Source organism: Miniopterus schreibersii (genome assembly GCF_964146895.1).
Source record: "Miniopterus schreibersii genome assembly, chromosome: 14".
Lineage (NCBI taxonomy): Eukaryota > Metazoa > Chordata > Mammalia > Chiroptera > Miniopteridae > Miniopterus > Miniopterus schreibersii.
In genome coordinates, this window is record NC_138114.1 from 13,096,161 (window position 1) to 13,168,249 (window position 72,089).

Sequence of the window (72,089 nt, forward strand, 5' to 3'; positions counted from 1 at the left end):
GACATGGATGAACCTTGAAAACATTATGCCAAGTCAAAAAAGTCAATTCTAAAAGCCACATGTTGTATTATTTTATTTACATAAAATGTCCAATCAGACAAATCTTTAGAGACGGAAAGTAGGTTATCTGTTGCCAGAGCATGAGAGGAGGGAAGAACTGGGAGTGACTGCGGTGGGCCTGGGCATTCTTTCAGGGGTGATAAAAATGTTTGAAAATTAGATTTCGCTGATGGTTGCACAACTCTGAATATATAAAATACATTGAATTGTATGCTTTAAATTGGTGAATTGTGTGGTAGGTGAATTACATCTCAGAAAAGCTGTTCTTTTAAAAACAGGTGGGGAAGCAATAGAACATCAGCACAAGATTTATAATGACGCTTGATTGAGGTGAAAGGGGGAAGATGGGTTGTGACAGGATCAAAAAGAGTAGATACGAGATATTATAAAAGTTCTAGTTTTCATTGTGTGGTGAGTTCACAGATCTTTATTATTAAAAGCAAACAAACAAATAAATACATAATGAAAGAGGGCCATGCGAGGACCGATAACCAAGTGTGTCATAAGCCAAGGCTGTGATTAATCTGTGTCTGAACACCTGTGGTCCAAGCAAAACAATTAAAATAAAATATCAAGGAAATAGCAATAATTAACACATGGGTAGAGTTAAACCCATGGGTATAGCTAAAACAATGCCCGGAAGAAACTTTACCACCTTAATTTATTTTACTAAATAAGAATAAATGAAAATAATTCGAAAGTCATACAAAGAACAAAATATTAGGCATTAGCAAAGCAGAAGGATGGAATTAGTAAGGATAAAAGTACAACTTAATCAATTATAAAATAAGAGGCAGAGAAATTAGTACATCCAAGGCAGGTTCTTAGGGGGGAAAAGTCTAGTTTTCTTGGAAAAGAAAAGCTAGCCAGACTAATAAGGGAAAAAAGGAGTGAAATCACAGATACGCAAAAGTAGACATGAAATGGAGACATAGTCATGGAGACAAAGAGAAGGAAGCAAACCATAGAGATTAGTAAGTCAATCCTGCAAATAAATTTGAAAACTTTGTAAAATGAAAAACCTGCTCTACAATTTATCATTTATATACAGGGTGGGGCAAAAGTAGGTTCACAGTTGTGAGTATGTGAAATAGAATTTATTCTTGTATTATTATTTATTAATTATTGCAATATTTTCCATACGAACAGATGTAAACCTACTTTTGCCCTACCCTGTAGCGAAAGTTAGAGAATATAATGAGAGCAATTATCAGAAAATAAATTTGGGGAATTATCAAAAAGCTATGAGTTTGGGGTTGTTATTTTTCAGGGTTTGTCTCTCTCTTCTGGGACTCAAAGGATACAAATATTATTTCTTCTATTACCGTTGCCCAAGTTCCTGGGATTCCACTATTATTTTTCTTTTAGTCTGTTTTCTCTCTGTTGATCGGATTGGGTAAATTCTACTGATCTGTTCTCAGGTTCTCCGAATCCATCCTCTGTCCCTTCCACTCTGCTATTGAGCCCATCCAGTGACTTTGTTATTGTATTTTCCACTTCTTTATCCCATTTAGTTCTTTTTTATAAGTTCTATTTCTTTGCTGAGGCCTTCTACTTTTTCATCTGCGTTAAGAGAATTCACAATTGCTGGAGCATTTTTATGATGGTTGCTCCGAAATCCTTGTCAGATAATTCCAACATCTGGCCGCCTCGGTGATGATTGTCTGTTCTCATTCATAGTGTGGTTTTTACCTGGTTCTTGGCATGCGAGTAAATTTTTTATTGTATCCTGAACATTTTGGACATTATAAGTCTCTTTATCCCATTAATACTATTTCTTCAGCAGGCAGTCCCCTCCTTTGCGGAGCAGCAGCGGAGGGGTGTGGGTGTGCTTTCAGCTTCCTGCTGGGCCCGGCTGCCAGCAGCGGGCAGAGCGTGGGGAGCGTGGGGCTGACTCACACCGCGTTGTTGGTGGTGTTGCTGGAGCCCAGCCGGGGGAAGGCAGCTGAGCTACAACTACCGCTGGGGCCTGCTGACACCAGGGTGCCAAGGGGGGGGGGGAATGGAAAAGCCAGCCAGCCCCACCTACACCACCTCAGCCCCCTCCCGATGCTGATGCTGAGTGGGGGTGCAGGCTCAGCTCCTCTCAAGTCCCCACTGACACTCCCCCGTGGGGGTGTCTGGGCACTGACGGCTCCCACCAGGCAGAGGTGGAAGACCAATTTCCCATCAGGCCCCCAACACCATCTCAGCAAAGGAATCAGAGCGCTGCCCCCTCCTGCAGGGGAGGAAGGGAGGGCACCTCTCCGCTGGCACCGCCCAGAGCGGGATCAGAGTGCCCCGTGCTTCAGTGAAGTGGAGGGAGCTCATGGTGGGGCAGCGGAAGCTCCGTTTCTGGGGTAGCCCTGCTAAAGCCAAAGCTGCGGATAAATGTGGCCCTTCCATTGGCACCTAGCTGCAGTAAGGCCGGTCCTGCCGAGAGGGTTTTCTGCTCGTAGGTCAGCCTTTCCCTGGGGCTCCGGGTTACCAGTTTTTCTTGGAGCTTTTCGCCTCTGCCTGTCATTTCATGTTGGAGCCTCTCTCTGCAGCCCTGGCTGGGCCATATGGAAGGCGACAAGGAACCCGAGGCACTCTCTGCCCTGCTCCTTTTCAAGTCCCAAGGATCCTTCCTCCTCCCACCTTCCAGGCTTCCCGCTCTCGTCTGTTGTGTTATAGCAACAATTATTTCCGTTGTGAGAGAGGACCTGGGAGGAATGGGACAACTCTATCTTGGCAGAACTGGGGCTCAGGCATGTTTAAATGTGCCCTTCTTTGAAAGGGTAATATACTTTATAGGCAAAGGTAGAAATCATACCTGTCCAGCTTGATATTTTGCATACTGAACGCATCTGTGTAACTAGCACGAAGTTCAACAAACAGAAGGTGGCCGCAGCCCCAGGAGTTCATTTTGTGCCTTTTCGCCTTACACTTCCCCCAGGCCCTCTCTCTTGAAACCTCACACGACCGACTGGTTTTGCCCGAGAGCCCTCGCCCTTTATTCCAATAAGCCACAGAGGAGCAATGATCTCTTATTCCAGCCCTGGGCCAAGGCTGGGTCTCGGCTCCCGGTGGCTCAGTCTGCTTCCACTTTGCCCCTCTTCCTTGGGGACAGTTAGTTCTCTCTATGACGTTTCCTCACTGACACCAAATAGGTGGTGGCTTTTCCGACACCAGTTCTCTGATTCTCTAGCACCACTGGGCGTCCGGTGATTTAGTTCAATTCTGTCACTGTTTAGAGTCAGCGCAGACCCCAGAGACCAAGGGCCCAGGCCCACAGGCTGCCCGCACTTCAGATGCCAGAAGCAAGTTCCAGCACTTCTGACCAATCACCCGTAAACCTGGGGATTTCCACAACCCCCCTCAGGTTTGCTAACTCGCTAGAATGGCCCTGGCCAGTGTGACTTAGTGGTTAGAGCATCGGCCCTTGCACCAAAGGGTCCCAGGTTCGATTCCCAGTCAAGGGCACATACTTGGGTTGCGGATTCGATTCCTACCCCCAGTTGGGGCGCTTACCAGTCAGTGTGGCTCTCTCACATCCATGGTTCTCTCTCTCCCCTCCCCCCCCCACTCTCTCTGAAGAAAGCAATGGATAATTCACGAGAATAACTCACAGAACTCAGGAAAACACTTTACTTGTGTTTTCCTGTTTGTTGTAAAGGATATATCTCAGGTACAGCCAAACGGAAGAGATGCATAGGGCCAAGCATGGGGCAAGCGCAGTGGTGTGGAGCCTCCATGCCCACCCCAGGCCTGCACCCTCTTTGCACCTGGATGTGGTCTCAACCCAGATGGAGGTATGGAGGTGGGTGGAGGCGAAGGTTCCAATCCTCTGGTCATGGCTTCGGCTTTCTTGGTCCCCGTTCTGGAGCTTCTTGGGGACCCCTGCCACCACTCATCTCATTAGAATAAAAAAGACACTGTTATCACTCAGGAAATTCCAAGCGTTTTAAGAGCTCTATGCCAGGAACTGGAGACAAAGACAAAATAATGAATTTTTTTGTGTGTGACCCACCATGCTTCTCAACTCCTGGCTACCAGGTGGGTCTCAAACTCGCATCTTTGTGTTGCAAGACTGACAAAAGCTCTGTTGCTTTTTACAGCCCTCTACCTAGGTTCTTAGCTTTCTTCTCCCATTAAATTCCAGAATTTAGTAAATAGCTTGAAATAGAAACTAGCCACATGCTTGAAACTCCTCCAACGTCTCTGCCAAAAGACCTGGTTTCTTTGTTACCAGCAGCATCCCTCTACTTGTATGCAGTCTCGGTGACCAGCCTCCTGTCCTTACCCAGAGTCGGCAAAGGACCTGCTGTAAAAAGGGGTGGAAAGAGTCAGCTCACGTTTCCAACATTATCTCTTCTCTAGAGCTTCAGCTTCCTCGTTTTTGCTGCCTCTATGTCTTCTGACGCCTTCAAAGAAATAATTCCTGTATTTTTAAGCCATTTTTGCTGTTCTTGGTGAGACTGTGGTTTCCCATAAGCTATTCCATCCACCTGGGAGGGTAATCCCATTGCTAATTCAAATGCTCCCAAATTCTTTATTCATTAGAAAATATGTAGTCAAAGTGGCACAAAACAAGCAAATACCATATCAAACTTATTTGGGAGTTTTGATGTAAAATGAATATATTTTCAAATAAGATCTAGCAGTACATTAAAAGTATAATACAAATGGCAAAACAAGAATCACCGTAGGAGTGCAAGGATGGTTCAAATTACTATAAATAACTTAAGGAAGAAGAAATACATGTTTATCCATAGAGGTGGAATATTAAAGATTATTACAAAAACAGCATCCAAGTATGAAAAACTCAATAAATAGAAATATTTTGACACTTTCTTTATATAATTCACACCAAAGTTAGCGCTGTACTGCAGTGTTGTGAAACAGATAAAGATTTCCAGAATAATGATATTAATTAATATTCTTCCATAAGTAACTATACATTGAAGTTTTATTAGAGAAATATATAAGATGTAAAAATTGGGAAACTATTTTAAAGTTAGCCTTTTGTAGATGATATAATACTTTATCTGGAAATCTCAAAACATTCACTGAAAATGTATTTGAGAAAATAAGAGAATCTGAAAAATGGCCAATTACAAGTTAATATGCCAAATCAGTACCTTTTCTATATATAATCAACAAACATTTGGAAAATGTAATGGAATAATAGATCCCATTTCCCAAACAATAAAACGTAACAAGCAGTTTTGAAGCTCCTTCTGTGTTCTGTTTTTCCATCCACAGGTCCCGCCTTCCTCCTCCCGGCAGGGCCACTCCTCATGCGATCCATGTATCACCCTCTGCTGGGTAGTGAATTTTGTGATTGCAAATGCTCTACCTTACATAAAGCCAGCAGGCGAGGTATCTCATTTCTCTGCAGCTTGATTCAGTCGACGGCATTTTTTAGAACCTATCTACGCTGCTCTGTGGACATTTCACTCATTGTTGGCATGTCTTCTGCTTCTTGGCATTTCCCAGTAACCCCATTCAACTTCCCAATAACCCCATTCAGTTTTCCAACAGCCCCATCAATGCCCCGGGGATGGGCCCCTGCACGGCTTCCGCACGCGTCTCGGCAGTCACAGCCAGAGAGGCTTCCAGGGCCCGGGGAGCGACAGGACGGGACCTGGGTCCCCGCGCCTGCCCGCTGAGGCTCCGTCGCCAGACGCTCTCCACTCATTTCCCGGAGCCGCAGCCCAGGCCCCGCGTCGCCTCTCTCTGGCCAAACTGTACCTTAGACGGTGGTGGAGAGGCCCACCCTGTTCGAATGTGCGTTGCATCCCCAAGGAGCGACACACACCTCTCTGTCCCCTCGGTTTCTCCTTTGTGAGCTGCCTACTCCCAGCCTTTGCCCGCTTTTCCTCTCGGGTTTCCTATCTTTCATCCCGCCCATGTGCACGGATTTCCTTGAACGTTCTCGATATTGACTTCTTGTCAGGTGTTGTTAATTTTGTCTGTGGTGACCTTTATTGAATAGAAATCCTTAATTTTGTTCTTGTCAGACCCATGAATTTTGTTCCCGTGTGACTGTGCTTTTCTTCCTCAAGACATCATCCCTCAGCTCAAAATATACAAAGATATTTGCCTATATTTTTACCCATATATTTGTATTTCACATTAAGCTCTTGAATCTGTTTTGAATTCACCTTTGTTTATGTTGTGAAACAGAGAATCAATTCTTTCTCCTATAGTGATAATATTCTTAATCACCTAATAAACAAAAATCTCCCCCTGGATTTGTAGGCACCTTTATCATATGTCATTTCCATACACACGGGTCTGTTCCTGAGCTCTCCGTGCTGTTCCACTGCTCTGTTCTTATGTTACTAACATACCTTCATCATCACTATTAGTATGTTATTATTATTATTATTATTATTATTATTATTACAGCATTGTGCTATGCCTAACTAAGGTAGGGTAAATTCCTCATCTTTCTTTTTTGTGTTCAAAATTGACTTTCTGTAACTCTACTCTCCCACATGAATTTTTAATATGGTGACCAGTTCCTCAAACATTTGTGATGAGTATATTTTTATTTGGAATTGCCCTGAATGTATAGATTTATTTGAAGAGTGTTGACATAGTTATAAACCTGTGTAACCACGAATATGCTTCACATATATAATTGCGCATGTGTTCTCTTATACCCCCTAATAGAGTTTTTAAACTTTTTCCCTATGAAGTCCTTGTGCGATATTTTAAGCCAACTTCTAGATATTTGTCCCTTTTAGCATTTTGAAAATTATAATGTTTTATATCATATTTTCTTCTTGGTGACTGCTGGTGACTGTAAAAGAATGTCACTGATGTTAGTAAGTTGTGCTGTTTTGTGTAAGTACATGCCTAGACTGTTTCAGAAAGTATATCCAAGAGGTTCATGAGAATCGCTGCCTCTGGAGAGGAATACTTGGGGATCGGGTGCAAAAGAAAGACCTTTCAATTGTATATTCATTGGGACTATTCGAATTCCTTTTTCAAGGAAAAATTAGAATATGTATCATTAACATCTTAGTACATGTAAGTATAGAGTTAGTGTGTGTGCTACACCTATCTGTATATCTCTATGTGTGATACTTCTATATCAAGAGAAAGATCCAGAATGGGCCAAAGTGAAAGCCTGCTGACCTGCGAGTTTCGCCCTTGTGGAGAAAGCCTCGCCGGCGACGCTGCAGGTACAGTAACGACCAGCAGCCATTGTCAGCTCTCAGTTCTTTGCTTGAATTCAAGAAGCATGAATATTTGTTTCTATCTTGATCTGTCTCTCCTGCTACCTAGTTCATTTTTTCAAACATTTCTGCACCTGGCAAAACAACCGAGCAAGAAATGTATGTGAATAGGAATTATTTCCAAGTCTTTTGAATCTCAGCAACCCTAGAAGCATTGTTTTCATATTTCCCTTCTCTAATTGTCTCCATGGCACAGATGAGTAGCTTTTTAAGTAAAATTTCTATTAGACACGCCTTTCAGAATTGTCCAGTCATCTCACCTGCTGGCTTCACGCCGGGGAACGGAGAATTCCGGTTGATATGCCAAGCGATGCGTGTGGCCCGCGGGCTGAGTGTGTGACCTGAGGCGGGGTTAATAAAGTGCTCTTGATTAATCTGTTCTTTGAGAAATAAATTGTAAGACATCGGTGCTGGCTCAAAAGAGGTTCTGGACATTTTAACAGCAATGTTTTATTTCAAAGAAGTTTTAGGCGGAATGCTAATTGTGGTCGAGACAGTGGAATTCACCAAACTTTCCATCCAGTCTTCTCCTTTGCCAGCCCCCTCGCAGGTAGGTGACAATGTGACAGCTGTTCTGGGCTGGACCCTAGAAGACCCAGTGTGTGCCTCCCCCACCTCCACAGCCGTCTCCTTGCTTGCATTTCTCTTTCCTCTATGTAACACTTTGCAGTGGTTCGTCATTTCACTCAGAACGAAGCCTTAATAGAAGCACAAAACCTTACACTATCTGCCCGCAACCTCTATTGTTGCCCTGACCTCACTATTACCTTCTACATAGTAGTTTCTCACTAAACGTTTCTTGGAAGAAAGATTCAATGAGTGGACAGGCAAAAGCAATAAATACTTTCCACGGGTGGCTGAGATTTTTTTGTTGGTCACATCTGTACGGAAGAGTTTGTTTTCTTTGAATTAAATTATGTATGGATATTCTCTCAGCCCACCCACAGAGAAAGCCTGATCTTCCTTTGGTACACATATGTGTGTGCATGCACACGCACACATACACACACACACACACGACCTAATGTATAAGGCAGACATGAGTGAAATTAAGAGGAAAAAAGGGCTTGGGGTGAGATCATATCACAATACAGAAAAAAATGAAATCAAATATTGCACATCTCTTTTAAAGGGGCCCCTTCGCCATTGTTCAGCCGGGCCCTCTCCCCATTATTTCCCCTCGCCCCTCTCTTCCCTCGCCCGCACTCAGATTTCTGATTACCCTTTCCCACGCAGTGGTTTAGTTTCCTTTTGTTTCTTCCTCTCTTTCCAACTCTGGCTATTAGGGTTTCACCTTCTTCCACAGCCAAGTTACTACTGTTCTCTTAAACCAAGGTAGTCATCTCCCTAAGAGGGATCATTACATCGGTGCCAAGATGGCAATTATTCTTCTCACCCCGCCACACTTTCTCCTAAGCTCTAAAATCAAAGTTCTAAAGCCAGTGGATCTGCATGTTATTTGGGGGACCATGTGCTCTAAGCGAGTGACTTTGCAATTCTGTCTCCCCTTTAAGTGAGGTGTCTGGGGTGGCAATCCACTGTAACCGTGTAGGACCTGATGGACAGGTGACAGGGCGACAGTAGCTTTCCCTTGCCTGCGCAGCCTCGGGCATCCAGGGAACCCCTGGGGGGAATCCAGGCTCCACCGTCACCATCCGTGTGATGCTGGGCCAGCTCCTTCACGTCACTGTGCCCGGTGTCCTCATCATTGAAGAGAAGATGCTAACAACATCTGCATCATAGAACTACTGTAAGAAACCAGTGAAATAAGCACAAACACTTAGAAAAGTGCCTGGTACACAGGCCCAATAAATGGTAACCATGGTGACCTCCAGCAGCTCCTCAGGCAGCGCTGTGATAATAATAGACACTCGCCAGGTTGGCGAAGGTGGAACATCAACCCAGGTCCTCCCGCTAAAGCCTGGTGCCTTCTCATTGCCGAGCATCACATTTAGCTGAGACGCCTGCGTGTCGTGTTGATTTAAGCTCCGACCCTGCTGCATGATCCTGGATAAGCTGCTTTCCTTCTCTGGGCTGCAGTTTCTCCATCTGCAGGATGAGCAGCTGGGAGTAGATTATCTCTCAGGGTCCTGCCAGTTCTGACCTTAGATATGTACAACTAGAAGAATTTTCTTAAAAGATCTGTTCTATATCTCTAAGGAAGATGCTTCCAGGCCAAGCTTCATGACCAAATGAATGGTTCTACCACATGGATTCCATAGGGCTTAACAGACTTTTCTGGACGAGCTGGCATTGAATGCAATAGTAAACATTGCCGAGCATGGTACAGCCCAGGGCTTCTCCAAGGTAACGGGCACACGAATCCCTGGGGATCTAGCTTGAATGCAGATTTTGACTCATCAGGTCTGGGATGGGACTTGAGATTCTGCATTTCTAACAAGCTCCCAGGATTGTGGATGCCTTTTGCTGGTGAACCACACACAGAGAAGCCAGGGGTTCAATTCATGCTACTCCGGTACTCAGAAAGCATCGCAGAGCAGAGGAAGAGCTAGTGTGGAAAGGGGCCGTTTCTGCAGCTCCAAAGGCAACCACAGTTCCCTGCCCCGTGCTGAGTGCTGCCTGCCCCTGAGACCCTGATCTGTGTCCAGCAATGTGCAGCCACTTGTGCCATTAATTACAGTTCCCAGCCAGGGCCTGGCCTCCCATGGAGGTGGCTCACTGCTCTCCAGGGCAGCACCGTTCAATAGAACTTCCCACGGCGATGGAAGTGTTCGGTATGTGCACTTTCCTACATGGTAGCCGTTAACAACATGTGGCTTCTGAGCACTGGAAATGTGGCTGGTGAGACTGAGGAATTGAATTCTAATTTTATTTCATTTTATTTAATACAAATACAACTAGCCATGTCTGGCTAGTGGCTACCATATTGCAAAGCAGGGCGGCTGAGGGCATTTCCATATTCTGTTTCCTGGAAAGAAAATGGAATTTAAAATTTTAAGGTCAGAGAGCAACCCCTCCAATTACTGTCTAAAGGGCCTCTGGCAAATCACCAAACACTTGGCATTTGTCTGACTGATAAAATGGGCACACTTAATTAGCAAGGTTCAGAGGGGGTGGTCCTAAAATAACATCTCTTATTATGTTCCTCATGTCACCTCCAAATAGTGTCCAGTCCCCCAACCCAGATATGAGACCCCTACTCTCAGTCTCCTGTGGCCCCCTTCATGGTGTTCAGAACCGTCCTGGCCTCACTCATCAGCAAGGTCAAATGGGAGAAAACGCCTCGGCTCCCAAGTTGTGGGATGTTGATGCCTGAAGTCAGAGAGGGACAGCTGGCTCCTTAAAGTCACACACACAGCCAGTCAAGTACCAGCTATTTCCTCTCTTTTGTATTTATTTATATTTAAAATTAAAGCATTATTATTTATTAAGTAGCAACTCCGTGCCAGTCATAGGGCCAGATCCCTCATCCAGGTCTTCACGTGCCTTTGCAATGGCCTTAAAGAAGAGATATGACTGGAACTTTTATTTTTCTAAATAAGAAACCGAGGCCCAGAGAGATAAGTGTTTGGCTTAGATCACACAGTTGTTCAGTGTTGGAATGGGGATTTGAACATGGTCTCTCCATTTCCAAGGCCTTGCCTCTTCCCACATTGCTTCTTTTTCATTAAGTATCCTCAGTGTGGTCTCTTCACCCTCTGGATTCTCTCCCCCCAGGATACACACTCACACACAGATACACACAGAGCCGCATCCATTAAGCTTACCAAGCCTTGTCCTAAATGACAAAAAGGAACCATTCGTGCAAGATCTGGGAGAAGTGTGACCCAAGAGGAGGGTAGAACAAGCTCAAAGCCCTGGGTGGGGCAGGCTAAGTGTTTCAGACAGATGGACGGAGCAGTGTGGCTGGAGCATGGTGGGCAAGTGGGAGTGGGACACAAGGGGATGTGCATGTAGCCTCAAGGTAAGAAATATGGGCTTCCTTCCAAGTTTAGTGGGAAGCCACTGAAGTATTTTAATAGGGAGCAATATGATCTGATCTGTGTGCTCCAAAGATCACCGTGACCTGATGTGGGAGAGTGTAAGGTCAAGGGGGCCTGGGCCAGGATGACCAGCGAGTAGCTATTGAAACAAGCCAGCCGAGAGGCAGTGCCATTTAAGGAGAACTGAAAGGTTCAAGGTTGGGTTTGATATGAAGAGAGAGAGGAAGCAGAGTCTCAGAGATCTTCTAGATTTTTGGACTCAGCAACTGAGTGAATGTGTTGCCATGTGCAATTGATCACATTAAGTAAAAGGGTTCTAGTTTCAGCCTTGCTAGCAGCACACTATGTGACCCCCTCACGACAAAAGGACATCCAAGGGTTTTCATGGCCCTGGTGGTCTTGTAGGGTCCCACCCTAATCTGAGCATGCAAATGAGACAGCTGATGACATCCCACCATGAGGTATCTGTTGTGCTAATTCAACTCCAATGGGTGTTCTCCTAACGTATGCAGATCGCCAACTTGACCATAACTGCTATTGTAAATATAACTTGGATTTCTGATCAGCATCCCAGGTGAGGGACTGAGTGTAATCTGGACTTGGCAGCTGAGCCTGGGTTGGCGGAGGAGGCATATACTCTAAAGGGTTCCTTGGACTCCTGGACTGCAGAGCTCCCCTCCCTCAACCCATGACCCAGGGCAGGGGCAGACACTGTACATTTCTCATAAATCCAAAAGCTCAGAGCCTTCTTCAAGACCAGCAAGGTCCTAAAGATGGAGCAAAGAATGCAGAGAGTTGAAAAGGGCCTGCAGAGCCCAGCAACTCTGGCAAAGGCTTGCTTGGGTGGGAGGGCCCTGGGACAGTGGGTGTATGCTTATCCATTCAGCACTTGCTGTTCTCACCTCCAGCAGCACCTGGTTCCAGTAATCACTTAACCCTAAGGCCACCTTCGAACGCTCAGTGTCTTTTCTTGACTCCCCAAGCTAAAGTGGCTCCCACTCTATCAACCTGTTTTACTGTCTTCGTAGGACTCCCTACAAACCAAATCATCATGGCTCTTTGTCTACTTGGGGCTCGGTTGTCTGCCCCCATTAATGTGTGAGTCCTGTGTGAACATGGGTCATCTCTGCCTTGCATCATCAAGTCCCCAAAGCCTGGGACACAGTGCCCAACACTGAGGAGACACTCTTATCGATTCCTGTTGAGTTAATTTACTCAACAATAATATACTGAGCACTTGCTAGCTGCAACACACAGCCTAGGTTTGGCTGAGGGTGCCAAGGTTCATGAGAGCCCACCTGTCTCGTTTGGGGGTCACAGTCCAGTAGATGGGATGGTCTCATGCAAAAGTCTTAGAAAGGATGCAGATTCAGTCAGCATGAGTCCAATTCCTTGGACATGCCCGATGGTGTCACATCTTGCATCATTTCCATTGCACAGAGAAGGATAGGATGTGAAACTTGGTGCTTTGCTCAAGGACATATAGCCAGTAAGTGTCCCCCTCACACACACAGAACTTAAACCAGATCCCTCTGATGCCAGCCCAATGTTTCACCTCCCACACCAATCTGTCTGGTGACTGGCTGCCACTGTGATAACATGAGGAGCTCAAGGAAAATGGGCAAAGTCTCATGTGAGGGCACTGAGAGGCCACCTTGGGCCACAAACGAGTCTGGGTTTTCTATGGAGAGATGTGGCTGCGGGGTTACCAGGAGCCCCATCCAGGGGTGCACTGAAACCCTTCCATGCTCTGTAGCTCTGTGCATCTACCTGGTATCATGCTAACCGCAGGCATGCCTGGGCACTGGAGACTGTGGGATGGACACTTCAGTCCATGGAACAATCCAGGCAATCACTGAGAGATGGGCCGCACAGAATGTCGTTGGGACTTGAAGTGCAGACCGGCTAGACGGGGTGGGATGAAGCAGGTGTTGTTTTTTCACACTTTCCAAATGAAAACTGCCCAAGCACGGGAGGCTGTGTGGAAGAGGGAATATTTAAAACTGGGTCCAACTGAGGCAGGCTTAGAGTGCTATGTGGCACTGGGAGAAACTGGGAAAGCTACTTTCATGTGTGTGAGGTGGGGGAGTGGGAGGTGGGGAGGCAGCAGGGGGATGATGTAACGTGAGCTGTGTTTTAGTCTGTGGAGGGTGCCCTGTGGAAAGCATAGAGGTGCATTTGGCAGATCAGCTTCTCCGTCACTGCCCAGTAGGTGGATTAATCATTTATTAGGGGCTGTCTGAGAAGAATCCTGAGCCTGAACAACTGAACAGGATAGTGAGGTCTACAGAGGCAAGGAAGGGAGCACTGTGGGCCCCACGCCAGGCACACAGCATTCTTGACTCAGAGTGAGGAGACTAGAGGAGAGGATCCCAGGGTGGTGACTACTGCACTAGTCCGTGTGAGTAAGAGTGAGTGCCTGTGCTAAGGCAGAAAGAGAGAGGGCAAGGGAGAGGAACGGCAGAGGAGAACACAGCGAGACTAAGACTGGATAACCAGTGTCAACCATTGGCACCCATTCAATGCCAGTAGGAATCCCCGATCTAGGCTGCAGTGAAGAAAGAAACTTCATTCAGTGCAAAACAGCTCACTTGTGACACAGAGCATCTGTGAGGCAGCCCTGAAGCCAGGTGGCCTGGGCAAGGTCCCTCTCCAGCTAGAGAGGTCTGCTCTGCTCCGCTCCACTCCGGCAGGACATCAGGACATCTTCGGTCTCAGCTTAGCCAGGGAGACACAATCTCCCATAAAAAGGGAAAGTGCGCTCTCAGAGCCAGAGGGGAGCTGCTTTATATGGACAGAGGGCTCTGCCATGGTCTGTCCTCATGCAAATGAGGACTCCAAATCCTCCCAGTTTGATTGGTCCAAAAGGCACTGTCCTGATTGGTCAGAATAGAGCCACTCCTGTTGGTGGGAGCTCTGTAGCTCTGATGGGCTGGGGAAAGCCTCAGTCCTATTGGTTGAAATAGGATTTCGGGAAACCTTAGTAAGGGCCAGCTCAGCTGGCCGGAACACAGAGCAGGCAGGCAAGTAGTGCAGGCATCTCCCTGGAGGGTGGTTTGCATGCTTGAGAGGCCCCTGTGCAGAAGGGGCTACTAGGCTCTGATTTTTTTAAATTTGAGCCCAGTTAGCTACCAGGAGCCCTTCTTAGTAGGTGCCTTTTCTTCTCAGAGTTCACCCCAGGCAGAAGAGGGAGAACATGAGGGAAGGAGGACCCAGAGGGATCTGGACAAGGTAATTCTTCACTTTAGGGTCCCAGCTGAGGTCCTGCACTTCACTGACAATCTGCCTCCTTCAGGTGGCCCAGGAGCCCCTGTAACTCCTCAACCAGTGGCTCCCAGAGAGAGCTTTTCCAGCTCTCTCTCTAGGAGGGAGGTCTACGGAGGTGAGAGGCCTCAACACAGCGCCAGGAAACTGCTCAAAGGGTGGGCCATCGAGTTAACACTTCCTCCCCCACACTGGCTTTTCAAGGAAAACAGAGGGGATATTGTGCCACATTGTATTAAATGGAAAATATTTGCCTGAATCCACGGAGACCTGCTTGTCTGGGTCACTGCTGCTGGGAGATCTCAAATACTTTCCACAGTCACACTCCGTCAATCCTGCTGCACCTCAGATTATTTTATACATTTTATACGGGCTTCTGTCTGCCGCACAGGCTGGGTCAGTGCAGTGAGAGCCAAGCTCAGGTCAGCAGTGAGGCGCAAAGAGCACTGAGCAGGGGTCAGGAGGCTAGATGATGAAGCCAGCAAATCTCAGGGTTGGAGGAAACCTTGATTGTTTAATTCATCAGTGTCCCTGTCAAGTGGCCATCCAGCATCATACCTCCAGGAACACGGAGCTCACTACCCTTCACGTACCTGACCTGAACTCTTGGATGTTCTGTCTCATATCAAACAGAAACCCATCTTTATTGAGGCTCTGTCCGCCCATCCCAGCACTGCCCTTCTGTGAGCGCCTTCCTCCCCAGTCATGCTGCAGAAATGCGCAGGCGGCTCTCGGCTTCCACACCTCTGTTCTCAGGCCAGAAGCCTGGCTCCTGCAGTCACCTTCTTAGGACAGGTGAGCAGGCTCCTCACTTACAGAGGTGAGTGGCCCACTCAGCCTCCACTTTTCTTACGGCGGGGAGTGATGACACATAACCCAGCCACCTAGCAGGCTGTGGTGAGAGTCCAATGAGATAGCAAGCCCGTGAGCCCTCCGCAGCAAGGGGACCTCCGTCAGACACATGCTCCCATGCAGTCTGGGATTGCCCAGCTTATGAAAGGGAGGGGTAAGAAGTCCATGATGGGGCCACTGATCCTACCAGGACAGGTTGAAGGCACTTAGAAGCCCTAAACCCTGACGAGATAATGTACCTCCCATATGTAATGTAAAATGAAAATAAATTCTAATCTGTCAGATATGCACAAGGATGTCCATTATGATTTTTCATTTGAAAACTACGTTTTATGAAATTATCAAACATCAAATTATTTCAAAAGTAGCTTTAAATTGTTCTAAATTTGCTTGTTTTAGTTTCGGTGCCCTTGCTTTTCTGATGCTCTGTCATATATTATTTTAAGTCTCCCATCCAGTCAAAGAATTTAAAACCTAGAACCGACATGCGTACAGCATATCTTAGAATTTAGAGCTTAGAAAAGGGGTTCTTATCAGGATCCTTGGGCCTGGCTGAGCTTCACAGGGTCTGTGAACCCACTGAAATCAGATGCAAACTTCTGAGTTTATTTCTGGGGAGACATTGTTCAGCTTCCATCAGATTATCGAAGCGTCTCTAATATCAAAAAGCCCAGGACCACTGACAGATTCATGAACTGAAGGCACCCCTACTAGATCCGGTCCCCTAAAAACTGGTGATGTAAACTGATATAACCACCTTGGAAAACTGTCAACAGCTCCTAAGGCTTCACATTTGTAGATGCAACGTTTCCACCCCTAGGTTTATACCCGTCAGAAATGTGCACATAGGCACAAAAAAACAAGTACAGAAATGTTCATAGCAGCTCTGTTCTACTTGAAACTGCCCAAATGCTCATCGTGATCAATGGGTACATAAAGTACAGTATCTTCATACAATGGAATACCACACAGGAGTGAAGATGAACGATCAGCGACTATATACAGGATATTGATGGCTATCATGCATAATATCGAGTGAAAGCAGCCAGACACATAGATGACACAGTGCGCACCATCCCACCCTAACCCACGGTGTAAGAAGTGAGAAGAGCCGTTACTCCCATGAGGGGGAGTAACTGCACGGGGGCACAGAAGGGCTCTTGTTTCTTAGCCTGGGCTTGGTTACCTTGGTGTGTTCAGTTTGAGAAAAATGCATTGAACTATATCCTTATGCTGGAGGCATTTTTCTGTACATGTCGCACTTGAATGAAAAGAGGCAAGAAATTGTGATATCTGCAATGAAATCCAAACTCAACTTAGTGGCATTTGAGAACATCCCCAAACTAACTTCAGATTTTGAGCTGAGGGCCTCCAGAGGCCATGCACTGCCCTCACCACATGAGGTGGAGGTTACCTGGCTAAGGGGCCTGTCTTCTCCACCTGGCTGGAGCCCAGTGAATGCGAAGGTTCCCTCTCCCGCAGCTGACAAACCCAAGCAGTGGCTTGTCTCCAAGCAGTGCCTTGCTGTATCTGCTGGAAAATAAAGTGCTGCTAATGTGATCCCTTCCTGAGGACATGAGAAAAGCAGGACCTGGGAGTCCTCAGCTGTCCCCTGCCACCCCAGCTGGGAGTCCCTGGGCATTTGGCCTCCTGGGATTCCAGACAGGCCTGAATGGAATCACAGCTGGCAAAGCACACTGCGCACCCACTGTAAGCTGGCCTGCCCGCCTGCGGGATTACTGACCTTGTTATTATTGTGGCTAATGAGAATAATGATAATAATAACTATTAGTATTATAAATAAAAATAGTGTATTTTGTTCCCCTAACTAGGAGGCCCATTTGGAGCCCAGGGGGAATAGCATGTGGACGACTTCCAATTTTTCCCAATTGGCTTTAGAAAAATTCAGCAGGAAGAGATAGATTGGTCTGGGCAGGGAGGCAGACATCACCAAAGAAAAAAAGGAGTGGAGGGGTTGGGATCGCAGGGAGGGCTAGGGGCCCCGCTCTGCTTTCTACCCTCTGGCTGCCGCTGCCCCGAAGCCAGGCTGCTCTCCGAGGGGTGAAGCCTCCCTCCTGAGCGTAGACCTGCGGCCTGGCTTTCAGGCTCAGAGCCGGCTATTCTCGGCCCTCTGTGGAAGAGTGAGGGGAGGCTTGTCATCACCGGGCTAAGAAACTGTACCTCCAACTCATGGCCCCTGGGCTCCTGGGAGACTCTTGGCTCTTTGAGAACATTTGTTTTGGTTACGGACGTCGAGGAAGGGGACAGACCTCAGTCTGCCCTAGGGCAGGGGAGCATGGAAGTTGTTTGTCTCAGAGACAGATCACAGGTCCTACTTTCTTTCCAGAATGAGCCAGAGGTAGCTCTGAGTGTGGGGGGAGGGGAGGAGGGTGATAGGAAGAGATGGGGTCAAATGGGAGGCCCAGGCTCAGCCCCAGACCTCAGCACAGGCCCAGCGGCTGAGTCCAGCAGGTTGTTCAGGTGCCGGCCCCGAGACACCCTTGGTTTGAGAGCAGCCAGCATTGCACCCAGGCCCCAGGCGTCATCAGGTCTTCCTGGGGTTGGCTCAGAGAGAGGAAGTATCAGAGCTGGGAGGCAGGGAGGGATGGAGGGAGGGAGGGAGGGAGGGGAGAAGGATGGCAGGCGGAGGAAGGAGGAAGACAGAGAGTGAGAAAGGGGGAAAGGAGGAAGGTAACGGGGTGGAATTCTAGTCCCATGGATTGGAGACCTTTGCACAGCTCACTTACCCTCTGACCTTCGTTAGCCCTCACCTGTAAAATGGGAGGGGAAGAGACAGACAGTGTCTCCCAAGCACTTACTAGCTGCCAGATACTGTGCCAAGTGCCCTAGTGTATTACCTCATGCAGTTCTATAAATTGGAGGCCACTATCGCCCCCATTCTCCAGGTAAGGAAGCTAATGCGTAGGAAAGTGAAGTAATGTGCTCGGGGCCTGGCAGTGGAAACTTACAGGCCTGGGATTTGCACTTAGGCCCCAGAACCCCCATCTGAGCCACTACACCAAAGTCTCTGTCGGTGCAGGGCTGGGGAGCAGAATCCCTCCACCCCCATTGGTGGCATTTCAGCCACAGATCCTGGTCAGAAAGGAGCTCCTGGGGTCCTAGAACAGAGGGGGAATGGTATGCACTGGGCTACCCCACACCTCCATGCCTCTGCACAGGGTATGCTCCCTGCTGGAACACCTTCCCCTGCCCCCCGCTCTCCCTTCCTCCTCCAGAGCTCAGCCCACCTGAGGCCCCCTTCACAAAGCCTTCCCTGACAGCCAGCTCGGCCTTCTGTGCTCACACTGCAGGATGCTCACGGGCACTTCTGTTCCCCTCACTGGATTATTTAATGCTGGAGCAATGGGTCCTGTCTTATGTTCTTTCATATACCCAGTACCTAGCACAGGAGTGAATTAATGATTAGTGCCCAAGGCCACGGGCCTTCAAATGTCCAGTGTCCATCAGTCTGCTCCTCTCTGCCCTCTCTCGGAATCATAGAAGCAACATCAGATTCTAGAACTGAAAAGAGAAGCTTTAAGTAATCATGTTCAATACCTCAGGTTTTCAGATGGGGATATTGAGGCCCATGCAAGGCAAGAGCTATGTCCAAGCCCACTCAGGAGGTTAACCCCAGTGGGGCAGGCTCCCTACCCACCCATCTGCAATCTTGTAAAGCTGGATCCCTTTGCTGTGTGCAAGAAACTAAGGAACTGCTTCTGTTTGGCTGCAGCTGTACTGTTTTATAGAAGATACAGCTGAAAAGCTGGCTACTGGGGCCCCCACTCAAAAGGTTCTTTGTCCACGATAGCTTTGTGCTAGAATGTGTTATCAAAGAATTTGACCTGAGTTGAACCAGTGACCAATTACATCTTCCCATGGTGCCCTGCTCCCACCTGAGCTGGGCTTACTCAAGGCAGACAGGCTGGTGGGGAAAACAGCAGTAGGTGGGCATGTGATCCAAATGGCTGCACCTATCTGGCCTGGCATGTGTCCAGGGCTCCATTAGCCGTGTTACTCACTGGCTCTCCTTCAACTCCCACAATAACTCTAGGAGGCAGGCATTATTACCTCTGTTTTAAAGACAAGAACAAATGAAGTTCAGAGAGGGTAAGTAAGCTGCCTAAAGCTACACAGCTGGTCACTGGAGAAGCAGGGATGCAAAACCAGGCCTGTCCATTGCAAACCCCTGCTCTTTCCACTTGACAAAAATCCCCACATTCTGCAAGGAAGACACTGGGCCCCCTCATCTGAGCATCACAGGTCATACTGCCACGAAGAATCCCAGGAGCTTCCTTGTACCCTGATAAGGGTCCTTCACCCATTTCACAGATGAGGAAACTGAGGCACAACAGAAAGGGTGACAAGTCCTTCTGGAGTCAGCGGTCAAAGCTGGGCCCTGACATGCTTTCCAGTGTGCCCCCACCCCTCACCTACCTCTCCTCCCCCAGGTGGCATCAGTAACAGGTACCTCTAGTCCAACTAGCACCAAGCAGCAGTCTGCCAAGCCCTTCCCTCAGGAATCTGTTCCCTTCCAGGAACTGTGTGCCAAGGCTTCACCTTCCTCTGGGACAAACTCTGATGGGTCCCTCCCTTTCTCCCTTCTCTCACCATCCTGGAAACCTGAGCTCAGAGCTCAGAGCTCAAGTGTGACTGATAACTGTAGCTCCTGTTTGTGTAGTTCCTCACACATGCAAACCACCTACACATTCTCATTTAACCCTCAAAGAACCAGGCGATGGGAGACACAATAACCCCACTTCACAGACAGGCCTACCAGGACCAGAGAGGTTAAGTGACGTGCACAGCTGGTAAGTGGAGAGCGGAGCCGGGCTTCCTTGAGCCTGTTCACACCCTCCTCTCCTTTCAATCCACTGCCCTGCCCAGCTCTTCGGGGGTCCTCCTGCTTCATCCAGCCCACCCTGAACTTCATTCTTAGGGAAAAGAGCCATGCCACTCACTTCTACCCCACCCCCAGGTTACCCGTGACAGCAGCCATTTCCCAGGAGTCCGCGGGTTATGAACTTCCCACACAGGGATCTTCTTGAAAGGGATCCACAAGCCCCAGGTGCAGCCCATAGCCCATCATAGGGACAGATGATCACCTGTGAGCCAGGCGTTGGGTGCCTATTCTGCCACCATTTAGAAAAGAGCTTCTCCTTAGGGCCACCTGTGAGCAGCTCTTCCACCAACAGGGAAAACTCGCACTGAGCAGCCAGAGCAAGGCAGCCAGGCTGGGGTAGGAGAACCTGGGCGCTTGCCGGGCCCGCTCCCTTCAGCTCCAAGGCGCGCACAGTGTTAGCTCCCATGCCCAGTGATGAGTCGTTCAAGTGAAACCCTGCACTCCAGCGCCCAGGCAGGAAGGAGGAAATGCTGCTTCCAAGAGCCACAAAACCAGAGACAGTAAAACTGAGGGAGCCCAATGCCCCCCAGTAGTGTCGCCCAAAGTATGTGCCACGACATCACCCAATCCTCCAGGGTTAGGTAAAGAGAAAAGTAGATTCTGTGGATGATTGGTTTAGGGAAACTGCCTTGAATAAAGCTAAACAAGAGACTGCAGGACTTTTCAGAGCCTTTAAAATGCTAATGTGCTTCACAGTTCTTCAAGGGAGAGATAATGTGAAATATTTTCTAAATGTTCAGTGTTACAGGCAATTCTAAAAGATCAATGTCTGTGGAATACCCTTTAGGAAGCAGTGTGCTCAGGGCCCCCGGGAGGGAGAAAGCGGCAATAGGTATGAGAGCAGGTAGCCTTCATCTTTTTTATTGTTTTGTGGGGGTTTTTGTTAATCCTCACTTAAGGATTTTTTTTTCATTGATTTTTAGAGAGAGTGAAAGGGGGGAGAGAGAGAGGAGAGAGAGAAGCATCGATGTGAGAGAGACACATCGATTGGTTGCCTCCTGCCTGCCGCACATGCCCAGACCAGGCCCGGGGATCAAACCTGCAATCCAGGTACGTGCCCTTGACCAGGGATCGAACTCACAACCCTTCGGTCCCCGGGCCAATGCTCTAACTACTCAGCCAGACGGGCCAGATGAATGAGAGAACATGTATTACAAAGCGAGAGTACAGTGTTTCCAAAAATGTGGGGTAGCCTTCCAAATACCCAGGTTATATTTGGGGAGTAAGGATTCCCCAGAATATATCCTCCTACAAGCTGGCATCCCTATGGCAGCCCCGTTTTTTATTTGGTTTGCCTGTCTGGCTTCCCAGTAAGATTTGATCTGACCAAAGGGGTCTGCCGCAGAAGGGGGCATCTGTTGTTTTTCCTGCCCAGCATCCATTCTCCTGGCTTCTGGTAACAGAGCCTCAGTTTTCTTTGAGGAGCACGCCCTCGTCTGCTCTCAGTCCAGGCTGGTTGGAGGTGCTCCAAGCCCCAAGCTTCAGGCCTGCCAGTCAATGTATTACACCTCCGACACCATCCGACACCCACCGCTGTGGCTGGCTTGCAGGTGGGCAGATGACTCAGTGGTCCAATCGGACTCAAGCCAGGGCTTCTGCCGGAATCTTTGGGAAAGAGGCTTTCTTATTCCCCAAATCCTGAAATGGGGGGATGCAAGCCCTGAGCTGCTGGAGGCCATCTCTGCCCCTCATAGGAATAAGCTTGCCTGAAAATGAAACCATCGTAAAGGCTGGTGGTCTGGAGACGGAGTGAAACACATGTGTCAACATCCTATGGCCCCTGCTCCCAGCTGCCGGAAGTTGGCTGTACCTCTGGGACTTGGACCTTTTAGTTACGTGAAGTAATAGATGATCTCGTGTCTGAAGCCAGTCTGAAGCCCCTTGCAATGGACAGAATTCACTGCCTAGCAACAGCAGAAGCCTATACCGAGTTTTTTGCTATTAGACAAATTGTTTGCTATTAAACACTATTTATTCATTGATTCACTCAAAATAAGAGATATTAGGCAATACCAATGTGTACGTAACGCGTGCAGGTAAGGCTGCCACGCACAGCCCCTCAGGTCGTGCCTCACTCAACTAGTGGGGGTCTCTTCCACGAGGCAGCCCTGCGGTTATTGCGCACACCAGCCTTGGGCCATGGGCTAGAGGAAGATAGAAACCAGCCCACAAGCCAGAAGGGTCCATGTTTCACCCATTGTCCCTGCCACTCTGAGATGACAACCATTTTCCTCCTCTCCCTGTGGAAAATCTTCCCTTCCTTCAAAGCCCAACACAGCTGCAACCTCCTCCAAGAAGCCTTGCCTGATTGCCTCACTGGCAACAAAGTGGTAACTGTGGGGGGAAGTAGAGGGGAGGAAAGTTGCATCAGGGTGAAGAAATGCTCTGGGAACCTGAAACCTGAGCCCAGCCAATGCAGCCTGTTTTTCTTAATTCTTTCTCACGGGGGTGGGGGGCTGAGGTGGGAAGCACAGGTGTTGAGCATGTTCATGAGACGTTTGCAATGAGCCTCCGGGACACCCCAGAGTACTGACCTGAGTTAGGGAACAGCTGTGCTCTCGTCTACACCTCTGCAGTGACAGAGAAGGCCCCTCTGTCACCTGCCCTACCAAAGCCAAGCTCTCATCAGCTCTGGATGCAGTGCCCACAGCGGCCACCCAGACAGTAGCTAATTCCCAGGGCATCAGGCTGCATTCTTCTCATTTCTGCCGGTTTTCCCATGGTTGGGGGAGGGGGCAGTGACCTGTGGGGAGCAGAGATGTCACATCTGGCCTGTCACTCTCTCCCAGGTTTCAGGGCAAGAGGGAGAACACCACTCCAGCCCAGAGGATTTGTCGTTGTCTTATCCCCTCCACAGGGACACAACATGCCCAGTCCGGCTCCTGTTCCAAAGCCTTTCAGACTTCCTGATGCCTGTATTTGCATAGAATCCAATCTTCCCAACCGGGTCCCTCACACCCAGCCCAGCCATTTCTTCAAACCCCCAACCTAGGTAAAGAGCAAATAACCCTCATTAACATTTCATAGACATATTATGCTCCTTTCCGTTGCAGAAAACATGATACAAAAGACAGGCCAAAAAGAAACAAAATGCCCTTCTTGTGTGTTATTTACAGCAGGCCTCCTCTAATCTAATCATCTTTTCCTCCCCCCCCCCCATCTCTCCCCCCACCCCGCCCCCCAGTACACTGCAACCTTCCAGGCATTTTATTAAAATGAACACGTTGTTCCTGCAGCCCGCTCCCTCCTTCGAGGGCCTGGGCATAAATAATTTATCTGAAAGCTCATTTGGTTGGCTACGCTTCCATAATTGAAGGCCCTCCCCCACAGTTTATTAGCGAATGCAGGGGCCCAGCCACTCAGTGCCCTGACCCCAGATGGAGCAATTCAAAGGCCCACCACGGGCCCCTTCAAGGCCCCGGAGGCCCTGCTCATTGATGTTCACTCCGCCGGCCCCACTCTGCAGCGGGCCAGCCCCACAGCCCTCAGTCTGTCAGGAGCCGAGCCACCAGTGTCTTCCCAGTGGAGCACCCTCAGCTGACCACAGACCCTACTGCCTGTGGCCAACTGCCACCCACAGAGCAACCCTGCCTCTGGATGCACCATCAGGCCTGCCTGGCACCCTGCATGGCCAGCATGTGCCCCAGGATGTCTTCCCAGGGCCAGCCACAAATGAGCCCTGGGGCACAGGACAGGCCTAGAGACCCCATTTTAAACACTAAGGAGAGGCTGGAGCAAAGCCATCCAGACCCTGAACTCAAAGCTTAGAGTATTAAGTGGGCCCCGTGCCACCTGGCAATGCCCCAGTGCTCTCACTCTTGGCTCACCCAGCATGTCCCCTGCAAACCACCAGCACCCTCTGGCACCTCCCCACTTAGGGGAGGGCCTTGTCCATCTTGGGAACTGAACCTTGACTTGACCTGCCTATGCTCCCAGCAAATGACAACTCCCCCACTTGCCCACATGGCCCCATCCCATCTTGCCCTTCTCAAGGACAGCACTCTGGCAATCCTCCCCTCATCAGCCTGGGTCATAAATTCTCCTCTCTCCTTGACTTTCTGTCAGGTATAAAGATGCACGATGCATGGTGATTAAAGCACAGCCTCAGAGCCATATCACAAAAATTCAAATCCTAGCTCTGCCACTAAATTGCCCTGTGACTTTGGGCCAGTTACCTAACCTCTCTGTGCTTAGTGTTGGTGATATATTAAGTGGGTTAATATGTATGAGATACTTCAAACAGTGTTTGTCTATAGAAAATGTTACATAAATGCTTACTAGCAACATAAAGTTAAAAATAAAACTTCCCTTTACCCACCCTGCCCCCCCATCTATCATCCCAGTTCTACTATTCATTTACAACAAAACTCCTGCAAAGAGGCATCTACATGTCCTGTCTCCAGTTGCTCTCCCCTCGGTCTCTCTTGAAGCTGCTCTGATCAGGCTTTCTCAACCCCACTACAACCTCGTAGCACTCTCGTCACAGCCACGGGTGAGTTCCACCTTGCTCAAGCCCACACTCACTTTTGAGTCCCCTCCATACAAACCTACAGCAGTTATCAGTCTTCTTTTCAAACACGCTCTTCACTTGGTTGGGACACCACTCACTCCTGCTCCTCTCAGCTTCTTGCCCCTATGTCCTTGACGTCTAAATGTCAGATATTACAAGGGCTCACTGCTATGGCCTCTTCACTCCCTGAGTCAGCACTGTCCAATGGAAGGCAACGCCAGCCATAGACATGATTTAAAATTGTGTAGTAGCTACGTTAAAGATGTAAAAAGAAATGGGGAAATTAATTATAATAATAAAGTTAATCTAATCCAATATAGCCAAAATATTGTCATTTTAACACATAAGTAATATACAAATTTTCAATGGGATACAATATACATGTCATTCTGTATCTTCGAAACCTGGTCCGTATGTACCCTATTGGCACATCTGCATTCAGAGCAGCCACACTGCAGGTGCTCACTGGCCAAATGTGACCACCATAGTGGACAGCAAAGCCTTAGTGGATCTGCTCCATTCTCTTAGCATAAATTCCATTGCAGCTACCAGGACTCAGACATTTTTTTCAGCAGTCTAGAACTTTCCCTCAAACCCCAGATTCTTGGATGCACTTGGGTGCCTCAAAGACATTCAAACATAAAGGGTCCAAAGAGAACTCCTTAAAAGACCCTGAAACCACCAATTCCTTCGGTTTCCTCAAAGCCCACGTCCGATCCTTCTCCAGATGCTGAGGGCTCCACCTTAGACACAGATCCAGGGGCCAGGCCTCAAGTCTCCCTTCCTCCCCCACCGTCTGCGCTCCCACCATGAGTCCCAGGGTTGCCGAGACAGCCTCCTGCCTCCTCTCCCGGCGCCCACCCTCAGCCCTCGGCCCAGCCTCCACCCTGAGCCACAGGATCACTTCAGACAGAAGTCAGGTGCTGAGACTCCCCCCTCGGACCCCCAGTGGCTTCTCCAACTCCCTCAGGCCAACAGCCAAAGCCTCGCCCCTCCTGCCTGGTCCCTTTCCCGCTCCCCGCTCCGCGGACATGGCCCTGCCAGGCTTCCTCCCAGCCTAAGGCCGCTGCACTTGCCCTTTTTCTGCCCATGACGCTTTTTTCCCAGAGGCCTGCAGAGCTTCCTCCCTGCCTCAGGTCACCGCTCAAATATCATTTTCCCCGGTGTCCTTCCCTGCCCACACTACATAAAATTGCAGACGCGGCCCCCACACAATACTCCTTACTCCCCTTTCCTGCTTTATTTTTCTTCATGACATTTAGCACCAGCTCACATACTCTGGGCTTTGTTTGCTGCCTCTCTCCCCTGTGAAAACATAAGCCCTATGGAGGCAGGTCTATTTTATCACCGCTATGTTCTCTTGCACCAGGATGTGTCATTAAAACATACAATGTGCTTGATAATTTTTTACATAAATAAATGAATGAATGAAGGGAGGGAGGGGCGAGTGAGTCAGAGGCCTTTTTACCGTGGGAAATGATCACAGCTATCTTTGCTCCACAGGTAGGGTACACCTCCCCCTCCACCACCCCCCCCCCCCCAAGGTCTTGGGAGTGCAGTCAGCATCTTCAGAAAGGGAGCTGATGAATACACCCCCTGAAGTGTCAATCACTGCCCTGCCCAGCCCACTCTACTGCAAGGAATAATAGTAATAATTATAACCTGCAGCACCGAGATGCTTACTGAGGGCTGAGTACTTTGCACGCTTTATCTCATTTCCTTCCTTAAAACAAATCTCAATCTTCACCCAGGTCAGTAGCCAGGAGGTGTCTGAGGGCCCCCAATCCCATCCTCCCCCAGAGAAAGGGGTCTGGAGTCACCCGGTGACCCCAGCAATTAAGCCTTCTGCCAGCCTCTGTCCCTTCCTTGTCCTTTCTTTTGTTCCACATAGAAGAACAATAAGCTCCCTCTTTCCTCCTCCCCCCCCCCCCAGGATGACTGGAATTCCCTGCAGGACTCACTTCTCATGCCCTACCTACCTGGGCAGCAGACACAGTCCTTGGCCCTCCGGTTGCTGTTTGGGATCTGGTTGGTACTGACACCAGGCCCCATTCCTCTCACTGTCATTTTAGAATCAGGACCTGGTTTCAGTCTCATAATGACACATCACACACGGAGGGTCCCACGTACATCTCCCTGCGAGGAAGGACTGTTCTAGCTGCTGAGAGTGCAGCTCTCTGCTGTCAGCCCCCTTGGGGCTGCCCCATCGCCACAGAGCTGGCTTGTCCCAGTCGTAATCTTCACGGGATGGCTCGTACCCAATGACTGATAGAGGAAAACTGCAGCAGGCTGGCTGGTTAAGCCCATGTGGGTGACTCTGGTGGCCATCTGAGCCAAGGCTGTCAACGAGCCTGTACTACACCTCAACTTCTCCTTGCCTGGCCTGCCTCCCCCCTCCCTCCATGAGAAATTATCCCAAGTGAACTCTGATCCACATCCTGCACACGGAGCCCCTTCTCAGTGACTGCTCCCTGGTAACCCAGCCTATGTCGCCCATCCCCAACCAGGTCCAACTCACAAAATCCCCTGGGCAGTGATGGGGTAGAGGGTCTTGCTCCATGGCCCCAGTGCACAAACCAGCCAGTCCCTGCAGCCCACACAGTTGACCTCTGGCTCTCACTTTTCGTCCTTCCAGAGTTCCACACACACTGAAGGTCTCAGAAACAAAGACTCTTAGAACCTGCCTCTCTGGTTTCATCATTATTTCAAATACAGGGACCATGGTGCCCAAGGCCTATGGACACTGCAGGCCCTGTCGCTCTGCCCCAGGAGCAGATTGCCCAAGGCCTGGGTAGCCCCTCTCCCCCCAGCAGAGATGCTGGCTTCCTTCTGTCTTGACAATAGATATCACCTGACCCAGAATGGCCAGCTAGGACCTAGGGACCATAATGAATGCACATTCCTGCTGGAGGAGAGGCTTGCACTGAGATGGCCAGGAAAAGGCTCTGCTAAGGCCAATCTGAGTGAGTAATTGCATCTGGGAGCCTGTTCAGTCCTCTGGATTTTCTTAGGACACAGCACTAGTGATGGGGTAGAGGGTTAGAAATGTGCTAGATGGGGTAGAAATGTGTTAAGAAAAGAAACGAAGACAGGAAAAGTTAGGGAGCTCACTAGAAAGGATGATTTTCTCAGGCCCAACAGTCACAGAGCAGGACTTCCACTGAGACCAAAGGCCACAGACTAGGCTCAGTGAGCAGCTGGCCCCCATGAGTCGACTCACAAATACTCACTGAGCATCTGCCCTGGGCCAGAGGCTGCTTGTAGGAATGTGGGCAAGAAGAGAAAAGAGGTCAAGGTTGGGATTCAAGGAATCAGCTTCAGAGCAGAGGTGAACACAAATGTATAAAACACAAACAGGAGGGAGCTGGGCAAGGTCAGGAGCTGAATGAGGCAGGCTGTTGGCCTTGAGACCCAGGCCCATGGAAACCCCATGCCCAGTGGTTTGAGGTCCCTGTCACTCTGCCCCTGAAACAACAGATATGAGTCCTGGTAGCCCTGCGCAGGCCAGGTACTCTGGGCTTTGGGTATCGAATGAGGTGTGACAGAGTCCCCAGGAACACGACAGCATCCTTAGAGTGCCACCCTAGGGTGTCCCTGTTTAGTCTTTGCCTCTCATCCACCCTCTGCACATAGTAGACAGTTTTAAAAAGTGGAAATATCCAGTAGGCTGCAGGACCAAATAATTGGCATGATTCCTGGGCCAGGAACCCCTCAAGTGCAAAGACATGCTCCTCCTTGTAGCCCTAGCAACCGACAGGGCTTCTTTGCACTCAAACAACAGAGCTGGGCTTCATTCACCTGCTGTTCAGAGTTCTCCTGAGTTGCAGTGGTGGACTGCTAGCCACTGTATATTCTCTGACAAATGCCGCAACATCACTATTTCAAACAGCTCAGTGATCATTGTGCTGTGCCCTGAGCAAGGCCGCATGAATTACTAAAATGGCAAATGTCTTCGTTTTCGCTGCTATTCTACCAACTCTGCGGTCGCACAAGCGTGAGCCACATGCCAATTAGAATCTCCGATGGTCAAGTATAAATGTTTTTGTTTCATAAAAATGAAAGAATAAGTTCATTATCACTTAAGCTCTCTCTAGAAGAAATAATGTTTTAAAAAAGTAAGATCCATGGGTAGGAGGGATGGTTGTTAGAGGGGGTCGTCCCTAAAGATTGTTTCCTTGCATTCAAATAGAACAAATCCAAGGGCACAGTTCCCTAGTGCTGAACTAGAATTCTCCACTGGAACCAAAATCCCAGAGAGCCCTGGAGGTCACTCTCTTTGTCAAGGCTGCACACACACACACACACACACACACACACGCACACACACAGAGCAGGTCTAGAAGAGGGAGCGTCTCAAGAGTGATGGTGTCTGCAGAGGCTTCTGAAATAAGATGAGGAATCTTTATGGCTTCCAAGGGGAGGAACCCCAGCTATGGCCTCCCTGGCACCGAGGATTGGAGAGGCCAGTGGTCAAGGCCCAGGTAGACAGCTGGAGGTCAGCAGTCAAGGGCCCAGGAAGACAGCTGCTCTCTGAAGACCCCTCCCTAAGGAGTTATGCCTCAGCCCCCAAAAGACAACCACAAATCCTGTTTTGCTAGCATAGTCCCAATTCCAGGAAATGTTATTCTCTTTCATCAAGGGAAATATATACATACACACATATATATGTGTATATGTACACACACACACATATACATACATATACACATATATATGTATATAGTGGTGTATATGCACAAATACACTTGTGTGTGCCTATATATACCCATATATGCATGTATGTGTCTTAAATATGATTTGAGTTATAAACTTATATCTGTCTTTCCACAAAGCAAATAAATAAATGTGAATTCACCCTTCAGTTATCAAGATCCTTGTCCAATTTTTACTTAAGAAAATATCTCCTGCCATTTAGAGGAGAGCTCTTATCCAGAGCTGAGCAGAGGGCTAATGTGGGTCACCAAGTGTGTGGCAGGATGAATCAGGTGGTTCTCTCACTTTCTCCAGGACTGTGCTCTGTCGCCAGGTATGTGTGTGTGCAAGGGGTGGGGAGAGGAGCCTCAGGGGATTGAAAAGCCTCAGAGCAGCCTCAGTTCTGTGAGTTTCTGCCATGTGATGCCTGTGGGGCCAGGCAGTCCTGCCTTCTAACTGCCTCTCTTCACTCACTAGCTGTGTACCTGGACCTCAGTTTCCCCCATCTGTCCAATGAGAACAGTCATTTTGACCTGTTGGGGAAATCTATGACAATAACCAAAATGCACAACAATTAGTGGTGATGAGTAGATGATGCCTAGAGTCAGGAGTTGACCAACAGAACACAGTGGGTCAATGAATGACCCAGCCTTAGATTCTCAGGCCAGAGCTTTTTTTTAATGTACCAGGGATTTCAAGATATTGATCCACAAATATACTATCAAGGTTTCCTGAGTCGTATGAGAGTATTTTTTTAATTTGATGTTTGTTTTCATTTCAAAACTTGAAAAATATTAGTGAGACCCCAATGGTGCTGTGAGTGGATGATCATGGTATCACCAAATAACACTTCGGGGAGCCAAGGTTGCATTTACATTGGGGTTTACTATCACGCTTTTGCAAAATGAAGGCCAAATGACTTCCTGGGCTGCTGTGCAAACAAAGGTTTAGCGATTGTTCAAACAGAGACAAGTGAAGGGAGGATTGAGTCATCAAACAATGCAGGGGACACTGGCAGGCCACACACCAGAGGCTGGGTGCTGAACGGGCAGGGTCATAGTCACCATCCTGCAAGCAGGAGCTGGAGTGAATGCCCTTTGGAGTTGTAACAACTTGTGAGACAGCACTAGCAGGAAGGGTACACAACTAGAAAAAGTCTTGCTAAGTGATATCTATTTCCTGTTTTTTAGGTTATTATATTTTGGGATACTCTATTAAATTGATTGACCCAACCAAATCCTAGGTCTGTGGTTAAATGTATATCCATTGAAACACATGGAAAATAATAATATTGATAAAATTTCTATTTAAAAGATTAATAATATTGACTATCACTCTAATGATGGCCCAGCATGATCCAACATCAAAGCAACCTATTTGATAACAAGCTGGGGAGAAATGGGATCACATCTCTTCGTTTATTTTAAACCCAACATTGGTTACTTTACTTTCAGCAAAACATCATCTGTCACATTAAATTAATGCCATTAATTTGAATTTTAATGGTTTTGTAGTTTGTTTGCATTTAATTTGTAATTGTGTTTTGGTTTTATAGTGTGTGAGAGCTAAAAGCATAAGAAATTCATACTTTTTTGTTTATATATATTTAAGTAACAATATGATCAAATTAAATTTAGACACCACTGGGGGTCTGCGACAATTTTTCCCCTTTAAAATGAATATATTAGCCAATTTTAAGAATCACTGGGATTGCACAATTTCACACTGCTAAATGCACAAGAGCCCTTTAACTTTAAAAGTCAGTGGTGAGGTCAGATTTCACTCAAAGCATTGTGGGATGGTAAAAATCCCCCAGGAATTTAGATCTGAGCTTTTTTGAGGTTCTAAGCCAGTTAGTGGGCATCTCAGATGGCTCAAGACTCCTACTAGGCTACCAATGTCCTTTTGGTCTCTTTCTGCTCTCCCTTTACTGAACAGTATGGAGCAACTCCGTGTAATTCATAGATGAGCCATCGAGGGCCCAGGGGTTTGTAACCAGAGTCATATGTAACAAATGTGCATCCATTCACTCTGCTGGAAAAGAAGGCCCGCAGCACGCACCAGGGTTGGGCTCATGCTTTCTCCGTTCTTGGGGGTCAGGACCAACTCCAAACGCTGAGGGCGGTGGCTGCGTTTCTCCGTGCCCGACTCCACATCTGTGGCAGGTATTTTCTTCATTACCTTCCATCTCCACATGAAAGCTGAGTTCACAGAGGCTCAGAAAGGCTGAGTCACTTACTTGAAGCCCACAGCTGAGTAAGTGTCTGAGCAGGGACTTGAACTTGTGTCCATATGACCCCAGAGCCCCGGCTCCTAGACACTCAGCCCACTGCCTCCTTTTCTCCCTGTGGATGTAGGTGAAAGTAGAAGACAGTAGAGAGTACTCGGGGACCAGCTGATCTCCTACAGACAGGACTTCTTCTATGCAGGGGGACGGGAATGGGAGTACTTCCTCCAAAACCCCGAAGCCAGGCAGTGGGTGACTGCCCACATGGGAGTTGCCAGAATCCCTCCCCACATTTGCTGAGAAGTCTGCACCGTCTTTACTCCTTACCTCCTCAGTCCACCTTCTGTTTAAAGCAAAGAAGGGCAACTGTGTGAGCATATGATGGAGACTTTATGTTACATAAGGTGCTCTGACTCCTGCTCCCTGAACCTCTGCAAGCTATTGTAGGGGCTCTGGAGACCGTCTTGTAGAGATTAGGCTGCCTGCAGAGGGGACATGTGCATTTCCCAGCTGGAGGCCGGCTGCACTGCAGAAACCCCAAGCCCACTCCAGGGTACAGATATCCCTGGGAGGGTTTATCACTCCTCTCCGCAGGTTTGGAGTGGGGAGCACCTCTGTGAGTAAGAGCCTACTGTCACCCAGAGAACTCAGGACAAGAAGTTAACCAGAGGAGAGTAAGGCCCAGAGCAGTTGCAGAGCCTGCAGGCCTATCCTGGCTGTGGAAGGAAGATATGAGCTTCTCTAGGGCCAGGAGGAGGCCATAGAAAGTAATCAGGTTCTAGCACTATGTTGAGAACCACCCCAGAGCTGGCAGAGGATGCCAGGGAAATATCTACACCCCACAAAATACCCAGCATTGGGGTGCCTGCCTAGACAGAGGTCCTGAGAGCAAGAGAGAAGTCAGGCAGCCCTGTCCATCTGAAAGGCTAGGGCCCCTCTCCTCCATTCCCCTCATTTTACCTGGGCCCTGGACAAACCAGAGCAGGAAGGCAGATGTATCAGTTTCCTAGAGCTGCAATAACAAAGCCCCACAGATTGGGTGGCTTAAAACAACAGAACTTTATTGTCTTACAGCTCTGGAGGCTACAAGTCCGAGATCAAGGTGTCGGCAAGGACATGCTCCCTCTGATGGCTCTAGGGGAGAATCCTTTGTCTCTTTCAATTTCCAGTGGTAGCTGGCAGGCCCGCAAGTCCCTTGGTTTGTAGCTATGTCACTCTAGTCACATGGCTATATTCTCCCTGTGTGGCTGCAGGTCATCTTCCCTCCATGAATGTCTGTCTGTGTGTCCAAATTACTCTTTTTTATAAGAAAACCAGTCATATTGGAGTGGGGTCCACCCTAGTGACCTCATTTTAAGTGGATTACTTCTCTAAAGATTTTATTTTCAAATAAGGCCACACCTGGAGGGAGGGTATTAGGACTTCAACGTATCTTTTTCAAGGAACACAATTCAAGTCATCACAGTGGGCATGAAGGAAGAGAAACTGAGCTACCAACCCATCCCCAGGCCACAGTCAGGCCTGAGCTGCTGGGAGGCAGAAGATTTGAACCAGATGTACAAGGAGGCTGTACGTGGGCTGGACTCAACCTTTTTAATATCTGAGAGTAAAATTTGTTCTGTGTCTGAAAATGATTGGGAAGCTCTGGTACGTGCCTGCAATGCCACCAAGGGGAGGGGAAGGAGATCCAGCCGGGCACGTTGGAAAGCATCGAAGGGAGAAATATAAAGCCATTTCCTGTTCGTACTCCATCGAGTTCAGCCCATTCAATATATGGTTATATATACAAGAGGCAACTAGGGACTGAGGCAGCACAGTATAACATCAAGTGAATTAAGTCAACTGTGGAAAGCAAAAAGAAACCGCACAGAGAGAAAGTACTGAGAGAGTCAGGAAGGAAAGGCCTTGCGAGAGACAGGTCTGGCTGGGCCTAGGAGGATGGGGCACATCTGCCTGGTGTGGAGAGAGAGAGATGAGGGCAGGACCTGAGGGAGCGGAGGCGCAGGAGCCGGACCCCATGCCAAAGGTGAAGGCAGCCTGGATCCCTCCCCAGGAAGGCCTACAACCCTCTTAAAGAACTTTTATGGCCCCCAGCCTGGGCGGCGGATGCAGATTTTATGTGTGTCTGCAGGAGGCTAAAACTGTCTTCAAACACAAAATTATAATGATCAGACGGCTGTCTCGGGGATGGCAGTGTTTCCTCAAGCTGAGAGCGCGGCAGACAGTGCCAGGGCGGATTATAAATAACCCACCACCACCTCGCTCCTTCCCGCTGCCGACGCTCTGGCCCCGAGTCTCTCTCTCCCACTTGGCAAGATCCCAGAAGGGTTTTAATGAGCAGTTTTGCTTTCTCAGCTGCACGCAGCCAGGTTTTCCTGGACTGAAAGATGTGCTTCCCCTCCTCTTCTCTCCTGGCTTGTGAGCAACGCAGAGGCTCCGTGGGGTCTTAGAACATGGGAGAGAACTGAAAAGCGTCACTCGCCAGTCAGAAAGGAGTGTTTAGGAGGAACTACCACCTACGAAGAGGAGGCCCAGGACCTGAAGTTTTGCAGAGGCACTTGGTGGGCGTCTCCCTTGATTTCTGAACTCTGTGGGCCAGGAAACCAGCCACGAGGTGTCTCTAAATGGGGCCCCCATGCTAAGCCCCTCATTCTGCTGTGAACAGACCCGAGCTGCAGGAACACATGCGGCTTCCTTTTCCAGCTCCGTGTGTCAGTTCTGCCCTCTTAAGTCTGCTGGGAGCTTCAGCCAGACGGGAGGCGTGCTCCTCACACCCACTATCCTTGAGTGGCCCACCCTCCAGCCCTGGCTGGGCTTTCCTGCAAGGCCTTTCTCCCACCCAGGTCTCTCCCTGCAAAGCCTAACCCTCCCTCCTCCGAGGCCCGGCCTCACCCATCCTCGCTAGAGGCTGCCTCTCTGGGCCTGAGACCGTCTCCCTGCAGACCCCATACCCTTTCTCTGCTTGTCCTTCCTTGGGGTTCTATCAAGCATCGGAGCCCTGTTTGCCAAAAGGGGGGCTACTGCAGATGAGTAATGCCTGCCATAGTGCACAGGGAAGGGGCTCTGAGGAGTAAATGAGGCGGAGAGCCCTGTGCGCGGAGCCCTCAGGAGAGTAAGGGGGGCCCTAACAATCCTCGTGTGAGGAAACAGCTTGACCGTGTTTGAGTCAGAACTTCCCAAGCCCTTCAAAGACTTTGCTCCCATAGCATCTAACGGCCCCAGGTGTGGTGTGAGGTGTGTCATGGGCCCCACTTTTGGAAGAGCCACAGGAGGATCTGTAGTGCAGCATAGCTCACCCACCCCGGCAGGTCCTTGGGGTGGCGCGGGGTGAATCCATTGGCCTTTTTCCTGACACCGAGCCCTGCACGTGGTAAGCGGCAGCCATAAATGGGCAATTTCGCTCAGTCGTGCAGCGAGGGGACTCTGGAGACGTTAGATTGGGTGCTGAGGTAGAAAGAGGGCGTGTCTGACTTTCCTCCTTGGTAAGCTCACTCTCCACTGCTCCGCCCTGTGACCCTCCCTTCCCCACAGTCAGGACACTGAACTTCCCCAGCAGGCTGCAGCCTTCACAACCCCAGGAGACCTCACAGACAATGAGCTGCAGTGGGAAAAGCGGCTGCAGGCTGTTACCAGGCAGATGGGCCTCAGGCAGTGTCACAGTCCTCCATGCCCCGTGGGTATCAGAAGCAGCAGATTGGTTCTGTGGGTGCCCAGGCCTGGTGAGGAAGGAAAGAGAATGCTGCCGGTCTGAAGGGGGCTTACAGATGCTGCAGCAACATCTCCACTCCACCCGTGAGGAACACACGAGGACCAAGGTGCCTAAAGGACAGGCCCAGGAAGCCAGGTGTCCCACACCCACCCAAGCACCTGCATTAGCTCCCAGAACTCACACATCTCCAGAAACGGGAGGGCCCCAAATGCACAGCATCCTGCATGTACCACCTTGGTGGAATTGGAACCAGAAACAGAATTGTTACAGGAAAATTGAGAAGTTGCATTTTTTGTACACCAGAACTTTTAACCTATGCTCCCAGCCACAGAACTGAGTGCAGTCTCAGGAGCACCCCATTTGACTGTGACCATCAAAGACACTAGGTCCAGAAGAGGACCTGCTGAGCACTAGCTGGGAGCACAAAGCACTCTCCCCTTCATCTTCTACCTCCAAGGGGCCTGGAGAGGAGCAGCAGCCCTCACACACCTCTGACACTGTGAGGCCTGTGGCTTTGTCCCATTGGTCACAGGTCCTTGATGTCACAGATTAGAGGAGACGCCACGTAATGTAAAGTTGTTAGTGCTATGCCTGGCACAGGTTAAGCAAGCTCTTGGTAAAGGGGGCTATTGTTTTTACCACGATCACAGAAGATACAAAGATATACCTTTCTGCCTCTCCCCTCTGCTTGGCACACTCCCCTTACTATCCCCACCCAACCCTCCCCAAAAGGGGCCACCAATAGTCCACTTGATGTGTGCTTGGCAGGTGGTCATTAAAACTTCTCCTGGCTGTCATTTTTCACTGAGAACAAGTCATGGTGTGGCCATCACAGCCTCCACCCACAGCGCCTGGCAGCGGGGAAGGAGAGGGGCACCTGAGCAGATGGGGGCAGGGGCAGGGCCAGGGCCAGGACCTGGCGACCTCTGGTCCCTGGATGTCACCTGGGAGGATGCCAGACCTGGAAGGACCCCAGAGGAAAGGGTGCTCACACCCTGGTTCTACGAGTGGGAAGGCAGCCCAGAAGACCTGAGGCATGACCCTGGCACACTCTGGGCAAAAGCGGAGACCAGGCTGGAGGCCTCTGCCTTTCTACCCCCTTTCCCTCCCTGGGCCGGACTCACTGGAGAGGAGGAAAGGGCTGCTGACTCTTCACGTCTAATGATGGTATCACCCACTTACTTGGAGCAAGTCCCAAAAGGGTGGTTCTGGGCACTCAGGAGGTGTCAAAGCAGCGGATAATCCCCCTGCATGCTCTCCAAAGACCTGTGCTGAGCTAATGGACTCAGCTCAGCCTCCTTTCCCAGGTCCTGCAGCGCGGCAGCCAGACCCTGCAGCTGCCTGACAGCTTGGAGGACCTGGGAGACCCACGAGGCCCTGTCAGATGGACAGGTGGGAGGGACAGTGTCCCTGCCTTGTCTGCAGGTCCTGTCATGGAAATTCAAGCCCGGAGAGATGTCACCTGTTTTAATTAACACTGCCTATGGGCCTGGCATGGAGGGGTTACAGCAAAGAAGGAGAAGGGCTGCTCAGGAGACCCCCATGCAGGAGGCCCCATTTGCGCAGATGGCTGCACCTCGGCCACTGCCCTTCTGCTTTCTTCTCTTTGCCTTCCCATCTTGTCCACACACAAGGCCTAACCATCTGACTGGTTCAGTATCCCTGCAGCCACCGGCACACTCGGGCCACAGTATCTCACACCTGCAGGTGAGAGCCCTGCCTGGATCCCTCTCCATTCACGCTGTCCTGACACACTTGTCTTTACCAGTTAGCTAGTTTCACTAGTCCTTTAATCTAGAGTTGGAAGCTGAGCTCACCAACAGGCCAGCCTCAAACCTCAAAGGCAGGACTGCTTCCTGGGTATGAGGACAAAGATCACACAACTCAGCTCCTCTCTAACCATCAAACCAATTAAGTAAGTAATTAATCACCTAGCATCTTGTGCCCACTCTCTCCAAACCCCTTCCATTTCACAGATGGGGAAATTGAGGCCCAAGGAGGGACCGAGCTTGTCCAAATTCACTTTGTCTCTCTCCCATGGGCATGCCCTGGGTTCTCGCTTAGCCCCCCTCAAGGGCCAGGACTGGGTCTCACACCGTGGCCCCACCAGGCCCAGCACATGGCTGCCCTTCAACAACCTGGTAGTGGGGTTGTTGAGAAGCTTCTTTCTTTTAAAGGAAGGCTCTTAGAGAGCAAGGCTTAAACCAAAGGGGACCCCACTGGGTGGGTTTCAGGCTTGGTGGAGGTGGTGGTGGAGAAAGGGCATTTCTGGGGTCTTGACAGGGGATTGCAGCACTCTGGCAGCCTTCATTCCCCTCTCTGCAAGAGGCAGACACAGGTGGCATCAGCCGCAGGCTGATTTTCAAGGCTGCTCAACACTGTACTGCCATTGGAGGGTAGAATGGTCTGTCCCTTCCCTCCCAGAGCCCAGCCTCCAGAGGCCTCTACAGAGGACACCTTTGCAGCAACTGCCCAGGCACAGTTCTTGGGACAAATGCAGCCTGACTGGAGGTGATGAGGGAAGGACAAAGGAAGAAACTTTGCTTGTTGCCTTTGAAAAGCAATGAAGGCCAATGCCCTCTCTCCTTGTTATCCACTCTTACCTTCTGGGCAGGTGGGGGACTTCCACTTGATGGATCCCTTGGGGTGGACAATCAGCTCTGGAAACCTACCAGTAGAGCTGACATGAGTCTCCTCTGAACTAGAGCCTTTAATTGCCAGTGTGAGGTCCTCTGGGGTATCATTTCAATTCTGCCACAGTCACCAGCAATACTCCAGACAGTAGCTTCTCCAAAGAGCATGAATTCCAGAGTTAGGAGTGAATGCAGCCAAGCTCCCAGCCAACCACAGCCACCATGAAGGTGCCCAATCAAATCCGCTTCCAGAGAACCTGCTGCGGGAGCAGAGATGAGTGGCACCTGCCAGCTCTGCCTCTGTATCTGCTGCTGAGTTCATATCACGCTTCACTTATTTCCCTGGGGCTGCTGCCCATGAATGACTAGTCCTGATGCCTGGGAAGCTAGAGCTGGGCCACTCCTGCCCAGCGTGGAATTCCGCGTCTGCGTAGCTTCGGTCTCAGGGCTCCTGCCAGCCAGGCCTTCACTTTCTCAGACGCGCTGCCGTCAGGGTCTCCCTGCCAGCCTTCCTCCCCACTCCCTTCCGCTTGTCTCAGACCTGCACCCTGGCCCGGGGTTCTCCCTGCCTGTGCTCCTTCTCCCTTTACCCCTCACGGCCACTTCCAATAAAGGCATATCCAGTCCCATCCTGGAGCCCGTTTCTCAGGGGACCCCAATGGACTAAGTGCACGGAGCACAAGCAAGGGCCAACCTTTTCTTGTTTGTTTGTTGCTGTGGTATAACGCCCCTTATTCACACATTCATTCTCTCCTCCAGCCACTCACCCGACACTCGGCAACAGGCAGTTTCCCCACCTGTCACCTGTTCACTGACTCCAGTCTCACATCTGCGCTCATCTGTCACATAAACAGCTCTGGCTCCTGATATGTAGATCCCCTTGGTAGCCCAGGTTCCTGATAAATGTGAGTCTCCTGTCTGCCCCACTCCCAGTCCTTTCTGATGTCTGCAGACACCATCAAGGTGGACCCAGTGCCTGGCCTTGCTGAGAGGAGCACAGGACATCAATCCTCCTAGACAAAAGCCACGCAGGTGAAAACTTAAACAATGTCACCCAGGCCCAGGCAGTGACAGGGCCTTGTCTCATGCTGGAGATGGAGCAAACACGCAGACAGCCCAGCTGAGACTTGGAGCGGAGACACAGCAGAGATTACTGCCATGGAATCAGCCCTTCATTCCCAACCCCTTACTCCCTCTATGTGACTCACTCATCTGCAGCCCAGCCCCACACAGGGCTTCATGTGCTTCCTCATTGGCCTGAGAGGTGGGTTTTTATAGGACATACTTTGGGGGAATCCAGCCAGTTTCCCAAGTCGCCTGGGACCCGGACCCTCCCCTTTTCTCCCACCCTTTCCTGGGCATGCTAACAGACGAATGACTGCAGACTCTTCTTGCCCCATTCCACCCTGCATATGGCCTCCAGAGTGTTCTGCTAAAAGATCCATTCATATCCCATCAAGGGCCCTACATAGCTCCCCATCACCTTGAGGAGAAAGATGAACACTTAGATGATTGTTCATGGTTCTCTGAGCCCAACATCAGCCAGCTCCCTTCCTGCCCCTCCCCAACACATACACTAGGCACATCAAATTGCCCGGGCTGCCACCCTGTGCCAAGAGGGCATGGCCATGGTAGACTTTCATTCTTTTGACTTTGCTCGTTTCTCCCCTGTGCCTAAAGTATTTTTCCCGCCGCTTCCACCTGACACAGTCCACCTTGTTCCTAAGGACACTGCTCAAGGGTCACCTTTGTGACTCCTGACTCAGCTGCCCTGAAGCTAGTGCACTGGTCCAGCTCCTGTGGGGTGTGGTTAGGGCTGGAACAATCCCCAGCTTCCCTGCCTGGCTCCCTCCTAGACATCGACATTGAGAAAGAGCTTTGGGCCTGATATCAGCCGGGCCTGGGACTCGTCACAGTCCTGCCCGTGGAAAAGTTACCCTCGCTCGTAGAGTCTCTGTTTCTCCACCTAGAAGGTGAAAATAATAAGACTGAGCACCTGGCAGAGTGGTGGTGAGGACTGGAAAGATAAATGGTATGTGCTCCTGTTTCGCTCTGTGTCTGAGGATGCGCGTCCTTAGTCAGGGAAGGGCCTGGGAGAGTATGTGCCACGGTGTTAACGGTGCTTGTCTCTGGGCAGGTGAGATTCATGGGGATCATCTCTGCCTTGTTTTCCTTACCTCAGTTATCTGTATATGCTTTTTAAATAATAAGTAGGAACTGCTTTCATAATGAGAAAAAATAAAAGATATATTTTGGGGGAGACAAGAGAGTGAATCTGTCTGGCTTGCAGCAGGTTACTGCCTCCAGGAGGGCTGCGGGCTCACCTTCCCGTCTTTGTGCATCCTCAGCGCCTCTCCTATGGCTGGTCCCTCGCGGGCACCGGTGAACTCATCTGGCCCAACTCCCTCATTTGGGAGATGGTGAGCCCAAAGTCCAGAGAGGAAATGGGCTTGCACAACGTCACAGTGCAATGATTTTCTGAACCCCAGACCTCAAACCCCCAGCCCAGGCTCCTCTCACACTGGTAGGGACCAAGCAGGAGAGGTGACTGACAGGAGCCCATCAGCCGCTTTCCTCCTGCATGGCCAGCTTTCCAGATTGGGTCACCAGGATCCATCCTGGCCCAAGCTGGGCTGGTTCTAGCTCTAGAATGATTGCAACCTGTACCCCTGCATCTGACATCAAAGATCATAAGACCCACCAAGGTGTCGGAGCACATCGCAGGGGCCAAATCACCAAGACATGGTGAGGCTCATGTGTAAGGATGGGAGACCTCAGAGGAGGTAAGGCCACCACATCACAGGGCCAAACAAAAGGGAGTCCAGCTCATAGGCCACCCTGCCTTCTCCTGCCTCCACCACCATCTCCCCTTCCTTCCCTCCTCTTCCTCCGCCTTCTCTTTCTCCCTCACTTTTGGGTTATCCTCAGGAGGAACCATTTAAAATAAAAGCCAATTTCCCAAAGTTCACTGAGATATCTACTTCTGAGAGTAACATTTAATTTTCAAGGGCTGCAGAACAGCTGTCCTATGACAATGAAACAGGAGTAGCCTGGGGCTCTCACCCTGAGTCTCAGATCCCCCTTTCCTGACAAAACCCCAATAAAGCAGCAAGAATTCCCAGCATCTGGGAGGCTATGGCTTGCTTGGATCCTCTACTTTTTTTATCCAAAGGGAATTAAGCCATTTTAATATCAAGAACCCCATGTGTCAACCCCATCCGGTTGGAGATGGCTGGGATGAGCTAGAGTGCTGGGACAGGAGGGGTGGGCTCCTCCAGCCGCTGGTCTTGTTGGGAGATAGGAGGCCCATACATGCGGATATCACACATACATGATCATCCCCAATAACCCTGGAGTGCCAGTGCTGCACATCTTGAGTGCAGTTTAACCAAGCCCTGGCATCCACAGAGAGGGAGCGCCAGAGTCCACCCTGGACACTAGTGCCCTTAGTCTTCCTTCTAGCAGCTTAAACCTGCGTGGAGCCCAGCACCGGTGAGTGTGGAGGCTCTCACCCCACAGAGAGAACAGGGTTGGGGCGGGGGGGTGCTGGGATGGTTTCCATCTGCGAGCAGGTTTCTCTCGAGCAGGGCATGTTCTATTTACAGCCCTTCTCTTTTCATAGAGGGAGGGAGGGAGGGAGGGAAGAGACTGTTGCACAGAAAGGACATGAACTCCAATGAGAAGACCTGTTATGGTCTGAACTGTGTCTCCCAAATTACTATGCAAAAGTCCTACCCCCCCCCCAATACTTCAGAATTTAACTGTATTTGGACATGGAGTCTTTAAAGAAGCAATTAAGCTAAAATGAAATCACCAAACCATTATAACTGGTGTCCTTCTAATAAGAGAAAATTAGGACACAGACAGGTACAGACGGAAGACCTGAGGAAGTACGGATGTGAGGACACAGGGAGAAGGCAGCCATCTGCAAGCCAAGGAGAGAGGCTCCGGAAGGAACCAACCCTGCCGACACCTTGATCTCAGGCTTTCCAGCCTCCAGAACTGTGAGAAAATGAATTTCTGTGGTTTAAGCCCCCTAGTCAGTGGTATTTGTTATAGCAGCTCCAGCAAACTAATATAGAGCTGAATAAAGTCCACTACCACTTACCCAAGGACTTCCTCATAACTTTGGTGGGCATTTTTCCCTTTGTGGCCCCTTTTTCCAAAATATATCATTAATATTAATATATTAATAATACATATTGATGTTATGTATTATTGTTTTACAATTGCATTGGTGTAAAGATGAATATATTAATATGATATATTGAAAGAGTTTCTTCAACTTAAAAGTTTATTTTTTCTTCTGATTTTTGTGGGTATGTGAGGGTAGTGTGGGCTCTGGGCACCGTGCCCTCTGCCGGCTGGAGCAGTTGGCCCTGCATGCACCCCTTAAAGCACCTACTGCTGAATCTGTACCTCTGGGCAGCTGAGACCCAGCTCGGGCAGTCATGAGAAGCAAGAGCTCAGTTCTGTGTAAAGACGCCTGGCCCAGTGTGGGTGGCCTGCGTGGCCTCTAAACCTCTGCTGAGCAAAGAAAATGCACCCCTCCTCCAAGGCCGTGTTTCACTCCCGGCCTGCCTCTGGTTCCTCGCCAGGGACAGGGTTTGAGAGGCACGCTTTGTGTAGCTCCTGGCCGCATCGCTGACTGTTTCAAAGGGCTTTTTCTCCTGGGTCACAGCAGACAAAGCCAGCGGGAGAATGAGCCGCTGCCCCTCTGCAGGCTGGCTCTTTCCCCCACTCCCCTGCCCTGACCCCAGCCCCTCCGGCTCCACTCTGGTTCTCCCACAAATCTCCAGGGATCTCAGAGCAGTGCCCGGGAGGAGAGGCCCAGTCCGCTCCTGCAAAATGCAGGACTGGACAACATCAGTGGTTTTAGATTTGTTTTCCTGCCACAAAGCCTTTTCTTCCAATGAATTCCTATGTAGAAATCCAGTGGATAAAAAAGAATAGAGAGCTGTGCTGGTTGAATCAGAAGCACACTCACTAAGGGGCTCCCACAGAACCCCGAAGGTCTTATGGGACACTTTTTGGAAACCACTGGGTTGGATAATCTCTGGGCCCCAGAGAGGGAGGAAATGGCCTAAGTCTTGCAGCAAGTGGCCAGCAGAATCCTCCTACTCCTGGGCCAGGGAGACTAAGGCTGGAGCAGGGGTAAGACTAGGAGGCCAGAGCAAGTTAGTAGGGATGACGCCCCAGAGGGGTGAGCAGGGGAAACTAGAGTGAGAGCTGGACATTGTCCTGAGGAGTACCGAGGGCCTGACCCTCTTACACAGCAGTTATGCTCACAGTGGCCATGGGCACAGCACTCATAGGCACAACAGTCATGGACACAATGGTCATGGGCACAGGGGTCATTAACATAGGGGTCATGGTCACAGAGGTCATGGACTGGACAGAGCAATCACGGAGACTGGTCATGGGCACTGCAGTCAAGGGCACAGGGGTCATAGGATTGTAGTCAGAGACATAATGGTCATGGACACAAAGGTCATGGACACAGAGGTCATAGACATAGGTTTCATCAATAGAGTGGTCATGGGCACCACTGTCATGCACACAGGGGCCATGGAAACTGCACTCATGCACACAGTGGTCATGCACAGACCACAGGGGCATTTCTGCTGGATCCATTAGCAGACTGGTGGCAAGTCCCCACCCCTCCTTAGGAGCTTTCTGGCAAGCTAATCCCTGCATAGCTTGGACATTAAATCATTGCTTCTTCTGCCTGTGGGCTGCCCAGGTACATCTGGCTTCATTTAGCCTCCCCCATTGAACAGAAACACATGTGGGCCCTGGCGCGCCTCTGAGGTGGGGAGTCTGTGTGTAAGGGCTTCTGGGGTGGGCGGGGCTGAGGGGCTCTGAGGAGGGATCTAAGGCATCCCTTTCAAAAGTGTGTTTTTTGGCACACAGTTTCCTACGAAATGTTAATTAGATTCTATGGAAAAAAGGTTTCCTCGGTCAAGTAAATTTGGCAAACTCTGCGTTGAACAAAAGTAAGCAGAGAATTGTGGGATTTCTCCGAGACTTTGATGGGTGACCTTAAATGGAAGAGAGAAAGTACAGTGTTTTCTAAGCATCTTTTGCTGGAGTAACAGGAAGGATTTTGGCTGCAAGTGAACAGGAAATCCAGTTCTAAACAGGTTAAACTCTCCAGGAAGGTATCAGCTCACACAATAGGAAGTCCAGAGGTGGGCACTTCTAGGGATTTGGCAGCCAGGCAATGTCATCAAAGCCAGAGTCCCTCCACTATTCCCCTCTGCTATCCTCAGTGCTCTCCTTGGGACGGTTCCTCCACCCATGCAGATGCTACAACAGGCAGCACGGGGGAGGTGCCTTCCCCCCAAGCATCTCTCCTGAGCGAGGTACACCTTCCCCACCAGTCTCCCAAAAGACTTGCTTCCACATTTCGTTGGCCAGAATTGTGACATGTGCCCCTCCCAAAACCAGTGACTGGCTGCTTTAGACCCCTGGTTCCCAAACTGTGGGCTGAGACACCCCAGATTGCCACACACAAAAAATTACAGCTCTGTGGGGTGTTTACAGTTTTCAAGGGAAACAGCAATACTGGACACACGAACTACCAGCTCGAGTTACTTCATAGTTTCCACGTTAGTTCACTCTGCATTCCTTTGATGATATCATATCTTTGAGAGGCAGTGTTTGCTGGTTGCTATAATAAAACACAAGCACTGAATGAAAACCAACGCGGGTGGTGATGCCTAATCTAAATCCAGCATTGGAGAAGTTGTGCAATGCCCAATAGGTGCGAACATTCCGTCAGTACATAGTGAAACAATTTTAAAATAAACTAAAACTACTACTTTTTTCTTTACTTCGTGTATACTGTTTTTGCAGTTAGCTAATAAGCTGTACCAGCATCAGTATTTGTTAAGTTGTTTGAGCCCAGCCAGGCAGAGTGTGAGGGGTTTCTTATAGCACTGGTGCACTGTGAGAAAAATTACTGAGACAAAGGGCCCATGAACAGAACAGATCTGGAAGCTTCAAGATTAGACTTACCGTGTTTTACTCTGGGTGACGGGCTGGGCTCGAGCCTGCTCCACCTGAAGTCCATGAAAGGGGGCACATAAGGAGCAAAGCTTTGTAAAGAAAGAAGGAGAGAAGACACCCAAAGGCGGCTGCTAAACCAGGGCACCATTCCTGCCCCACGCAGGAGACGGGTGTTCAGCCGAGCACGTGTTCAGAATTGCTGATCCAAGCAACTGATTTTGTTCTGTGGGCTTCTGTCTCCCCTGCTGCATTGTCACCGCCGGGGACTTGGTGATCCTCCCACCCACAGAACGCCTGTCGTCTGGGAGGCTCTGGGGCAGCTGATCGCAAGTGACATTCCCCATCCTTCTGCTTCCCCAGCTCTGCTCTGTCCTGCGCACTTCTCCCCGCTCACTGGAGACAGATCGAGACCTTGCAGCCCCCCACATGTGCTCAGACACCCACTCCCATCTTCCCACCAGGTCTGACGGGCACCTGTGCCCTAAGAGAGGCCACACGCCAGCCTGTGCTGTCCAGACTCCTGCCAGGGCTTGTAAAGTTTGGGGTGTTCCATGGGGGCTCTCCTGTTTCCTACGTCAGACCCAGCTTGAATGCCCATTGAGCATCTGCCACTGGCCAGACCCAGCTCAGCCCTCACACCTGGCCCAGCTACTTTATCGCATCCCTCCTGCTCCCACTGCGCTACAACTGCTGATCAGATTCCTGCCCCAGGGTCTTGGCACTTGCAGTGTCCACAACCTGGGAGGCCCTGTACCCCCTGCTTCTCTCTCATCGAAACAGCTTTTTGCCCCACCCCACACCCTTCTTCGCATGCTCTGTCGTACTATCATCTCCATGTGAAAAGAGCCTATGTATTCCTTTCCTACTTGTCTGTTGACCCCCCCACTAGAGGAGAAGCCCTCATGAGGACGGAGCCCAGTCTAGATCACACCCATCCCCTCTCTGGAGTAGTGCCTGGCAATTAGACAACACCCTTTCAATATCTGTCCAATGAATGGCCATTCTCACAGCAGCCCTAGGACACCGATGTCATGCCCCCAATTCACAGATGAGGCAGTGAGACCCCAGGAGTGACATGAGCCTTGCCACAGCCCACAGAGGGCAGAGCTGGTCTCTTCCTCCTCTCCCCATGAAATCTGGGCATCCCCTCCCGGCTGTCCCGCTGACCCCAGTGCCTCTGGTCCCTTACAAGAAAATACAGAGGACAGGCCTAGTGGGCAAACACTCTGGGTTCCTTCAGCCATCCCCAGGCCCAGTGCCTTCAGGGGCCAAGAGGCAAGTCCAGTGTGAGTGGCAGAAGACCAGCAGGGTAGGCCTGACTTGGTCATTCCCCTTCCTGTGGCCTCCAGCAGATACGCACCACCTCCCACTGTGGGCCTCAGTTTCCCCATCTTGGCAATAAGTGTATCAGCTTGACATAACCCATCACTGTGTTCCCCTCCTGACACCAGAACCCCAAATTCAAGAGAATGCAGTGAGTTCACAGCAGGATGGGACGAGAGGCATCCCCTCCACCAGCACCCAGAGTCTCACAGCTTTTCTCTTCCCAGGGCGGCTCCTCCTCTCTGCCTGGGATCCAGGAAGCAGCTCCGCTTTGTTCCTACCAACTGAACTGTACCCCCTTGAGGACAGGTCATACATGATGAGGACCCCAAAGCCCAGGGAGACGCCCCTTTCCTAGGGTCACACTGCAAAAGGTAGCAGAGCTAGAGTTTGACCCCTGGTCTTTGTCTAGCCAGCCACAAGCTCTGACCGCCACCACCTGCGAGATGTGCGATTCCCACGCCAACCCACAGACTCATCCCAGGTCCTGCCCACCACGCTGCCCTCTCTGAGCCCCTCCTGATGCCAAACTGCCTGACGTTGGGACCATCTTCTGAGTAGGTGGCAAGTATCATACAAAGAGGTTTCCCAGGGAGTTATTTCTAGAGCTCCTTGCAAAGGCAGAGCTCTGAAATTTTCCTAAAAATAAATGAATAAATAAGTTCTCCCACGAGGGGCTGCAATGAAGGAGTACGTGGAGCTCTTTTGTACCATGTCCCTCATCGAGCCCAGAGGGGACAACCAGCCTCTTCCACAGGTGTCTCTGCCAGTCCCCAGGCCACTAGGCTGAGCCCATGTAATTTTGGAAACATTGTTCACAATGCAGATGGTTCCTGCACCTGCTTTTCTGAATGATCAGGGCTTCCTTTGGGGGTGGGGGAGCTGAGCTGTGTCTGCTCCTCCTTTCCTTCTCAGAGGCTGTGGGGCCTTTGGGGGCTGCTGGGAGCTGATTTCCATGTCCACTTTTAGACCCTGGCCAGGTGGACAAAGGCCCAGGGTGACCATGGCCCAGAGAAGGCCCTGTGGTCCTGCTGTGATTCTTGTGTTCTCAACAAGGACACTCCACAATGGACACAGCCTGAGTCATCAATCACGCCAGACTGACGGGCCAGCTGGTCACCACAGAGGTTCTCAGGGAAGGAACTGGGCCTGGAGACTGAGTCTGAGTTTCTAAGGCTGGCCTGCCTACTGAGTGCTGTGTGACCTTACACAGGTTACTTGAGCTCTCTGAGTCTCAAAGTTCATTTCCTGGTTCTAGTGGAGAGGAAATAAATGTGCCTTCCTACTCAAAAATAGAGTCACTCTGCATAGTTTGGGAATAGGGAAGTGGGGTCAGGGAACTGAAATCAGCTGTGTGTTTTCTCCTGGAGTGGGCACTCCGGGGACGTGGCTGGGCTTCAGCACAGGCTTCCTGCTAAGGAAGGGACCTTTGTCATGGTGCTGAGTCCTGCAAGAGAAGCTAGAGACATAAAGGGAATGGAGCAGTTATGTAGAGACCCTCCAATGAGGGCCTCAAGGGAGCAGAGAGGAAGGTCAGAGGTCAGGAAGGACCCAGGGACCCCAACCCTGTCTTCAAACCTCTAGGAACCTGTCCCCAAGCTGGGGGGCCCACAGGACAAAAATGAGATCAGAGTGCAGAAACTAAAAGAGGCAGATGCTCTGTTCCACAGCAGAAGGAAGAACTTTCTAGTATCTGAGCAGTGTGAAGTGGGGGGAAGTCGACTTGGGGTTTGTGTCCCACGCCACCCATTTCTCAGATGTTCTATAGCAGCAGGACCCACTGGTGCACGTGAGGTCCTTATCAAAGCAGCTGTGGAAGTCGCTGTGGCTGAGGATCCTAAGTGGACGTTGATGCTGTTGTAGGACACTATAGAGCTGGAACAAGTCACCCTTGAGTTTTGCCCCAAGGCTCGGACAGGTTGCCAGTGCTGGCCCAGGCTGACAGTGCTAGGTGACAGCGTTCAGACAAAAGGGCCACAGATGCCTGGAACTGAACACCCCCACTCCACCCACTCCCACCCCCACTTCCAGGAGCCTCACGCCCCACCTAGGCCCTCGGAAGACATTCAACAAGTGCATTTTATGCTCTCACCCAGGGTCTAGACACAAGGTTCTGTCCTGAGGGAGAGAGACACTGTCCCTGCCCTCAGGAAGCTTCCCAGGAGTGGCTGAGCGAATAGCTACAGTCGGGGCAGGGCCTCCATCCCAGGGGGCAGAGAGGTTGGGCAAACGAGATAACAGTATCAGTACCCACCCTGGGCCTGATGAGTGCTTTGCTGCTGTGCGGGGAGCGGGTGCCGAGGCTGGGAGAGGTGGGGCACCTCACTCCCCATCCCCGAGCTGACACTTCCAGGAAGCAGCCCTTGGACCCCAGTGTGTCACACTCCAAAGCCTTCCACTGGCCAGGCTGCCCCTGTCAGACCCAAAGGCCCCCACCTGTGGGGAGTGGGCTGGGCAGGGAGGGGAGAGGGGCAGGTGGGCATGTGATGCGCCCACCAGCTGGGAACAAGCAGTGACCGGGATTTTCTCCACAGGCGTTCTCCTGGCCCCCTGGGTTGCACCTCTGGGACCCAGAGGGCTCCTCCCTCTGCCATCTCCTACCACGTGCTGCATCCTCCCTGCCATCTCTGAGGAGCGGGCTCTGCGGTGACACCAGCATGTCCCACAGAGTGAGGATTCACATTCTGGCTCCGACTCTCATTGAGCTTGATTCGAACTGGCTGCCACCTCAGCCTGCAGCCTGTAAGACCAAGAGCTGCAGAAAGGCCTAAATGAGGGGCCGGCCACCCAGCTGGCCTGGACCTCAGCATTCAGTAGGTGCACAAGAAACGTCACTCACACTCACTGCCCCCTATCCCCTCCTTTTACAGGGCCACCATTCCAACTTTTTACCAGATTCCAACAGTTAGTGACATCATCTGAGCACAAAAAGAGGCCTCTTCTCTGTCCTTTGCACACATATGCCCCTTGAAGACAGTCTCCCCCCGCCCCCGCCCCCGCCCCATATGGCCCTGCATAGGTGTAAAGGCGGGTTAGGACTTGGCTTCCCGTGTGTGTCAGCACCACCACCGCCGCCCCTGGCTAAACATCCCTGATTCCTGCAGGCCTCCTTCCGCAGATGCGGTTTCCAGAATCTACACAATCCTGCAGGCCTCCTTCAGCAGATGTGGTTTCTAGAACCTACACCAGCTGAGCGCTTTTATTTTTTTACTTAATATCTGCACTCCCCCCACTTCCTCCACCCTGTGCCCACGTGTGAGCGAGGCTCTCAGCCCTGATGCCCACCCCCTGCCCAGCCTGCCCAGAGGCGAGGCGAGGCGAGGCGAGGCGAGAGCAGGACCCTGGAGGATCTCCGCGGGGGGAGCTGAGAGATCTCGCTGCAGCCCCCACTGCTGGGAAGATGAAATCACCGTGCACTCCGAGAGCCCCCGCACTCCCGGTGTCTGGAGCCAGGGCCCCAATTCTCCACACAGCCATCTTTCTGAGAAGCCAGATGCTCTGCTGCTTGCCTGCCTGCCTGCCTGGACTTCATCAGAATTCAGCAAAAGGGACATAAATAAATAAAGGAAACTCTGCGTAGCTCTTTCCTCCTAACGATCGCCAATGTGCAGACGCCTAAAGAGACAACATTTTTCCAGAGAAACAATGGGCGAAAGGCAGCTAGACCGTGGAGGAATTTTCTGTCAGATATTATTGTTAGTTGCATTTTTAAAAAACAAACCAAAGCGGAGGGGACGTCATTGAGATTTCTATCACACCCAGGAGGCCTCCTGCATTTCAACTTTTGTTTATTTGTTTGTTTTCATCAATACGTTTGTGTCTGAGATTTTTAACACTTGCTTCCAGCTAGAAAAATTCCCGTGTCGGAGGGCAGCATTTGAAAACACGATTTTTTAATTTCTTTCAGCTGGGCCCCTATCGCCAGATCTGTGGTTAATATGGTAATATGGATTCCTTTATTCACAGTCTTGCCCCTCCCCACTCTGCTTGGCTAATCAGCCTGTTGGACATGTGGAGTTGTTCATGCTCAAAGCTGTTAGCAACACCCCAGGCCAGACAGCTTCAGACAAATGCGCCCCTCTCATTGTGGGCAGAACCCCCATGGCCACAAGGATAACCTTCAAGGAACACTGTGCAGGGAGTTTTCCCAGGGGGCGTAAGGCAGAGAGTAGAGGGACTGGAGGGCTGTCTGGCTCCCCACTGTGTGCTGTGTGACCTTGGCAGTCCCTTTCCCCTCTCTGGATTCATCTGTAGCAGTCAAGGGCAGGGTCAGTATCAGTACCCACCCTGGGCTCAGGAAAAACACTGAGCTGGGCAGACAGTCCCGGACCCTTTGTATGGGGACCTCTGGTGGCTCAGGAGCATCCCTGTACCATCCCTCTCACGCAATGGCAGCCAATGGTTGACTCAAGCTGATGTGCTCCCTAGGGATTTGAGGACACTGGGGGTTTGGAGATGTCTGGTCTGCCCCACAGTGCAGCCAGGGGCTAGCACGAAACAGGCAAAGTCTGACCTCCATGGGGGTGGGAGGTCCTCGGCTCTCACTAGCCCTCCTCCTCACATTTTCGGCATGGATAAGGCCACAGGGGCCCAGAGAGGGTTTGTCACCCCACTTGCTCAAGCCATAGGATTGTCAAATGAAACTCAGAGAGCCCAGTTAACTTTTAACTTTATATAAGGAACAAATAAATGTTTTAGTATAAGTATGTCCCAGATATTGCATGGGATAGCCTTATCTTACACAATTTTCATTGCTTATCTGACATGCAAATTTACCTGGGAGTCCTGTTTTTCTTTTCACTGAATCTGGCAACTCTAGCAGGATACAGAGTATATAAGCACCAGAGCTGGGACCAGCACCCAGGCCTCAACCCCAGCCCTCACCTCTTTCTCCGGCACCTGCCACCACCACCCCTTATGATAGCCTCTGCCTGAAAAATTGCAAGGGCGAGGGCCACTGCAGTGACAGTTTGGAGGCATTGTCCTCATCTTCCCCTGCCATCAGCTCTTAAAACTCTGAACAAATTCAATGGCTCTTTGTTCATCTTGGTGGCGCTGCCAGGGGCTAGAATGGGTTCTAGCATGAAATAAGCATCAAGAAAGATTCATTGAATGAATGAATGAATGAATGAATGAATAGTAAAGGGGCTGGGCTGCAATCCTTCTGATTGGCTCTTAGAAATGGAATTTATGGAGCCACAAAGGATGCTCACATGAGTGGAATTTTCCCACGAGGAGCAGCATGGGGCTCCCTGCATTCTGCCCCCCCCCCCCCCCCCGGCCTCAGGAGCTGAACAGCACAGACGCGGGTTCTCTTCCATGAGAGTCTGTTCAAGGGTGGGGTAGGGAGCTTTGCCTTGGGCCAGTCCTGTGCCTGAGCCCCCTGCCACCATCCCCCAAAGCCTCTCTATCCCGGGCAGTGGCTGTTTTGCAGCATGGATAGAACCACCGAAGCAGAGAAGGGCGGGGGACGGAGAAGGTTGCGAGGGAGCACTGGGCCGTGTCCTAAAGTGCCAGCCAGATGGCCATCTGTGCAGTTTGGCCTCCCCAGGCCTGCTGGGGAAGGAAGTATGAAACCAAAGCCAGATGAGGGCGGGGATCCAGCCAAGTGCCTCTCTGCGGGCTCCTCCAAGCACATGCCACTTCCTCACCCAGCAGACATGTGCCCCCGCGCATGTGGGCCCCCGCCGCACACACAAATTCTGCTCGGCCAGCTAGCGGGTCAGGGCTGATGCGCCACTGCCCTGCCCAGACACAGTCCACCCTCCAGGAGTAAGGGAATGCTCAGAGAACTTTCCACAACGCCTCCTGAGCACCGGGCACTGCTCACAGTGATCAGAGATGAATCAAATATGGAAGAACAGGCCCCGAAGATAGGATGGCATCATGGGCCTGCCCAAGCTCAGCAGTGGGAAGGACTGGCTCTTTCTGAAATCCCTGAGCTCCCCAGAGAAACCTATAACCCCTTCCTCTTTTGGGCCTCAGTTGTTACATCCATAAAATGGGGACCCCAATTCCTATCCTGCCCACCCCCTTGGAAAGGAAAGCTCCTCATAGACTAGAAAGAGCCAGGCAGAACTCATAATCTCTGCTTTTCATGTGTGCTCCCAGGTTAAAAGGAGCCTCTTCCATTTTCACTGGCTGCGCTATGTCTCCACACAGCCCAGGCAGAGTCCAGTGCTGTGCAGATAGGTCCTGAAGAGCTCAGATGCTGGAGAAGCTGCTACAGACTGGTCTCATGTGTTGCACCAGCCTGTCACCTCCCTCGTTCTGCCCACTGGACTTATATTAATGTAGCCCCTGACTCTCACAGAATTTACTGCCCACTCCAAATCTGTGCCTGTTTCTATGCTCTGCTGCCAGCGTTCCAGCCCTTGCCTGGGTGGGCCTGGGGCCACACGGTGCCCTGTTCCCAGGCCTTCAAAAATCCTCTCTCTGGGGGCACCCCCACCAGACCTGGCTGAACCATGTCCCTGAGCCAGGAGAGGATTAGAGACCCCCACTGAGCCGGAGCTGGGGATTTGGCGCCGAAAACCCTTGCCTTTCAGCTGGGCAGAAAGGAGAAGGAGCAGAGCCAACAGCCCCAGGGCTTCCTGAAGAAACTTTGCCTCCTGTTTCCTAAGCTTCTGCTGATGGAGCAAACTTCCCCCAGCCCTGAGCTGCCCAGATCCTGCAACAGGCTACCCTGCAACCAGGCACCACATGGGGCGTGGGTGGCTAGCCTGGGATGGCAGGGACAAGGCTCCAGCCCAGGTTACTCCCCCTACCTCACCACCCACCCAGCCTGCTGGTGGCCTCCAAGTCCCTTCCCTTCCTGAGGCCTTAATTTCCCCGGCTGTAGAATGGAGTGGGAAAATAGGGTTGGTCCAGTGAAACTTCAGAGCTAAATGTGTCTTAGAGAAGTGAATTCTGAGTACAGAGGAGGTTCCGGCTATCTCTCCTCTCACATCTCCTCTCCCTCCAGCATACTCTCTCGCACTCTCCTGCGCCAGCACTGGCCCTTCATGCCTTAAGGTAGATGCTGGGCTCTCAGCCTTTATTAGGCCAGTAAACTGGGCTCAGGACAGAGGATACAACCTTGAAAGGCTCCCAAGGGTCAAGGCTGGAACAATGTGATCAACAAGATAAATAATGAGAATATCCAATTATAACCCATAAAATAAATATTCACAAGTCCATATGGTTATAAATAAATAACTGAACAAATAAATTAATGGGGGGCAGCTCTTCCATATGGAAGAATTTCCATTAATAAATGTAGAGTGAATGAGGGAAATTAAAAAATTCACCTTTACAACATCACAGTGATAATTATTGCAGACAAGATCCTAAAATTAATGGGTGAAAGTTTGAAGGGAAACAGAATATTTTAATTGTCAAGAAGTGTCTCCCCCAAGATATTTATCAACTGTGAAGGGGGTTGGGAGGAACACAGTAATCTGCAGGGGAGACACCCATCAGATCGCACCTTAACCAAAAGATCAAGGTTAATATCAGCAGTAATAAGACACCTCAACACCACATGCGCCTGGTACGATGCACTGAGACAGGCGCATCACTTGCCAAAAATACATAACCTCAATCTAATCATGAGGGGAAATCAGACAAGCGCAAATCGAGGGCCCTCCTGCAAAATAACTGCTCAGTACGCTTTCAAAATCAGGAGCAGCAAAGCCGAGTCACAGTCACAGGTGGGAAGGAATGGAGCCATGACAGCTAAACACAACGTGGGCTCCTGGGTTGGGTCCTGGAACAGGAAAAGAACATTGATGAAAAAAACTGGTGAAACCTGAATAAAGTCTGTAATTTATTAGCAGTATTTCCCAACATTGATTTCTTGGTTTTAGTCATTGTAAATTATATAAGATGCTAATATTAGGAAAAGCTAGGAGAAAGATACTCAGGAACTATTTGTACTATTTTTGCAAATTTCTTATTCCAAATTAAACATTCAAAATAAAATACCTACCCATATTCCATTCTTAGGGCTCTTCATTGGTGCCAATCAACAGACTACCGTGTTTCCTCGCGTGGGTCCATCCTTTAATAGATAAGAGGCCCTCTTTGCAGGGTTTTTATGTGTACAATTTCAGGGCATCCTCATGATGACCCTCTGAAGGAGGTCTTAGTAACCCCACTTTACAGATAAGGAAACTGAGGTCCAGGGCCACCAGGTAGAAAGTAGAGACACAAAGATTCAATCTGTATACAGTCTGTCTGATGCAGCAACTCACAAGTGAAGCCTTTGCTCACATGCAGGAGCTCACAGAGGAGGTTCAGGCATATGACAGGGCATCGAGGGCAATGCCTTTTGGTCCTTTGAAGCATGGCATCCAAATGCCACCTACCCTAATCCAAGCACAAAGCTGGTCCTTTGACGGTAGAGTAGTGGTTAAGAACAAGCTTCTAGATGGCTTGGGTACAAATCCCAAGTTGACTACTTTTTATTATGTTCTTTCCAAAGTTACTTAATTGCTCTGTGCCCGAGTTTCCTCCTGTGTAAAATTAGGCTAATATCTGGCGTCAGTCTATAGCCTGGCTCTGGTGGTCAAGCACCGAGAACACTTATGCACACTCCATAAGCGCTCACCGTCACTTCTGTCTTCACTCTCGCCACCTGTCCTCAACCACCTGCAAAATGCCGTCCTGCCGAATGGATTTCTCCAAGCTACACACTGAGCGAAGGCCCGGGCGAAAGCTAAGCGTGCAGTGGAGCGAGGAGCAGAGAGGGGAGTCATCCGGCTGTCATTAGCACCCCAAAACCCTGAACTGAGGGATGGCCACGAAGCAGCTGTGGGCATGGTAGAATTTTTAAAAGGTCAGAGGAGGAAAGGAGCTGCAGAATAATACAATTCCCTATTTTTTTTTGTCAATTTGAATTTTATATAATCTTTTTATATAAGTAATATTTGCTTAGTTTTTTTCCCCATATTATTTTGTATTAGTTTCAGGTGTACAGCATAGTAGTTAGACAATCATATACTTTACAAAGTGTTCCCCCTGATATTTCAAGTACCCACCTGGCACCATACAGAGTTATGATGTATAGTCACTATATTTCCTATGCTGTACTTTACATCCCGTGACTACTTTGTGACTAATAATTCGTGCTTCTTAATCCCTTCACTTTTTTTACCAGCCCCCCAACTCCCTTCCCTCTGGCAACCACCAGACTTTTCTCTGCATCTATGAGTCTGTTTCTATTTTGTTTGTATCTTTATTTTGGTCTTTATATTCCACATATAGGTGAAATCATATGATATTTCTCTTTCTCCCCCTGACTTATCTCACTTAGCCTAATACCCTCTAGGTCCATCCATGTCATCACAAATGGGAAGGTTTCATTCTCTTTATGGCCCAGTAGTATTCCATTGCATATGCGTACCACAGCTTTTTTAATCTACTCATCTACTGATGGGCACTGGGCTGCTTCCACATCTTTGCTGTAATAAATAATGCTGCAGTGAACATAGGGGTACATAACCTTTCAAATTAATGTTCAGGGATTCTTCAGATATATGCAGGAGTAGAATTGCTGGGTCATAACTCAGTTCTATTTTTAATATTTTTAGGAACCTTCATACTGTTTGCCGTAATGGCTGCACCAGTCTGCATTCCCACCAGCGGGGCACCTGGGTTCCCTTTTCTCCACACCCTCGCCAGCCCTTGTTGTTTGCTGATGTATTGATGAGAGCCATTCTGACAGGTGTGAGGTGACATCTCATTGTGGTTTTAATTTGCATCTCTCATATGTCTATTGGCATCTGTATGTCCTCTTTGGAGAAGTGTCTATCCAGGTCCTCTGCTCATTTTTTAATTGGATTTTGGGGGGTTCTTTGGTGTTGAGTAATATGAGTTTTTTATAAATTTTGGATATTAACCCCTTATCAGGTGTATCATTGGCAAATATTCTCTGCCACTCAGTGGATTGTCTTTCCATTTTGTTGACGGTTGTCTTTGCTGTGCAAAAACTTTTTAGTATGATGTAGTCCCATTTGTTCATTTATCTTTTTGCTTTTGCTTCTCTTGTCCAAGGAGATATAGCAGTAAAAATATTGCTAAGATAAATGTCAGAGCATTTACTACCAATGTTTTCTTCTAAGAGTTTTATGGTTTAGGGTCTTACATTTAAGTCTTTAATCCACTTTGAGTTTATCTTGAGTTTAACCCATTTTGGTTTTTCTTACAATTGCTGTGGCTTTTCAGGGTCTTTTGTGGCTCCATATAAATTGTGGAATTGTGTTAAATCTATAGCTTGCTCTGGGCTGTATGGACATTTTAACAATGTTAATTTTTTGTGTCCATGAACACAGTCTATGCTTCCATATATTTGTGTCTTCTTCAATTTCTTTCTTTAGTGTCTTAAAATTTTTTAAGTACAAGTCTTTTACCTCGGTGTTTAAATTTATTACTGGGTGTGTGTTTTAATGCAAGTGAAAGTGGGGTTGTTTTCTTTGTTTCTCCTTCTGATAATTCATCATTGGTGTATAAAAATACAACCAATTTCTGAATATTTATTTTGTATCCTGATACTTTATTGTATTTATCAGTTCTAGTAGTTTTTTGGTGAAATCTTTAGGGTTCTTTACATATAGCATCATGTCATCTGCAAATGATGAGTTTTACTTCCTCCTTTCCAGTTTGGATGCCTTTTATTTCTTCTTTCTGATGGCTGTGCTAGGACTTCCAGTACTATGTTGAATAAGGGTGGTGAAAGTGGGCATCCCTGACTTGCTCCTGATCTTAAGGGAAACACTTTTCGTTTTTGCCCATCAAGTACGATGTTAGCTGTGGGTTTGTTGTATACAACCTTTATTATTTATTATAAGTGGGTGCTGGATTTGGTCAAATGTTTTTTCTGCATCTATTAATATGGTTTTATGATTTTAATTCTTCATTTTGTTTATGTGATGTATCACGTTAGTTGATTTGCAGATATTGAACCAAATTTGCATCCCTGGAGTAAATCCCACTTGATTGTGGTGTATGAAATTTTAATGTATTGCTGAATTTGGTTTGCTAATATTTTGTTGAGGATATATGCATTTATGTCAATCAGAAATATTGGCCTAAAATTTTCTTTCTTTGTAGTGTCTTTATCTGGTTTTGGATTCGGATAATACTGGCCTCGTAAGCTGGGGAGACTTCCTTCCTTTTTAATTTTTTGGAATAGCTTGAGAAGGATAAGTGTTAATTCGTTTTTGAATGTTTGGTAAAATTCATCTGTGAAGCTATCTGGTCCAGGACTTTTGATCTTTGTGAGTTTTTTTATTACGTCTTCAGTTTCATTGGTTGTAATCAGCCTGTTATTTCTGTTTCTTTATTCATTCTTGAACAATTGTATATTTGTAGGAATTTATCCATTTCTTCCAGTTTGTCCAATTTGTTGCCATATAATTGTTCATAGTATTTTCTTATAATCCTTTGTATTTCTGTGGTGTCAGTTGTCATGACTCCTCTTTCATTTCTGATTTTATTTATTTAGGTCCTCTCTTTTTTTTCTTGATGAGTCTGGTTAAATGTTTATCAATCTTGTTTATCTTTTCAAAGGATAAGTTCTTGGTTTCATTGATTTTTATATTGGCTTTTTTTAGACTCTATGTTGTTTATTTCCGCTCTCATTTTATTACTTATATCCTTCTATTCAATTTAGGTTTTATTTGTTGTACTTTTCCTACTTGCTTTAGGTGTAACTTTCAATTGTTTATTTGAGATTTTTCTTGTTTCTTGAGATAGGCCTGTATTGCTATGAATTTCCCTCTATGACTGCTTTTGCTGTGTCCCATAGATTTTGGGTAGTTGTGCTTTTATTTTCATTTATCTTAAGGTATCCTTTAATTTACTTCTTGACCTCATTACGAACCCATTCATTGCTTAGTAACATGTTATTTAGCCTCTATGTGTTTCTGTGTTTTTCAGTTTTTTTCCAGTAATTTAATTTCTAGTTTCATACCTTTGTAGTAGGAGAAGATGCTTGATATGATTTCAATCTTCTTAAATTTATTGAGATGTTATGTGGCCTAACATGTTGTCTATCTTAGAAAATGTTCCGTGTGCACCTGAAAAGAAAGTGTATTCTGCTTCTCTGGGTGAAATGCTCTGAAGATATCAGTTAAATCCATCTGATCTAGTGTGTCATTTAAGGCTGCCATTTCCTTGTTGATTTTCTGTCTGGAAGATCTATTCATTGATGTCAATGGGTTGTTAAAGTCCCCTACTATTACAGTATGACTGTATATCTCTCCTTTAATGTCCATCAATATTTGTTTTATATATTTAAGTGCTCCTATGTTGGGTACATAAATGTTTACAAGGGTTATATGCTCTTATTGGATTGATCCCTTTATCATTTATAATGTCCTCTTTGTCTCTTATTGTAGCCTTTGTTTTGAAGTCTATTTTGTCTGATACAAGTATTGCAACCCTAGTTTTTTTTTAATTTACATTTTCAAGAAATATTTTTTCCATTCATTTACTTTCAGTCTGTGTGTGCCTTTTTTTCTGAAGTGGGTCTCTTGTAGACAGCATATATATGCTTCTTGTTTTCTTATCCATTCAGCTACCCTATGTCTGCTGATTGGAACATTAATCCATGTACATTTAAAGTGATTATTGATAGGTACGTAGTTATGGCCATTTTATTATTCATACTTATGTTCCTCTTTGTTTTCTTTCTTCTTCTTAAAGAAGTCTCTTTAACATTCCTTGTAATAGTGTTTTGGTGATGATGAATTTCTTTAGCTTTTTCTTGTCCAGGAAGCTCTTTATCTCTCCTTCAATTTTCAATGATAGCCTTGCTGGATAGAGTAGTCTTGGTTGTAGGTCTTTGCCTTTCATCACTTTGAATATTCCGTAACAATCCTTTCTGGCCTGAAAAGTTTCTGTTGAGAAATCAGCTGACAGTCTCATGGGAGCTCCCTTGTGGGTAACTGTCTTGTTCTTTCTGTTTTTAAGATTCTTTGTCGTTAAGCTTTGCCGTTTTAATTATGATGTGTCTTAGTGGGTTCATCTTTTTGGGTTCATCTTGTTTGGGACTTTCTGCAGTTCCTGGGCTTGTATGTCTTTTTTTTTCATCAGGTTAAGGAAGTTTTCAGTCATTATTTCTTCAAATAGGTTCTCAATCCCTTGCTCTCTGTCTTCTCCTTCTAGTACCCCTATAATGTAGATGTTGTTACACTTGATGTTATCCCAGAGGTCCCTTAAACTATCCTCATTTTTTAAGTTCATTTTCATTTTGCTGTTCTGATTGTTTTCTGCTGCCTTGCCTTCCAAATCACTGATTCCATCCTCTGCTTTATTTAATCTGCTATTGATTTCTTCTAGCGTATTCCCATTTCAGTTATTGTATTCTTTGTTTCTGACTGGTTCTTTTTTATGGTTTCTATGTCCTTTTATATGCTGTTAAAGTTCTCACTAAGTTTCTCTAGCCACCTTATTATAATCATTGTTTTGAACTCTATATTTAGTAGATTGCTTGCTTCCATTTTATTTAGCTCTTTTTCTGGCAGTTTCTCCTATTCTATCATTTGGAAACATGTTTCTTTGTCTCCCCATTTTGGCTGCCTCTCTGTGTTTGTTTCTGTGTATTAGGTAGATCTACTATGTCTCTCAGTCTTGATAGGGTGGCCTTATTTAGTAGGGTCTTAAGGGGCCCAGTGGCACAATTTCCCTAATCACCTGAGCTGAGTGCTCCAGGAGTGTCCCTTGTATGGGTTATGTGAGTCCTGTTGTAGCTGAGTCTTGATTGCTATTGGCACATCCATGGATGGGGTTGACCCTCAGGCTGGCTTGCTGTGAGGATTGGCCACAGCCACAGTGTGCAAGCTGCTGTGCAGAGGCTCACCCTATGAAGCAGAATTTGCCCCAGCAGGGTTGGCAGCCTGCCAAAACCTCCCTTTGGGTGTACTGCTTGTGGAGCTAATTGGGTCATTCTCTGTTGTAGTCTGAAGCCAGCCACTGGATGTGTTGGTTCTGGAGCATCATAGGAGAGACTCCAGTGCAAGTCAGTGTCAGATGCTGCCTATGACCAGCCCTGGGCTTTCTGTTATTAGCCACAAAGCAAACCATGTTTGGTAGTTTCCTCTGTTGGGCCTGGGTGTGCATGGGAGGGGCCAAGCTGCATACCAAGGCTGGCTGCCTCCAGTACTGGGCTTGGGACAGGTCAGCAAAAAGCCCAAGGTGCCGCTAGACCTGTTGCTGCCTGCTGGCTGCCCCTTAGTCTCAGCCACTGAAAGAGCCTCAGGCAGTACAGGAGTTCTGTGAAGTACATTCTCAGGGAGTCACCAAGCAAGGGTGAGTAGTTCACCAGGTTAATACAGATTTCAATTCAACACCAGTGCTGGGTCTGAGACCACTCAGCAAAAGTCTCAAGGTACAGCAAAGCCAACTACCACCCACCTGGGGCCTGTGGACAATCCAATCCCCTGTTAATTTGCATGTGGTCCACAGGCAGAGGCATCAGCTGCCCAGGTGTGACCAACCTAAGGTTAATTTTTAAAGGAGAAAGAAGAAAATAGAGAGGAGGAGAGAAGAGGGGAGGAGAGGAGAGGGGAGGGAAAGAAAAGAAGGAAGGAGGAAAAATTGTCACCTGATGAGCTCACCAAGGAACCCTAAAACCCCTGAGGTTTTGAATATGAATCATTAAATTTCAGAATGCTACTGAACACCAAAATCTAGTCACTGTTTGGTTCCTGCTGGCTCAGTGAAAGCACAATTTTTTAAAATGCATGGAATGAATGAAAACAAACTGGGCCCCATGTTTGCTGATGTCAACCTAAATACGTAGTGTTAAAGTCTTTTAAATACCAGAATTCTCATCACCTTGATCAAAATCAATCAATGACTTTCTCCAGGTTTATATGTGAGCACTTCTGTGGTAATCAGGCTGATTAAACTGATTATAGGACTGCAGAAATCCATAGTTTTGCATAGCTAATGGGTTGGTCTTAGCTACTATGTTTTGAGGGTATACAGCTTGCATACAAGTGCATGCAGACTTCCTGCCACAAGTATAAATACCTAGATGCCAAGAGATAGCCTCCAAGGAGGATGCAAGGTACGTATCCTTTACGTTATGTTTTAGGTGGGCTTTGCAACAGACTGAGATCTCACCTGCATTTGTCTCTAGCCATTCTTTGCTTCAGTGGCCTAAGCTATAAAGTGGGAAAGCTTAGTGAGGTCAGTGGTGTTCAATCCTTGGTGCATATTAGAACTACCTGAGAAAAAAATGTTTAAATACCAATTGCTCCTACTCTGACTAATTAAGTCAGAATATCTGGAGTGGATCCCAAGTATTGGTCTGCTTTAAAAACATATCAGTGAATATCTCCTTCTAGGCATGATAGATTGACTGGTACCATAACAGTTCTCCCATGGTATAAGCTTTTTACCAGTGCTGTAACAAATTATCACAAAGTTAGTGGCTTAAAAAATAGAAATTTATTATCATATAACTGTGTAGTTTAGAAGTCTAAAATGGGTCTCAGTGGGCTAAAATCAAGGTGTCAGCAGGGCTGCATTCTTCTAGAGCAGGGGTGGGGAACATCCGGCCCACAGGCTGTATATGGCCTGCAAAATCATTTGGTCTGGCCCTGTCAAGGCAACTGCAGGTAGGACTTGAAATTTAAAAAATGTAGGAGTTTTTTTCATAGCTAATTTTTCAGTTGATAATTTTGTATGGCCCATGAATGATGTTATAAATATCCAAATGGCCCTTGGCAGAAAAAAAACTTCCCACCCCTGCTCTAGAGGGTGTAGGAAAAACTCCACTTCTTTGCCTATTCCAGCTTCTAGAAGCTACCTGCTTTCCTTGGCCCATGTTTCCCTTCCTCCATCTTTAAAGCCAACAATATCAGGTCAAAGGCTCTCACACTACCACCTCTCTGGTTCTCTCTCTTCTTCCTCCCTCTTCTACTTTTGGGCCCATCTGGATAATCCAAGATAAGCTCCTTATTTTAAAATCAACTGATTAGCAATCTTAATTCCCCTTTGCCATATAACTTAACATATTCATTGGTTCCAGACATAAGAACACGGACATCTTTAAGGGACCGTATTCTGCCTTCCACACCATCTAAAACAATTAGAAAAAAAGCATGGAAAAATATGTAAAGCAACTGTTTTCAGACATTGGACAATAGTCTTCACAGTACATTAGTCCTTGAGAAAAGAGAAACAAAGGAGGTAAGCTCTGTGATTTCAAAGGCACTCAGTGGACTTGGCAAAGTTTCACTAGAATCCAAGCAGAGCAAGTGGTGTCCGGGAGCTGAGAAGAGAGAGATTAGAGTTCCGGAAGGCTGAGACTTGCTGGACTTTGTGGGAAAGAGCACTGAAGAGGAAGATGCTATGCAGAAAAAGAGCTCCAGCAACCTACAGGGGTATCCCCTGAGTCTGCCTGAGCACTAAGCTGTGCATGTGCAGGGAGAGACTCCATGAAGCCAGAGAAAGAACAATTACCAGAGAAGAAACAACTCCTGGGAAACTGCCAGCTAAACAAATACCGAAGAAGCTCAGCGGGGCTGAGAGACATTTGAGTTCTAACCAAAAAGAACAGAGAGACCTCACTGAATGCTCAGGGCATTCAGAAGAATTAAGGGCACACCTTAGAAGGAGGCTGAAGCTAGCCTCAGAGTAAAGGCTGAGCCAGTTCGAAGTTTATGAACAAGTCTCATGAGTACGAGGTGATCCGAAAGTAAACTAACTAGCTTCCAGAACACAATTCAGTGCACTTCATGGAAGAAAACAAAATCCAGACACTCAACAACCTTGCACGCAATATCTAACATCTAATAAAAAGTAACCAAACATGCAAATGGGAAAAACGTGACCCAGTCAAGCGAATGAATTTATAGAATCAAACCCAGCAATCACAGAGGTGATAGAATTAGCATAGAAAAACTTTGTAGCAACTATTACAAATATTTTCAAGGACTTAAGAAAAACATAAGCATAATAAGGAAAGAAAACTGTTGTTTTTTAAAAATATATCTTTAAGGAATTCAGAAAGAAGAAAGGAGAGAGAGATAGAAACCTCAATGATTAGAGAGTCATTGATCAGCTGCTTCCTGCACGCCCCAGGCTGGGGATCGAGCCAGCAACCCTGCATGCCCCCTAACCGGCAATTGAACAGAGATCTCCTGGATGCTAGGTCAATGCTCAACTGTTAAGCCACGCCAGTCGGGCTGAAAGAAAACTGTTTTAAAGAAAACCTGGAACATATAGCACCCGAAATTATAATATCTGCAGTTAAAAATTCATTGGGCAAGCTCAAGAGCAGATTAGACATTCCAGAAAGAAAATATAAGTAAATATTTTTTAAAAAACAAGAGAGACCATCCAAACAAAAACAAAGAGAAAAAAAGTAGCTAATCAATTAAACAGAGTCTCAGTGGCATGCAAGACCAGATTAAGTGGTCTATAATGTGTGTAATTTGGAGATCCAAAGAAAAACAAGAGAACATAAAAATTATTTGCGGATGTAATAGCTGAAAATTTTCTGAGTTTCATTAAACATATAAATTGGCATGTTCAAAAAACTCAACAAACACCAGGGCAGGATAAATACAAAGAAAATCACATCAAGGCACTTTATAATCAAGTTTATGAAAACCAGTGATAAAGAGGAAATCTTAAAAGTAGTCAGAGAAAAAAATACTCATCGTGTATAGTTGAATATAACTAAAAAATTACAAACACTACCTAGCTGAATCTATGCAAGCCAGAAGACAATGGAACAATATCTCTAAAGCACAGAGAAGAAGGGGGAAATGATTATCAATCTAGAATTATATACCAAGTGAAAATATTCTTCAAAAGTAAAGGCAAAATGAAGAATTTTCAGACAAATAAAAGCTGAGAGAATTCATTATTACTAGCAGACTTGCATTATAAGAATTATTAAATAAGGCTCTTCTGGCTGAAGGAAAATATCAGATGCAAATCAGGTCTATATGAATGAATGGAGAGTACTGGAAATGCTAAATATGTGAGTAGATTTGAAAAACATATGCATTCTTCTCATTTTCTTTAAAAGGTAGCTGACTACTTAAGATAAAAATAACAATGTATTGTGGGGTTTATATTGTATGTGTAAGTAAAGTATGTGACACTAAGAGCACAAAGGACAAGAGGGAAAAGAAATTATATTGTTATAAGATTCTTAAATCAAACATAAAGTAATATAATATTCTTGGAAAGTAGACTATGATAAGTTAAACACATATGTTACAAACTCTGGAAAAATTACTAAAAACATAAAACAAAGAGGTATAGCTAATACGCTTATAGAGAAAATAGAATGGAATCCTAAAAAGTACTGAATTGATACAAAAGAAGGGAGGGATGAAATCAACACAGAGAAACGAAAGCTGAGACATGAAGCTGACAATTCCACACAGAACCTAGATCCAGCCATGCCTGACTCCTGCATGGAAGTCCACAACCTCACTTTTGGCTTGAGCCAGGCTGAGCTGGATTTCTCCCACTCCCAAACCAAAGGTCTTAGAGTTCACCCTTTGCTGGGACACTCTTGTTCCCCAGCTCAGTGGCTCTGCCCATATGGTGCTCAGATGGTCACCAAGGTGCTATAAATGACTGCTTTGGACGGACAAAGGACTCACAAGACAGCCAGGCCACATTCACTCCATCATTGCCTCTGGCCTCTTCCAGCCTGTCTTGCACACGGCCTACGAGGGTGGCCTGTGTGCGCCCACCACTGTGCTTTCCAGGAAGAGCAACCTGACACTGCAGGGCGTCATGCGCATTATTTCAGCCGCCGTGAATCCCCTGAGGCCCTATAGCACATAGTGGTTTATACTCTGCGGAGGCCCGAAAAGCAATAGGAGGCTAGTGGAAGGAGCAAGTCACTTCCCTAAAGAGTGAGCCTAGTCTACCACCTAACACCCTCCTGCCTTGAAGGGGGCATCGCATGCTGTGGGAGAGGCCGACCACTTGGGTGGTGACTCACACGTGCCTCAGAATAGTCCCCTTAGGGTTGCTGTGGGTTTCTTCTGGCAGGAACAGAGCTACTGCTGGTTGAGCACCTACTTGTGTGCCAGGCGTTGTCCCAGGTGTCCCAGGTGCATACCACACATGTCTTCTCAAGACAACCTAGACAGAGAGACCATAGTTCTTATCTGACAATTGAGGACACTCAGGCACAGAGAGGTAAGTGACTTTCCAAGGTCACAAAACATTTGTGACGGCCCAAGTATTCAATGTTAGGTCTGGAAAGCATGCATTTCCCATAATGCCTCTATCTTTTCCCGCTAACTGTAGCAGGGGTTCATTAAGTATGTATGGGATTGTGAACAGGATTTAAACTGTCTGCACACTGACCTTCTGGCTGGTGACCTGGAAGGTGAGACCATAAGAACATCATCCACATAGGCACATGGGGCGTGTTTAGAGGACCAGGCTTCCCAAACTGGCTGGGGTTCTGAGCGGGCATCAAGCACCTCCACATTTTAATGAGAGTCCCAGCTATTCTTGTGATTACGCACGTTTGACAGCTGTGCCATGGGGACCTAAAAAACACAGAAAACGGCTGTGACACTCAGGCTGAAGTGGAGGAGCAGCAGCGCCTTGTTACCGAACAAGGTGAGTCCACGCCGAGGCGCAGGATGGCGGGGCCCACGGAGGTGAAGGACATGCCTCCTGCCCGCAGCAGCAAGCAGAGTGTGTTCAAACCGAGCAGTACTTTCAGGATGTTTTATCTGCCCCAGGACCGCGGGTATGTGCTGCTGAGCAGTTCACACTGTTTAGGGAAATGAGACATTCACATCTTTTATTACCATTTCACTCCTCTGCATCGTCGCTGCCACGAAGTTGATGAATAGAGCTTTCAAGACATCAGCGCAAAGCACAGGGAGGTCTTCAGTGTCTGCTGCCAACGTCCGCTGCCTGGTGGGCCAGGGAGCCACGTGTACCCGTGTGACGCCCCTGGGAGAGCCGTGTTCCCAGCAGGGCAGGGCAGCTTTACCTGGAGCTGTTCACCTAGACATGGGCGAAGGCGTCAGGTCCCTGGGCTGGGAATCATAGCACTGCGGGAGGTGGGAGCCTCCGTTTCCACACCCAAAAGTGGGGATAATAATTGTATTTTCTCATAGTCTTCTTGTGATGATTCAGTGGATATCAATAATGCATAGAAAGTGCTAGATTTAGCAAAAAATGCTCCCTGTCTGTGCTATGTGTGGTTAGTATTCTTGCCTCATCTGAATGCTGACTCTACCTGCAGAGATCCATAATTATATAGTGTCGGAGCTGGAAGAGCCTTCTGGAGATGCCCTACCCAGTCAAATCCCTTTATCCCACAGATGTAAAAGGAAAAGAAATGAGACCCAGAGAGGTTCAAACACTTAGGAAGGTCACACAGGAGTTAGTCTAGAGCCAAGACAAATTCGAGCCCAAACGAGCCACCCGTTCCCCAGCAGCACGCTTGGCAGTTTCTCATACTGTGGACATGGTGAGTCCAACAAGAATGTCAGCGTATTTTTTAAAAAGATTGATTTGGATGTTTTGAGGCGTGTGAAACCAGCAATTTTAATCAATTTCTCAAAATTGTTAATTTCACCCATCCAAGGAACTCACAGGCAAACAGAAGGGCTGATTGAAATTTAAACGGCGGCGGGCTGGCTCCTGCAGGCCCGGCTGGCTGTTTTCATATGCAAGCCCGCAACCTCGCCCGCCGCCGCAGCCGGGGAAGCCATCTCCGCGCCACGCGGCCGCATTAAGAATTCAGGCAGCCGAAATGAGAGGCAGCAACGCGAAATGATAAAACAAAGGCAGATCATTATTAGCGCCAACATAATGTGTTCCTGTGTCCTCCGATCTCATTTAGAGCCTTGCCGGTCGTCTATTGAAACTGTAATTAGGCTGATAGGAACCAGAGGATTAAAGTAACTTTCTCCCCGAATTGCGAATTGCGGGGATTTCAAATGAGCACGATGGGGAGGAGATAAACCTGAGAGAGATTTTAATATTCTGGGCTGCAGCTCCGGGGACAGCACAGGCTGACAAACAATGGCTGGGTCCTGCCCCAGGGAGCCTGGGGAGTGATGTCACAGGGCTGCTTGTCCCACCTCGGGGATGGCAGGTCCTCCTCCCTCCCCAGACAAGCCTGGCCTTCATTCTTGACCGGCCCACACCCCCATCTCTTCTCAGGTCTGACCCAAATCCCCTGGCCAACCCATGCCCCTCCTGCCTCTCGCAGCCTCTGCTGGCCCAGACCACCTCCCAACACACTGCCAGCTATTGCGACACCACCTGTCTGTTCTAGAAGCTTCAAGAGGACAGGGGGTCCCTGGACTCTCACTTTGGCCTCTGGCGCCTCTAGTTAGATGCCAGTCTCCTGCCTCAGTTGGGTCCCTCATGGCCACCTTTCTTATGCCTTCTCTTTAAAGCCATCCCCTGACCCACTCCCCCACCCACCGAATAAAGGCAACCCTGGCAAGGCTTTGAAGTCCCTTCCCTCTGTCCCCTCCTGCCCCAGGCTCTAGCACACAGGGGGGCCACTTGCCCACCCTAACATGCTGCAGGCTCCACCCCTCCGCTGGTGTGCACTCCGCTCCAGCCTCCCGCTACTTTATTTGGCAAAATTCAACGTGTCCTTTGATATTCTCTGAGAGGGCTTAGCCGGAGCCCGTGGAAGTCTGTCACTCTCTCCTCAAGTGCCCGTAGGACCTTGTTAAGACATGTGTCACAGCCCTCCTCCAAGCTGGGGCCTTCTGTCACTGACCACGTGGTGACCTTACATTGGACTTCAAGCTCTGCAAGGGTGGAAACCTGGAATTAAAATTCATTTTAACACTCACCAGCCTGGGACCCGGGGGCAGTCAGGCTAGGAAACTCATACTTCTCCTCCCTGTATCTGCTTTTCCGTGAAGATCCATCAACCCAGAGAGGGATTCCTGGGTGTGTGAGTGTGTGAGCGTGTGTGCAGGTGTGTTTGTGTACCGGAGGGGTACACACATGTACATAGCAAGTCCTGGCAAGCGGGGCGAAAGGGAACTCTTGGCTCACTCATCCTCTCCTCTAAAAGGTAGACTGTCTTCGCTCAGAGAAAAACACATGCAAGTGTGTTTTCTGTGTACACCTGCTGTGCATGGGGGTGAGCATGTCCGTGTGCATGAAGGCAATTTGATGTCGGCTGTGTACATGAAAGAAGGTGAAGCCATATGGATACATGTGTGTGTGCATGTGAGTACACAAGCAGGTGCATATGGGTATGTCTGTGAGCAGCAACGTGACCATGTGCTCATACATGTGAGTGTGGGTGGGTGTATATAAGTGGGGGGGGCGGGTTCAGAGTGTACCCATGTAGGTGTTGTTATATGCTTGGGACTGAGGAGAGTGAGAGGCCATAAAATGCACATCTTTCCTAAGATAAAAGCCACACAGCTTGATCTCAATGACAAGTGTCAATGGCCTTTCCCAAGACCTCTGTCAAATAGCATTATCCTCATTTAGGCAAACTCATGCTTCTCGCATGACCCCGCAGCTCGGACAAGTAGCATCAGATAATGTCACACACAAGCTCCCACTTCCTGGGTGGGCTCATTGGATTCGGGCACCAAGGAAATCGTGATGCAATTTTCTTAGAGTTTTATTAGAGATAAATTCGCTTAGAGTCAGGTCCACTCAAGGCAGCTTATTTGTCTGTAAACTGTGGGGCTGGTGAGAGGATGGGGGGGCATTGGGTATGTGAGGCCCAAAGTCAGCACCTGGCACATAGTGGGTCTCAGCCCACATCAGCTGTGCTTTACTCTGACAGCTACAGGGCCTGTGCTTTGGCCGCCAGACACTATTAACGCCCGCTCCTCTGGTGCTGGACCAAACAGGCTTTGGCAGGGTCACCCCCCGCCCAGCGGCCCCTCGTAGTACATGCCCCATTAGCTGCACGGTGCCCCAAAGTACAACAGGAACGTTTCCTACGCCGTCTCCTCTGCTAAATACCTCCGTGACAGCTTCTTGGCAGGAGCACAGCGCCAAGGTGAACATATGTTAAGAATATGTGCTGCAGGCATCCCACCTCAACGTGGAAACAAAAGGAAACCTCACCTCATCGGGCCTCTCTCAAGCCCACAGCCCTGAGAGCTGGCTTCACAGGTGCCCCTCCCAGCCTACCCAGGGGACCCTGCAGAATTATAGCTCCGACAAATATATCTGATAATCTCTTCTGCTTGTCCCACAGTTCGGGACACCCTCTACCACAGCTCTGCCCAGTAACCATCCAGCCTAAGCTTATACCCCAGCAACAGCACCCTCACCACCCCCCAGGGAACTCAGTTGTCCTCCCGGTGCTTTTCCTGGGCCAGGCTCTGAATAGGACATGGAGGGTGAGATTGGGAAAAAGACAAGGCCATGCCCCCAAGCGCCTGTGCACTCTCCCCTCAGGGTTCTACACCCACTCCCTCCTCCAGTCCAAAGAAAGGCAATGACCAAACATGGAGCAGACTGTGGTCTGCAGCTCTGCGGCCCCCATCAGGGCCTCTCCCCTCTGCATCACAGTTTTACCTTCTTTACATCAAATATCCAGGAGGTGGGGAGGGTTGGGCATCATACATACACAGCCACAGCAATAGTTGGCCTCAAAAGCCCTTGTCTCCTGGGGAACATGCTGGTCTTCCTACAAGGGCAGAGCTGGGGGTCAGGGAGGGGCCCAGGTCCGTAGAACTGACGTTGGTCATTTTGTGGATGTGTAGCTCAAGGCTCTGAGGGGGAATGTGATTCTTCCAAAGTCATACATCAATGGGGGTACCTGCTGGCTCTGATTTTGAATCTAAGTCAGAACGCTGCAGGGTCCTAGGTTTGATCCGTGAAATCAGACTGGATGGTGGCCTATCAAGGAGGCCAAGTTCAAGGATGAAATGTCATACTCTCTCAGGTTGTTGCATTTATGTGTTCCATGTCCCACTTACCATGCCATGGAATTCAGCATTTAGACAAAAAGCCTTATTGACTGAATCTATACTAGCTGTCCAGTCTATGCTCAGGGCTTCCAGGAAGACAGAAGTGGAAATTGGGGGTGGGAAGGAGATGTTGTACTGATGTTAAACAATACCAGCTGCTGCAGCAGAAAAATCCCTAAAAATCAGAATCTTAACAGGATAAAGTCTGTTTCTTGCCCAGATTACATGTCTAATGCAGGGCAGTAGGGAGCTCTGATCCACACAGTCATGCAGGTAACCAGGCTAACAGAGGATCTGTCATCTTGTAGCTGAACCATCTGGATCAGCATCTGTGGTCGCTGCAGAAGGGGATGGAAAGGATGGAGGCGGGCTTCTGCCAGCCCTTAACTGCCTCAGCCAGGAAGTGACACATGTCACTTCTGCTCACAATCTGGAACTAGTCACGTGTCCCCAGCCCCCGCCAGCAAGAACGGCTGGAAATATAAGGCATAACATGGATTTCTGGCGTGTACTCACTGTCTCTGACACAGACATTATAGTCTCAGTCATCCAGGGACTTAGAACTTTGTTAGGGAGTAAAGAAAGGGACCCTGGGGAAGAGAAACAGGTCTGTGAGCTTGTGTAACACTAGAGACCAAAGAAGGAAAAGGTCGATGAGAAGGATGAAGATAATCATGGCAGACTTCCTGTAGGAGGCTGACCTAGAAAGAGGTAATCATTCAACACCAAGGTGGGAGCAGAGAGTATGACTAGTCTCAGAAAAAGGAAGGTGGAGACCAAGGAAGGAGGAAGCTTGGCAGGGACATGGGGCTAGAGAATGAAGCCCTTGGAAGACAGCCTGGGAAACTGGGTTGGGAGGGAAAGGGGCAGTTAGCATGAATGGGCATCTGGGGAAGGTGAGGCTTCCTGGGGAGGGACTGGAAGCAGGGGACATGTTAAATGGTTTTTCTGGGAATCCTTGAGGGAGGAGATGAAGACAGAGAGGATGGCACTAAGCAGGGATCAGATGAGAGAGATATCTTAAATGGAGCCAGCCTGTCCCCAGGACCCTGTTGGTGATGGAAATGCATCTGAGCCCATAAAATCCTGACCTCCATCCCACACAGTTTCCGGAAAAGCTGCAGCACTAAACCCAATAGAATGTCTGTTCAACGACTGTGCTGAAAATGAGATGATTTGATTTCGGGAGGTAAAGTACATCTCTAAGTTAAATTCTTGGCTCTACTTTGAAATTCTCTCAAGTGGGTTCCAATAGCTGGCTCATCCTTAATGGATGAAGCAGGGCACTCCCTTGCCCTCCCAGCCACTTAAGAAGATGTAAGGACACACAAGTCTCCCTTTTGATAGCACATTTCTCCCCACCACAGGATCAGATGGCACTAGGCTTGGAGGCAGAGAGTGGAGGTGCCTGTAGAACCTGGGTTCTCGAGGGCTGGAGGGAGCAGGCTCATCTCTGCAGAGGTCCCACTTCCATCTCAAGTCAGGCTTCCATTCTGGTGTCAGTGACCGTCCTATCCCAGGACCTAGACTATATGTCCTGAGGTCACAGGTGGGACAGTGGGGTGAGGGGACATGAAGTCATGACCAGGGATGACCTGGGAGCATTTGCTTGGAGGGCACATGGTCAGGTTTTAGGGGCCTGATTGGCTGGTCAGCATTCTGTGCTTGGCTCTGTGGGTAAAATTCCAACTGACAGGTGAGCTGATGGAACTGGCAGGGAGGCCCACATTTCTAACAGAGAAACACTCTCCAATGGGACAGGCCACCGTAGAAAAGGACTGGGGTCCCCATCACTGGAGAGCCCAGTCAACCACTGCTTTGTCAGATGGTTTAAAGAGGAGTCA